The sequence below is a fragment of the Oxyura jamaicensis genome, chromosome Z, assembly GCF_011077185.1.
Source record: "Oxyura jamaicensis isolate SHBP4307 breed ruddy duck chromosome Z, BPBGC_Ojam_1.0, whole genome shotgun sequence".
Lineage (NCBI taxonomy): Eukaryota > Metazoa > Chordata > Aves > Anseriformes > Anatidae > Oxyura > Oxyura jamaicensis.
In genome coordinates, this window is record NC_048926.1 from 24,335,268 (window position 1) to 24,406,270 (window position 71,003).

The 71,003-nt window shown below is 39.7% G+C and overlaps 2 protein-coding genes across 2 annotated transcripts in view; both read right to left on the reverse strand.

Moving 5' to 3' along the window:
- Positions 1-9,208, reverse strand: part of CMYA5 (cardiomyopathy associated 5) — a 45,031-nt gene extending 35,823 nt beyond the window's left edge. Inside the window, 2 exon segments of the mRNA XM_035309994.1 lie at positions 1-1,959; positions 8,955-9,208. The exon segment at positions 1-1,959 is cut by the window's left edge and continues 1 nt beyond it. Coding sequence (XP_035165885.1) covers positions 1-1,959; positions 8,955-9,109 — 2,114 coding nt within the window. The 5' untranslated portion in view covers positions 9,110-9,208.
- A 2,946-nt stretch (positions 9,209-12,154) lies between these two features.
- TENT2 (terminal nucleotidyltransferase 2) lies at positions 12,155-49,146 on the reverse strand. The gene is made up of 16 exons (XM_035310317.1): positions 49,071-49,146; positions 48,321-48,395; positions 47,382-47,573; positions 46,945-47,064; positions 43,822-44,068; positions 42,789-42,903; positions 42,587-42,678; positions 41,107-41,173; positions 38,453-38,522; positions 37,036-37,112; positions 34,459-34,587; positions 30,527-30,570; positions 23,705-23,841; positions 19,609-19,700; positions 14,044-14,123; positions 12,155-13,292 (listed from the first exon to the last, which is right to left on the reverse strand). Exons 3-16 carry the CDS (start codon positions 47,534-47,536, stop codon positions 13,218-13,220), a joined length of 1,500 nt encoding a protein of 499 aa, XP_035166208.1. The 5' UTR covers positions 47,537-47,573; positions 48,321-48,395; positions 49,071-49,146; the 3' UTR covers positions 12,155-13,217.
- Positions 49,147-71,003: the final 21,857 nt, after the last annotated feature.

Here is a 71,003-nt window from a genome sequence, read left to right on the forward strand (position 1 = left end):
TCCAGTTTTGCACTCTCTGATTCCAACATTTCTTCACTGGAGTATGAGAAGTCTGGATTCTTCATCTCCATTTGTGCACCCTCTGCTTGATTGTTTTTTTCAGTGGAAACAGCAGGGTGATCCATATCTACTGCTTTATTTACAACTGAACTTTTCTGTCTTTCTTGTTTTTCTGTGCGAACAGCATAGGAAATGCCAAGGTACTTGGAATCTATCTTTTCAGGAATATGTGAATTTAGTTTAACTCCTTCCTCCTCTGTTATTTGAGTGGAGAAGTCTTGTTCTGACTCTGTTTGCTTCTGTAAGTGAACATTTTGAATTTCTGGTATTGGGGTCCTTTGACTCTCCGTTTTTTTAACGGAATACAATGGACCTGAAAGATCAGTTTTTGACTGTGCAGTTGCTGATGAGTGACTCTCTGTTTCTCGCTTCTCTGTTTCATCTACAGAATGTGGTAAAAGCACATGTTCAGACTCTGATTGTGCAGTTTCTGATGACTGAGGAATAATATCCTCCTGTCTTGTTTTGGATAGAGTGGAATATCTGAATTTAGCTGATGGAGCACTAGGTAAGTAAGACTGAACTGCTGACTTCTGTATTTCCTTCTCAGGATGTTTTGATGCAGATGCTGTAGGCAAAATAGGTTCAGTGCCTTGTCTATCTAATTCATTAACAGAATCTGCTGAAGCAGGCTGTGGTGCTGAACTGGCCTGAGTTTCCTGCTCCTGTGGTTCATCCAGAAGATCTGATGCTGTCAGCAGTGATTGGTCTGTTTTCTTGTTTGCAGTTTCAGCTGAAGGAATCAGCACTTGTTTCTCTGATTTGTCATCAGATTCTAATGCAATGGATGTTGACTGCTCTGTTATTGCCCCTTTGGCCACCGGTGAGTAGGAGAAACTTTGCTGCTTCCTTGCTTCTTCAGGAGGGCAGGACTTCAGTGACTGTCCTGATACCTCATCTGGAGGCTCCAGTAGAGATTGTTTGTCTTTTCTTTCTTTATGCTGAAGAGTTGTTTTTTCAGCAGAGCTTGAAAATTTGTTTGGTGTATCTTTCATTTTAGTAGGTTTAATATTTTGAAACGAAATATCTTTATTAGTACGTTGTTTTTCAAGATGTGTTGCTGAAGAATAGCTTTGATTTGAATGTGTTTCAGATTGCTGCCTTTGATTCCTTCTTCTTTCTGATGGGGTTTCAAGATTTCTGCTTATCCTCTGGAAAGGTCTTGGATGTGTTGCTTCCGAAAATGAACGGAACTGTTGCAATCTTTCTTTTACTGATGTATCTAGGAAGTGTTCAGAGTCTCCTGAAACTGAGCTCTTTCTTTGGATTCTAGCTTTCTCTAGTGTTTCAGGGACTGGCCCAGTTCCTCCAAAAATTGAGTTGAACAGCTGGATTCTAGCTTTTACTGGTCCTCCAAGGATCGGCCCTACTTTTCTCAGTCTGCTTTCTCTAAATATTGATCTTATTGGAGCACGTTTTACTGGTTCTTCTGCAATGTTCTCCAGATCTTCTTTGTCATCCAACATTTCCTCATCTGTATCTCCTGTTTCCATCTGCTCAACATTTAACACTGAGCCCTGCACATCTCCTAGAACAGTTCTTGGTTCTTGTCTCTGCATTCCAGAAGAGTCACGTTTTTTGTTGCCCTGGCCTCCTTTCAGAGTTGTAGGCAATGGCACCCTATTTGAAGGTTTACGCTTCCTTTTCCGAACAATTTTACCTTCATCCATAATAAAGATAACTTTTCCTGGAGGAGAACCTACTGGTGAACTTTCCATACTGTAAAGATCAGAAGTTGTACTAGTTTCCGAGGTCCAGGGAGTAGAACATCTGCTCGAGCTGGTTTCCCAGGTTATTCCACTATCTTCACTTTGAACTGTTACCATAGAAAAGGAGGGGTTGGTCATGATGTACTGCAGCTTGGGTTTCACATCTTCACTTTGGATAAGATCTTTTAAACTGAAGAAAAAAAAAGAAAGAAAAATAAAAAAAGAAAAAAATGCCATAAAATCACATAGCATCAAATTACCGCTGTGAAATCCAGTGCACTTAAACAATAATGTTTTTCAAACTTGCAAAAATACTGCATGTGCATATATTTTGAAACACAAGCAGAAGCAAAGTCATATTTAATCTGATGAATGTACTGTAGAAACTTTTTTCTAAATGTTCATGTTGCAAGATGAGTTCAATGAAGGAGAGGTGTTTAAATGCTCTTGACAATGCAGGAAAAACAGCCTTTGATCTGACCTTGATTTGCCAGTGTGAGATTGAATGGATTCTGGGGCTATTCTCCAGTGCCTGATTATCTCACCGTATAATTTAAACCTTGCACTAAACATTTATAAGATACTGTCAATATTTTAATAGCATCCACAATTGCTTTGATATAATGTGCAAAGGAGTAGCAAATCCAGCTCGTTACTGTCTTCACCTATGTTTCATTGTCTAAGCACTCTACATATTTAATAAAGTAATTTAGAATATGTTCAACAATCTAAATATTCTGAAATAATGTTTTATAAAGCTAATGTTAAACCTTATGATATGCATGTGACAGTACACTGCAATTAAATCTAGTCTTATTTTAAGAAAAAATGGAGAAATGTTTTCTGAGAAGCTTTGGAAAAAACAGTCTTAGAAATAAGAACATAAAAAATAGCAAAAGCAATTAAAAAACATTGAAACATGGTGCTATTTTTTTTAAAAAAAATCTTACTAGGGTTGCAACAGTTACTTTGAAAAAGCATAGAAAAAGTGATCATAACACTCAACTCCATATTCCTTGAGTAGGTAGTTCATTGGGGGAAATTGTGTTAGTAGCTGAGGGCAAGAAATGCAGGGTACCTGCTGGAAGAGACAGAGGCTTCAGCAGAGCAAAGCTGGTGAAGGAAGGGTGAACTCGGTCACTCCCATAGAAGGGTGCAAACCTATGGCTACACAAAGCCCCCCTGTATGTGATTAGGATGGAGTGCTTAAACAAATGTGAAGAAGTCTGACTCCTGACCACGGGCTCTGAGCTGCAGCACCTGGCTGACTGACTGCTGCAAGTGATGACCCAAGTGATGACCCAGCTATGACCACGAGGGTGCCCAAGGCAAAGGGAATACAGGCGTGGAGCTCTCAGCACTGCTCTGCAGGGGACTGAGCAAATGCCAGGAGGCTAAGGTCTCTGAGGGAGGAGAAAAGGAAATTCTGCAAAGGCATCATCTCTCCATCAAGCGCACTTTGCAAACCATAAAGCATTCGTAAAGGTCACTCAGCAAAACTGCTCACTACCTACCAGAAGGAAAAAAAGAAAAAAATAAATAATAATAAAAAAGAATTCTAGTACTGCTAATACTTCTAGCACTGCAGGTGTTACCTTTCTCTAACTGGGAGAATTTGCTCCTAAGAGCAAAAGAGCTGCCCTGGGCTGGCCCATGCTGAGGTTCATGCAGATTATATCCCATCTCTGATGTGCTTGGTGCTAACCAAAGACTGAAGTCACCCATGGGACAGAGCCTGACCAGTGGGACAACACAGTGTTGAAGTCCAGTGACAGGACTTAAATCCAGCTGTGGTGACTGGGCTGACCTGAAGGATGTGCTTAGCAGGACAGCTTGGAATAAAGCCCAGAGTTCAAGTCTGACACTACAATGACCAATAATCATGTCTTAGCCGTAAACAAAGCAAAGCAAAACAAAACAAAACAAAAACACCAAACAAACAAAAAAAGCAACCAACCAACCAACCAAAACAACAACAACAAAAAACCATAATGCAATACTGAGCCCACAAAACCAAAGCAAAACCAAAACAAAAGCACAGCATATACAGCTGTTTACCTGCCTAGGTGTGGTACTCCCTAGCAAGGCTAGCTTCATAAGGTAAGATTTATAGCGTGGGAGAACAGACAAAGCAAACAAAACCTACGTAAGTTTTGCTGCTACCTCTTCCTTTGCCAGTTTCATGATTTGGCATTGGGTTGACTTGGGCATAGCATAAGCAAATAAATAAATAAATAAAATCCATAGCATTACTACTAAGGAAGTACATTCAGGTCCTATCTGAGTCCACAATAACAGAAGCATAATCTTTTTATAGATTTTTCAACTTCTGAATAGCCCTCATATATTTTTTAACCTTCTCTTCTGCACTGGAGTTATTAAATAAAATCCCACACAGAATAGAGCAGCTCTCCCACTTCATCTGGTATTAGTCATTAAGAACAGGCTGCCCTGGCCCTGCCTATGCGAAGAGCTTCAATTATTCAAGTCATCCTCTCTTTCCCAAAGTTGCAGTCACAGTCCATCTTCCTCTACAGCGCAATAGGCTGGTGCTTTGTATTTTTTAAGCCAGAATGAAAGACATAAAACTCAAGCATTTTCATCCAATATACTTCCAAATGCTCCTCTAGTTTTCTGTAGAATTTGTATGCTGTACAGCAGTAGGCTTCTAGTCACTGGACATGTCTGCCATTGCAAAAAGACATTCCCAATGTTCCAGGTGCATAAATAGAGATGTGAAAGTGCTGACATCCAGGGAAAAAAGACGAGGCTGCTTTTTTTCCACACAGACATTTCACACCCAATCTTGCTGGCAAATCAGTCAGTCTGTTATTTCCACACTAGGACTTTGGCTCAAACCTTCTATAGTTCTTGAAGACACCAACAATCTGTTTTGTGCTTCCTGTTGTAATAGCCCAAACCCCAGAGATTTCTTATCTTCTCCTTCTGCTTCTCGCAGTCTCCTGCCTCTCACCACCACTTGCATGCTGTGCCTGCTGGGATTTCAGATTTTTAGCCCAGTGTGGCAGGCTGGGCACGTGCTCCCTTGCGTATCATGCTGGGGAAGACTTTTTGCCTCCCCGGATGCCAGAGCAGCTGGGTTCAGACCCAGAAGAGTCTCTGCTACACCATTGACATTAGAGAGAAGCACTGCCAGCCCATCAGCTTTCTACAACCCTCCTCTTCACTTCAGACCTCGTCACTCCTGGTACAATCAGCATTTGTTGTTGTGCTGCATGACACCTCGCAAAGCGAAAGCAACCAGGATGACACAACTGAGCTGTCAAGCTGTGGCAGTGGCCTGCACAGCCAAGGTCTCATTTCCTAAAGGCTCCTACCACAACTCTGCAGCACAGTGCAAGGAGAAAAAAAATGCATGGGCCAACTTCCCATCCTACCTGAAATAAACATGTTCTTTTTCTGTGATTTTGTTCTGCACATTCCTGCAGTCTCTGCCTTTACCATGCTCCCCGTTTCTCAGCTGTGTCTCCCTATTGCTCTGCATTTCCTAGGGCTATAGCTCATCCATTTCCTTCTGCAGGGTAAGAGAATTAGTCACTACCAAAATTCATTATTTTAAACCCAGCCTTTCATATATTAGCCTACTGTTAACTTCATATATTCCTGTGGAATGACTACTTCGTTTAAAACTGAAGGGAGGGAGAGGGGGGAGGGGAGAGGGAAAAAAAGAAAAAAAAAAAAGTTTTTGCCCCATTAACTGGCCTTTTTAGGTCATCACTAAATAGATTAAGAGTCCCACACCCATTTCAGCTACCTGGAAACACATATAAATTGACTGCAGAGCCCTTATAACGTAAGCCCTGTCTACAGACACATGCTGAGACTTTCCCACTGCAAAAGGAAATCAGTTGGGAAAGTTATGAGAGGCAGAACTGTCACGTAACAGTTAGAGGCTCAGGTGTTCTAGCAGGTACACAAACCACTTGGGTGCTATCTTCCCCTAGCTAGACTGTAATCTCACAGTTACCAACACAAAAATTAAAATCTACTCATGTTTGCTGTTTGCCTTAAAATATAAAACAAGTGATTTGAAAATATTTTTGCTATTTAAATGATTTATTCTACATGGAGCTAGAAAAGAAAGACATCTGTTGAGAGCCTTCAGTCACAGACAGCAAAATGCCCAAAGACAAGAAAATATTGCATGAACCTTCTGAAGATCAATGGGTTATTTATACCGACCAGGATGTGATGCCTTATTCCAGCTTTATATTGGCTTCTGTGTTAGTCTCACATCTTGCATAACAAACTGTGATAGGAAACCAAATTGTTTACAGATTACATTAAATAGCTTAGTAAAACCTGAACTTTTCTGCTTTATGTGCAGGCATCATAATCCTTGGGCAAGCCATAAGCTCTGCTGCAGCTTTATGCATTTTTTGAACACTCTAAAGAGACTTATGAGTTAAGCGGTGCATTTCCAACAGAAAAGCACTTTCTATCAGAGAAGTATTATTTTCTTAGTCCTCAGAAGTGCCCTCAGTAACCTACGGGGGTCTGATAGCTGGCTGGCATTTTACCTGTGCTATGGAAGGGAAACAAAACCAAGCCTTTACCCTGGCATGCCATCAGAGCCCTGTACACAGACACCTGCTCACTGCTCAGGCAGCCGGTGGGGATTAACAAGACACAGAAGCCAGGCTTCTCTGCTGGAAGGGGCACGCATGAAGAAAGCTGCAGCAAAAAATGTGCCCACCTCCCTAAGTGCTGCAAAGGAACACATGTGGAAGTGGTGCATGTCAGCCAGGGCTCGTACAGTGACATGAAGGGAGCTGGGGAACACCAAGAATCTTCTGCTTCACTCCCTGAAGCACTTCCCGACCTTGGCCAGCCGTTGTGTTGCATAACTCTTTTATAAAATAGGAATGAGAATATGCGTGCTCGAAAGATGGAAATAGAAGGAGCCAATGGGGAACTTCCCGCTGACTGCAATGTTGCACAATCAGGTGCCATTCAACTGCATGTAAAGGAGGAACCCAGAAACGGCAGAGAGGCTGGGGCTGTTAAAAATAAATCAGTGACAACAGGGGCCAGGACGAGCTGTCTTCAGCCAAGTTTGCATATTGGTTACATCTACTCTCAGCTACATTTTCAAAACACCAGAAAATTATGTTCTGCATCCGGGGCTTTAAAAAACGTTTGTCAACCAGTAACTGTCTTACAGACTCAGCGAGTACAAGGAAGGGGCTTCGCCCTGCTGTTCTTGTTAGCCAGTACTTCCCAGGAATTTTGCCCAGGCAGTAAGCATAGCAGAAGGCTTTAAACCCCACTAGCACGCTGACATTTGCAATAGCAAAATTTAGGCCGTTAAAGAATCCATTTTATTTAACTTTAATAAGCTATTTCTGAGTGCCCAGTGCAGTTACTGTATCTGTGCCAAAAACAAAATTTTGCATATCAATTAGCCTAATTAAACTAATCAAATGGAGTTATATACTCAGTTACCACTGGGCACAGCTGTTAAAGAACTCACTGGTAGACTCTGATCTCTCTTATTAGTAGATGGTTAAGGGTAGGTATGAACTCTGGAATTTGTAATGTAACTGACTGCTAAAGGGAATGATTTCTGTGATTCAATTAAGCACTGCAATGCAACGTCTGAGCTTTGGTTGCAGAGGCTGCTAGCCAGAAGCAAGTCGCAGCTGTGGGGAGCTGCAAACGGGCACCTGAGGAGAAGTCGTCCTCCCATCATGAGCAGTAAATAGCTGCAGTGCTACGTACAGACATGTATTTCCATTCCTTTAATGGAAAAGTTAGCCATTCCTACTCGTGTTGTGTTCTACAATTTGAGTTTTGTTATTAGCCATTTAATTGCAGATAGCATTAAAAAAGAATCCAAGCTGTTGTGTTTTAACTGTCTGCAGTGAGTAGCTCCAGCTTCAGCTGGTTTTCTTGTCAGGTTACAGCTACGCGCAGGTGTAAATACCATTTATAGTCATGTAACCCCTCTCACTGCCAGTGTGGACCCGAGTTAACGTGTCCCTTGGGAGAGAAAAGCAGCATTACCTACAGGAGGCCCCCCCCCCCCCTTTTTTTGGAAAACTAGCTCTTCATTCTCAGAGTACAGAGCTTTTCCAACTCTCCGGAGCTACCTTTCTCTGTTTAAATTTCACCCCTGCAGGTCTCAGGGTGGTTTAGGCTGCACAGATGCTGTCCCACCACCTCTCTTCGGCCATCTCTTTCTGTCCCACTGAAAATGAGAAATGCTTTGCACTGTTACACTCAGAGCAGTTTCTAAATGCAGGACAGCTCCACAGCACTTTGGTTTGAGGACCTGTATGACCAAAATTTCTTACAGAAGTTCTTTCTGAAAATATCTTGAACTGTCAACAGTAACGTTATCGGTTCTTCCTAAAGCATGCACCCCAAACTGGTTGGCTTTGCTCAAGAAACCTTGCAGCCTGGTACAAAGAGGTGGCCTCTCTGACTCTTTATGAAAGTAACAGCGTTTGCATGGCCAAAGAAGACGTTAGGGTGAGTCGAGCTGCAGACGCCCCCGCATCCAGCGTGGGACCAACACCAAGCACTGTGTGCTGGGCCAAGTTCCCTCTCCTTATTTTCCTCATGGTAGAAACGTAGTGTTAGGACAAAAACAGCTTCCATGCAAGAGTTAAAAAATAAAAAATAAAAAAAATAAACACCTCATTCCATCCCAAAAATCAGCCTCACAAATCCTGATTGTTAGTGGAGAGTGTGTAGAACAAGTTTTTACTTTTTTGAGAAAATAAAGGACTGATGAGGGAGGGATGGGAGCGAAGGCAGAAAAAAGGAACAGATTTAAATGCACCATTATAATATTTGACCGTTTTCTCTCTGACAGGCAAATCTCCAACACGTCTCAGATCGAAATGTGACAAAGAGTCAGCCAGAAAGGGAGGAGCAGAGGGAGATGCCACTTGAGCTGGCATGCCAGAGGCTCTTTAAATAGAAAATCTTTCAGGGAACTCAGAGCCGGCGCTTGCTGCACAAAACCTAATTACGGCCATCCCCACCCAAAACACCCCCCACCTCATATCTGCAGCAATCAAAGAGCCCCTGCAGCAGTGGGAAGGGGGAAGAGGGACTGAACCGGGCCTAGGCCCAAACCCTTGCCTCCACTGGGCAGTGCTGTCAGGCGAGGCTGCCAGCAGCCCCGAGGCTGCGCAGCCACAGGGGAGGTAGTACCTGTTAGTCAGCTCCTCTGCTTCCTCTGCATCCACGGCCTCTTCTTCCTCCTCCTCCTCTTCCTCCTCCTCCTCCTCTTCCTCTTCTTCTTCATCCTCTATGAAGGAGGAGGTCTCAGATGCCCGGTCGCACTCGGCGCCGCGGTACCCCTCCATTCCCCTTCTAGCTCAGGCCCTCGACGGTGATTTTTACCCCCGACCCTGTCCTCCCCAGGGTTGCCTGAAGCAACTGTCATCCCCAGCAGCTCTCGCTTCTCCTGACTCAGGGCAGTCTTTAAATAGAGGCAGCGAAGTTGCAGCACCGACTCGCTGCCGGTCCCACCCCGGGTCCTAGCACCAACCGGGTGCCAGGGCATGTGGCAGAGGCCGACAGCCGGCTGGCCGCACGCCGCCCCAGAGGCAAAGGCCACGGGCTGGGGAACGGGGCCCAAGCCCCAGCCAAGAGGCTCCAAGCGGGTCTTATTAAGGATCTGGAGGGCGGGGGGAGGCACAAACAAAGCGAGCATTTTCTCGTGCCCCTGCAAAAAAAAGGTGTTTTTAGCACGCCCAAATGCTATTTCCAGCACGGAGCCCAGCTGGGGACATGTGGTGGCTCAAGGCAAGACCTCGTGGAGCTAGAGAGGTCACAGGAGATTACCTGGGGGTGAGACTTGGACGTGCACCTTTAGTAATTAATGCTGCGCTCTGAGAGGTATCGGGTGCGCTGTTGATTTTCACAACATGTAAGGCATATGTTTGAACCCGAAATCCACTGATGTATTAAATCCCAGGACATCTCAAGTATCTTTTTCCAGTGGACTAGAACCAATATTAATTTAAAGCAAAACCAAATTGTATTACCATGAAGAGTTAACGTCAAGCCGCATTTGTCCTTTCGTATTCTGGATTTTCACTCAGAAGGCAGTGCTTTGCACAAACTAAATGGAAGTATTTCCAAACCACTAGCCTAAAAAAGTCTTAAAAAAAATAAAAATAAAAATGAAAACAAAACAAAAAATAAAATGAAAGAGGGAGAGAAAAGTACCTATGCTGATTCTAAATGAGGAACTTCCAAATTATTTCAGGTATATACAATGTTTGTATAGCCAGCACAACTCTAATCTCAGTAATTTTAGTTCTAAAAGACAGTTGTCAAGCAATCTGTGAACTCTTCCTAGTGTTATAAGTACGGAAACACACAAGCAGGTATTTCTAAGTACAAGCTCTCTCTGCAGTGCTAAATTAAAACTTTACTGTCAAATTCACCTGATGTAAAATACTTTCTAAACAGCATGTGTGTATAAAAGCAATCTGTTCTCCTGACCAACCCACTGACACCAGTGGTACACAATTCACAAGGTCAAAATGTAATTTCTCAAAGAGTACTTGAAATGCATACTAAACTTAAACTCTGGATTTTATTGTGAGTGCAGACAAAGTGTATGTATGGTAGATGAGCATTACAGTCTGGTAGAAATGAATCTATATGAAATGTGTGTATTGCACAAGTTTTGATTCCGTCCACACACAGAGAGAGGAAGGTGACGACAAGGTGACAACCCTTTCACCAGTACCACCCCAAATTACTTTCAGAACTTGTTCTCTCCTTTCTGTATTTCTCAAAATTTACTTTAGCCTTTAAGTTGACCAAGATAGCATATTCTCTCATGCCTTTCTTACAAGCATCAGTCTGTGTATGAGGGAAAGATTTATATCAATACACATAAGGATTAAAAGATCAACTGAATTTCTAGAGAAAGCAAGACAAACACAACAAAAACGAGCACTACAAAGTACACGTGAGATTCCCCAGAGCAAGAGTACATTAGATCAGGAGTGACATTCTCTGAAGGACTGAAATTTAACATCAAATAAATGTACTGTGAATTAAGTTCAGTGATCTAAATCCAAATAAAGCATTGTTTCCAAAAGGCATTTAGAATGGTATTCACAAACACTACCTTTAGGTGATCTAGAATTCCTCTTGCATCCTCCTGTTATGTCTGCCTATTATCCAAAATAACCATGTAACCCTTCAATTTGGGTCTTAAAATTGTTTCATATTGAATTCTTCGAGAAACCTGGCCTAGTGGGTGGCATCCCTGCCTACGGCAGCAGGTTTGTAAATAAATGATCTATGAGGTCCCTTCCAACCTGAGCCATTCTATGATTCTTCTGAAGGCATTTCTTAAAAATAACTCTCATATTGTCAGAACACCTTAAGGTATATTGAGTATATTAAGGTACAAGAGTATATTTTTTATATAGCTTATCAGAAGTACATAAACCTTAAAAAAATAAAAAGTATTATTTTTAAGGATACGGGCCATTGTAAGATTATATTAAAAATATTACTGAACTGGGTCAATTTTAAGAAGTTGCTTGAAGTTTTCAGATTTTTATTGGTCTGTTTTGAAACAGATACCAAAAAAAAAAAAAAAAAAGGATTTTCCAACATAAAACAACAATTTAAGGTGTGGGACACGTTAACTCCAAAAGGTTATTTTTTGGTTATTTTTTACTGTATATGTTCTGAATGCAAAATCTTAAGAGATGGTCATGCATAAAGTTCTATGATTCATGTCCAGCTCACTTAAAATGCAATTTTGCCAAGTATATTTTTATTTATTTTTTTTAAAGGATCAACATCTCCCCCACCTCCCAATTTGCATGTCATCTTTGAATCAAGGCATCATTCCATACTAAAAAGTTCTTGTTGCATTTTAAATAAAATGAGGCAAAAGGGAAGGTGAAACATCTATCACCTTAATAAGATGAAGGCCAGTGTGGGAGCACAAACACTTGAAGGACAATATCTTACCAGAGTCAGATTAAAACTGAGTGCCTGTGTAAATTGCAGAAGGAAACTGTTTCAAGAAGCAAGCCAAACTATTAAACAGACTGGATCACAATTAATTGTATGTGTAAGTGACCTCTCGGCAGGCAGTTTACCGTTTATATTACTTCTACATTGTAAGACTTAAAATAAATTAGAATTTACATTTTGCACAGGAAGCAATGTTTGCTGTTTAACCGTTATAAGGGCTTTCGTAACCCTGTTAGAAGCGGCAATAGATGAAAATTACACCTGGATGCAGTGCAAACTAGCCATAGAGAAGTTTTAACAGGTGCCTTGACCTTTACATTCATTTCCCTGTCTATTTAATTTTAGAAAATATTTTAAATACCTAATTCCAAGCAACATAAAAAAAGGAAAAAAGCTGTATTTACCATGTATAAACTTTATTACACTGGACACCGTACAAAATATTAAACTTTAAAAATGAAAATATGATTTTGACATCAATTATAGGTACAGTTTTGACAATTAATTGGTCTTTAATAACAAACTAATGAGAGGCACAAACTGTGCTACAGCAGGTCTAAAAGAAGTTTCACAAATTTTTTTATTTGGAAAAGGTAAAATTTTCAAAATTATTGAAATTTTCAAGACTTATTTAAATTCATTTTGCAGTACCTGACCAACTTACAAATACTTTCACAAAATCAGAACTAAAGCCCAGCTTACTGTACCAGTTGTAGGGTTGAGCTTTTTAAGCAGACACCACTACTACTTTGAATGTGTAAAATGAAGCACTGAAAATTATCTTGCTTACAGTTGGTCAGTACAAAGCATTTATATAAATTGATTTGTCCTTTTTTATTTCAACTTCTTTGTAGTAGAACTGTTTGAAAATTCCAGTTTAGATTACAGTTCTTGGTATCCAGAAATTAACAAATATAATCGATCTTAATTTGCATAAATTGTTGCCTTTTCTTCCATATAAACGGGAAATAAAACCAGAAAGTGCCGAGCTGAGCAAAAGTGCATACTGCATTAAGCACACATAAAGCAGACTGTCTGTTCATCAAGAGTGTAACATGTGCAATGACTTAAGGATACAGACTCATACATCATTAGCTCTGAATTCCTTTATTTCATTGTTAAATGTGTCTCAGTTGATGATTACACAGATTATGGAAACAAGTCAGTACATTCCCCATATCTCCTTAGAATACATTTATTCCTGTAGTCTGCTGTTTGAGTCACAAGTTTCTTCTAGAAGTCAACAATACAAGTGTTTTCAGAAAACACATTTTAATAAACAGCAGTATTAACAAGTGTCAATAATAAAATATGTATTCTGTCTTATAAAGATTTCCTTAACAAAAGTTTACCAAGAAAAGCACATCATAAAAAAATCCATGTGTGTAACTGCATTTTGATTTTGATACTGTTCTGTATTTCAGCAGGATCCAAAATGGAGAAAATGAAAGAAGTTGGTTATTTTTTCTGTATAGCTGCTCTTAAGGGTAGTATACAGTTTAGGTTTTTCTTGTTTTGCAGTATCTGCCAAGACTGGGGAAAAAAAGTAAAAGATTTAAAAGGCAAAATCATCTTTGCCATTTATATTTAAATATTACTGTAAGCAGTAAGCCTCCCATATCCACAAATATCAGTTTGATTATTCACCCCCCACTCCAGGTCATAATATTTATTTATTTTAGGGAAGAAGAATCCAAAGGTACACAAAATGTACTGAATTATTGAGAAAGGTATGTTCTCAATATACTGGAGCAGTGTAAGCTCCAATTTTAATTACTCATGTGCTAAAATTACTTGTGATTTCCCCAAAGAAAACTAACAAATTAATTCTGTTGTCAAAAAACAGCAGAAAAACAAGGCATTACAAAAAGGGATGGTAAGAGGTATAAAACATTTTTTATTACCAGTCAAATTAGTGTAGGAAGAAATAATGAGTGAAGATAGTTATGTTTTTATAGCTATCAACTATCATAGTATTTACATAGTTTATGTAAAACTGAAAATTCTTACGACAAAGGGTTTACTATTTCAAGTACTCATTTCAATTTAAGCCTGGTTCTTATTAGTATAGGTATTAATGGTTTTACTGCTCCTATTTAAACAAGATTTATATTTATATGTAATTTTATAAGCAATATATGTAAATTTATATACGCACACACTACAAAGCATAAAACCAATCATAACACAAACATCAGAAGCAGGCCGGTTCAATGACCATCCTTTTTATAATTACTTTGAAAACCAAAGTGACTGGAAAAATGTCATCAGATGCAATATTTACCTTGAAAAATTCATCTTTGATATAATCAAACTTCTGTTTTTCATGTACAGCTCTAGCAGTGTTTGTCCCATCAAAGGGCTCTGCAAGATCAAATGCAAACATTATGCGTTAAAAAACTACAGCTATGCTGTCTTCACTGAGCTAAGAATGAAGGAAAAAAAATGAGGCAATGTATCACTGCTTCCCAAAAGGTTTTTGCACAGCTGATTCCACTTCTGTGTTACTTCTATATAATATTCCTCCAAAAAAATGCTCACACCCTGAACACTGTAATGGTAGGTAAACCACAATAAAACCACATTATTATTTTTATCTAAGCATGGTATGATTGTGCCAAATTCATGCAACAGTAATTATTTGTGACTGCTTTGGAGTCTGTGATGACATCAGAATATGATTTTGCATATTGAGATGTTTTGAGACTTGCTACGTGTTAGGTTCATCTCAATCAACAGTTTTAGTGAAATACATAAAGAACATTAAAATATTTGCTACAGCTTTTTACCTAAGTATCAACTGCTGTAAAAATATTTTCAGTTCTTACCTGTTCTACAGTATCTGTTCGTAAGTTAACAATACACAGCTTTCTCCTTCTAACATACTGCAAGTTTGTGATGTTTTCCTTTTTTTCTTTTTGCTAATAATTAATACTTCAGAACTTATTTTTTGTAGTTGAAGGATTAAAGTACTCCTTGCAACTGATAAAATTCTTGTAACAAAGTAACAGGTTCTAAACAATTATGCATTGCAATGCTCTAGAAAACAGATTTCATACAGTCTTTTTTTCTTCCTTTTTTTTTTTTTTTTTTGCCTTACTAGAGAACTGTGTAAATAGCACATTTCACACTGGCAGAATGTTTTAAAGTCCTCAAGGACCAGTGAAGTACAGAAGCGTGTGCTAGATCAGGAAATTTTTTGTTTAGTTGCTGTATTGGGCTTATATGGCAAAGGGGTGCTGCAGGAGTGACCTCTGTGAGAAGACCCAGGAATTACCTTGTGTCAGATAAAAGTCAGCTCCACTGATTGCACCTCTGTGAGAGCATATTTAACAAAGGGGAAAGAATACTGTGTGGGAGCAGCTGGGACCCGTGCTGGAGCAGTTTGCTCCTGGGGGATGGACCCCGTGGTGCGGAGCCATGTGGGAGCAGTTCTTGAAGAGCTGCTGCCTGTGGGCAGCCCCTGCGGGCTCCGTTTGGGAGGGACCCCACATGGAGCAGGGACAGAGAGTGACCATGACCGGAGAGACAAAGTGTTAGGGACTGACCACAGCCCCCATTCCCCTGAGCCGCTGAGGGGGAGGAGGTGGAAGAGGGTGGATAGGAGAAGTTGTCTTTCATTTGCTTTTAGTTCTTGCTGCTCTAGTCTCCTAGTAACAGGCAATAAATGACATTAATCTTCCCTATACTGAGTCTGTTTCCTACAATGACTGTGACAGTAACTGTTGAGTGATCTCCCTGTCCTTATCTCAACCCATGAGCATTTTTCATCTGATTTTCTCCCCCTGCCCCATTGAGGAGGGAGAGTAAGAGAGAGGCTAGAGAGCGGCTGTGTAATGCTTGGCTACCTTCCACTGTTAAACCACAACAGTTGGTTATGTATTGCTTTTTTTCAGATAGGGACATAAAGTAACATAAAGCATTAAACAGACATCAGATGGGATTGTGCCATATTCAGCCTGGAGAAGAGGAGGCTCAGGGGCAACCTTATTGCTCTCTACAGATACCTTAAAGGAGGCTGTAGAGAGGTGGGGGTTGGCCTGTTCTCCCACGTGCCTGGTGACAGGACGAGGGGGAATGGGCTAAAGTTGCGCCAGGGGAGTTTTAGGTTAGATGTTAGGAAGAGCTTCTTTACTGAAAGGGTTGTGAGGCATTGGAACAGGCTGCCCAGGGAGGTGGTGGAGTCACCATCCCTGGAAGTCTTCAAAAGACGTTTAGATGTAGAGCTTAGGGATATGGTTTAGTGGGGACTGTTAGTGTTAGGTTAGAGGTTGGACTCGATGATCTTGAGGTCTCTTCCAACCTAGAAATTCTGTGATTCTGTGATTATGTAGACTGGGACTTCAAATCTGGAACATGTTCGATGGCATTCGGATTTTATTACTGAAGGCTATTTAAATTTGCGATGAAATAAAATGTTTAAAGCAATAAATGTATTATTTCTGTAAGTTTTTTCTTCAAACTACTTACAAAGTTTTTTAGTGGATGTTTACTGGCAGATTTATTTTACTGTAGAATGCATCGTACATTTAGATTGCAGCAGAAAACTGTCAATGAAATAAAAAAGGTACCTCTTCCTCTACTACCAGCCACATAATTTGGCATATTGACCCTCTACTAAGAAGAATTCCATATCCCTTAGCATGTGAAGCAGTACAGCATTTCTTTTGTCTTATATCTGATGTTAACTGTTTCCTTAATGCTAGGACCTTTATATATTTAATGTTGAGTCAAGAGACATTTTTTGACGTAACAAGACCAAAGCTGTACCATCTTCCAAAACTGTCAGTGGGGAAAAAGGTGCTTTTCCTAGTCAAAAAAAGCTGACTCACATCTTCCCTTTATTCTTCTTGCACATTTACTAGCTATCAAAAGACAAATTCATTGCTGGAGCACATGAATACTTTTATAATCAGATACTATTTACACCACTTTATATTTTCTAACCATCAGAAGAGTGAGAGTCCATCACAAGTTACTTTGTTGATACACTGAGTTGAGAAAAAAAAAAATGTAATCCAACTCCAACACTGATACTAGAAGAAAAGGCTAAAAGGGATCATGTTTCCAAATAAAAACAAAAGAAATCAGAAAACTTCAAAACACACCCTGAAGAATTATTTTTATCATTTCTAATATCTGAACTGAAAGATTTGTAAATACGAGAATGAGTCAGATGCAGCTTATACAGGTTCTGATCCAGTTTCCCTAAGTGACTAAGAGGCAATTAATTGTCACAAAATTACCAAGTTTCTAGTTTTTCCAAACTTTTTCAAAGAGAATAGTTTACTATTGATATGATATTGTTTGACGTAGACAAGATTTAAGCTCACACTACAGTAGTCACCAGTTATTTAGAGATACCCAACAAGGAATGTTCACCATCATTACCTAAAAGCAGTGTTTTCTCTACACCTATGATAGTAATAGCTTGCCAGATTTTAAACTGTCTTAAAAGATCACCGCTGCTCCATTTATTTCTCAAAAAGCAGAAAAACTGAGAATCAGTCTTAAGACAAAACTTAGAACGTTTTTTTCTTTGAGCAGCCCTAAATATCGTGCTACATAGATAATTATGACAACTTGCTGGCATAGACTTCTATAATCTATCAACAAATATATTTATGATATTTAAAAACACACACTATACCAATTACTAAAATTTTAGTCCTCTAAATGGAAAATCTGACAGACTTGGAAACCAGAATATGCTGACGTGTTTAAGTAGCTTTTGTAAGCTTCTTCTCAAAGTACACAGAAGTCTATCCAAATACTTTGTTAAACTTTTTACAGCAGCTGCTAAGCTGAACTATGAGGCCTATTTTGGGTTGAAATAAGAAACGTAATTTTCTCCCTTCCAATTTATAAATAAAAAATTAGTATATGAGGATTAATCTCACTCTTAATAAAGTCTGGATGCACACTGTAGCAGGAAGGAATCAGATATGCCAACTATAGATAATTTTACTTTTTAATAGTTCAAATGCAAATTTACTCTTAGGAAAAAAATACATGTAATCAAGAATATTCAATGCAAAATCTAGGATGGCTATTTTTTGTTCTAATATTCTGTTTTCCAACCTAGCAGAAAGAAAATCTAATTATTCAACCACTTTGCAATGTCGTGAAAAGATTGAGAGCCTGAAACATACAGCCGCCCTGCAACTCAGAGGACCAGCATCATATGACAGCAGCAGGCACAGCTGCTCAGCATTCCCACCTCCCACATTCAGAACAGAGCCTTGGCAATGTCTGCACTACTAGTGTAGTAGATCATTTCAGCTGTGCAGATACTCTTAATTCTCGCATTTCTTAACTCTGAGACTACAAAGTCAAGTGTGCATCCTTCTTCATGGGTTTCAGTATATTTTTCCCTATGACTGGCATTTGCTTTTTGGGTTTTCCTTGTTTTTTTTTCCCCCCCCCCCCCCCCCCTTTTTTTTTTACTTCCTTTTTTTTTCCCCTCCACAAAAGACAAATAAAGGACAGGAATTCCAGCATGTGGTTTCACACTGCCACCCATATGATTACAGCCAAGTTGGTGAGCTCCAGTCAAAGAGTAACTAACTTCACCAGTTGGTGGTTATTCTCTGCACAGAGCAGCACAAATGCAGGAAATTAAGTGCACATACTGTACTCCCTCCCCACAGGAATTTTGAAGAATATCTGCACCTAACCCACAGGTCTTCTGCCTTACTGCCCCCATACCAACAAGATTTTCCCAGTCTCTTAACAACTCTTTTCCATACTGTTGGGCTCCTGTCCAAGTTCCATTCATCTTTTAACCTAAAATTTCAACCCTTGATACTGTAATCCCCAATAGTCTCCCATTTATTTACAGCCAGGACCCTGACCACCTCCCATATTTCAAACCTTCCTTCTTCACCTCAGTGTCCTAAACCAGCTACTTCTAATTCTGCTTATTCTTCATGCTAGTTCCTTTTCCATGGTCTTCTGTCTAGCCAATTCACCTTCAGCTCCTGCATTCTGATTCTCACCTCCCTTTTTTGATTATTTTCACAGTCAACTCTTCCCACTTTATGTGGTAGTTATTGGTCCCTTCCCGGCTTTCCCCCTTCCCCCCCGCCCCTCTATTAGCCTATTATCTTCTCTTTTCCCTGGTCCAAGCTTCACCTCCTATGCATGTTAACTGTTTGTTTTCTCCATGAACTCTACCGATCACATTTGAAAGGTAAGAAGAGCACATGGAGGTTCCCTGTATTGTGCTACTCCCCAGTTCAGTCTAAATTGCCAACGGCTGATACCTGTGACTCCAAAATGTAGCCTGTTTTTTTTTTTTTTCCCTCCAGTTCTGGAGGGCATCACACAGTTTCTACAGAAACTGTACATTCAAAAGACAGTCAAAAATAGTAGCCACAAGTGGATCAACGTATGCATAATTAAGTTACTGCTAGGACTTGAGATGCTAGAGCATTACTAGAACAAAGAATATTCTTAGAGAGGAATCTGATTATGTGCCCACTGTGTTTTTTCAGAAGCACAATCTTGGCAAAACTGAAGACTATTTTTACAGAGCAGCAAAACATGCTACTGTTCGTAAGACCATTCCTTGTCAAAGCCCTAATCTCTGTTCCAAAAGTAACAGGGCAATGAGTCCTCTTGAAGAAAAGGTCAGGAGAACTATTTTTAAACTCTATAGAACTTAAAGCTTCCTTCTCAAATGTTTTTGACGAGACTGTTTCCAAAACTATTGACATTGGTTAAACTTCATTTTTCTACATACATATACTACATGTGTGCATTATTAAAATATAATCACCATAAAGTGACAGATTAATGTATTTAGTGACTTAGCAGTTAAAGATGATAAAGTAGCTTTATGTTTTACCTTCAATACATATAAATTTGTTTCTCCATGCAATACCATCAGGTCTTGGAATAGCTTTGGCCTCACGAACTGAAATCATTTGATGGTTCCAGCTGGGGAAGAGGAAAACAATTTGCAGACCTTTTAACTCTTGATTCTGAATAATGTCTGTTTACATTAATAAGTTGACATACTGCTATATAACAAGCCCGGATAGCACAGTACTTTACAATAATGAACAATTTAATCTGAAGTGCTATACAAGAGTAAGGAATGATGGGTAGGAAACAAGGAAAAAAATCCACATGCACTTAAGTTTATTTATAAAATAATAAAATATAAAATATCTTTCAGATACGTCTGTGGAGGAAAAAAAAGGCCCATAAGGAGTTTAGGTGCAGAGGAAGTCTGATACTGAATGCCATATACATATATTCAACAATCAAGTGACACAAAGAAAGAGCGCTTACAAATGAGCATTCCCAGTGCAAGAAAATTATTAGAAAGCACTAATATTTTGAATATGTGGTATTTTTGATATTCTGTAACATCAGTGCAACAACTCAAACGTGCATCCAAAGATCTACCGCATTCTGCACACAGATTCAGAACAATGAAACCATATGAAATGATCACACAAACAAGAACAGCACTAAAGCATAGAGGGCAATATTTATGAGTCTTGGCACAACGGTATGCCAAACACAATGGCAGCCAAAGTTACCACCTGCAGTTTTATGATCTTAACTAGTTCCACCCAGACAGTTTTCATCTGTTCTTAACTAAGCCAGACAACTGCTGTATTAGCAAAAAGCCTGGAATGCCAACAACAGATCATCATACACCCTGACTAGATAGGGATTAGAAATAGCAGGGTAGCATGCTGATAGCTGAACTGGTGTTATGTACACCTGACTGGATTTGCTGAGTGTATGGATCTTTTGACATAATGCAAAGATACAGGCACTCAGCTGAGTACATCAACCACCTGCAGTAAATCTTTAAATATCAACTGTATAACAAAATACAATCTCTAAATTATCAGTTAAATTTGGAAGAACTCTATGTTCCATAGGTTGTCGATCAGCTCTCATAACCCCACTAAGTCAGTGGGGATAAGACAGTTCATACCAGCTAAAAGTCTGTGCCTGCAGATTCTACAAGTTAACTTGGGTACAACTCATTATTAAAGACACTTATGAAATTCAGTTGGTTGAATTTAATTCAACATTTTTACTTCAACATCTTTACTTCTATAGAGCACATACACTACTCTTCTTTAAGAATATGAATAGGGCTTTCTGGTATTTCAAAAAGGCACAGGGCACAACCAGTGAAGTACATGTTTGTGTACCTTAGATTATTTCTTACCCATTGTCATGCATTTTTAGATTTCTCTTCACTCTAGAAAATTAGTAGGAGTGAAGATCAGTCCTAGCATTCAACGCAAACTAAAGTCTTCACTGAATCCTATCACTCTCCCTCTTCTTAATCCTTGGAGTAGACTACTCATCTACTTTTGCAAGAACTAGAGATATTGTGAAGAACCAAATACCTTTCCGTCATGTCTTTTTAATAACCTGTCATCAACACATAACTTAATAAAAAAATCAGATGATCTGCTTATAAACAGAAACATGTACACACACACACAGATTCCAACAACAAAATAAGCAACTGGAACATCAAAAAACTTGAATTGCAGCTACTCACGGCAGTACCTCCCAAGGCAGTACCAACTGCCTTGGTACCAAAATCAACTTGAATTATAAGTGAATTACCAATAGGAAATGATTTCTTTATTAATTTTAAACATTTTGGCTTGCACACAAAAACTAATGTTAAGTGAATAACATACGTATTTCAATCTGTAAATTAATAATAACCATTTCAACAGCAATCATTAGTTATTTCTAGTGTCACTGCACATAGGGTATGAGTGCTTCATGAAGAACACAAGAATTTGAAAGAAAACCAGGAATTTCCAGGTGTAAGCCTGTGTATGTTACAAATAGATTAAGAAGTCTGTACTTTCCAAAGCAATATTATTAATCTATTTCTGCAAGTAGCCTTGGCTTATGAAATGCGTACCAACTGCAAACATATTTAATATAGTTCTATTCAAAAATATATTATTATCTGACTAATTCTGCCCTGGAGAGAGCAACTTTATTTTATATTTTGTCAAGATAGTGTAGCTTATCTTTGATCATGTCCACCAAATACAACTTAACAACAACTTAAACAACTACAGCATAACTTGAAATGAGAAATACAAAAGCAGCACAGTCCCAGATGACAATCTCTAGGTTCCCTAACAGCATTTTAAGGGTAGCAGGGCCTTGCTTCAAGGTCTCACTTTATAAAGAGGCAGCCAAGTGAAAACCTGCTGCCTTCACTCACAGCTGCAGATCTGAAATCAGACACTCTTTTAAGAGGGCCTGGTAAACATGGAGCAGTTTCTAAATACTTTCTTCTAAGACACCTCCATACATTTTTCTGCTTTGTCACATTCACTGCATGATCAGCAGAGCTTTGTCAATTTGAAATAGTGAAAGATAAAGCAGAGCTATAAGCATACTTTTTGTCAGCTGTATCCTGTGAAACATTATGCAGACTTGAACTCTATGGCAAGAGAATCTCCAGCCATATTGGTAAATTATTTAAGACTTGCTCTCTGTGCTCTCTGTAGTCTCATATATGCAGCCATTTCCAAATCATGTTTCTGATAACTTCTGAAGGGGGAGAAAATGTACTACTTCTAGAAGCAAAAAAAATCCCAGACTCAGACTGTGGAATGAGCACATGGTAACTAGCAATCTCTTCCAAAAGAGAGCTTAGAGTCTAAATAAACAGAACAGATTAATAGCATACGGGAAAAAAATCACAACGCATTTCAGGCAGGCAACTTCATTTGATCATTTTATCCAAAGTGATTGTCTCCACCCATTATCTCATTCTTGACTATACTCTGTTCCTTCAGCAAAATGCATTCCATATATCAAACCCGGTATTGTGGTATCCTACTCCATAAGCAGGAATCTACAAAAGTCACTTTTATGAAAATTGAAGTACCAATCTTTTTAATCAAACACATTACAATTCCACAGTGACAGCTTACTGACACAGTACAGGTCAGTTCAATGTGAACTAACTTTATAGTTTTGTAATTTGAAGTATAATCTCAAAAATTCTGTGCAGAAAAAGAACACTAGTTTTAGAGGAAAAGGAAAGAATGAAAAATACGTTGATTGCAGCAATGAAAATATTCAGCACATACAGGAGTAAAATACTAGCTCTTCCACAAAAGGCACCACAGTTCTCTGTGTTTTGTCTATTTAACTCTTACTCTCATTCCCTCATATGCTATTGTTTCCATCAGCAACCTCAAAGCAAAGATAACATATACTGTAGATAGCATAACTCTATTTTGTTCTCACTGCCTGGCTATCATACAGAAAATATTTAAACACCATGTTCTGCTTGCTTTTTCCTCAGCATGTGCATTAATTTGGGTTTCTCTTCTAAAGCCAACTATCATTTTTTTTAAATGAAACTATACATAATTTTGGTGTCTTCAAGGCAAACATTTTGCTCAATTCAAACAGGATTTAAAGTTATCAGGGATGTATAGATGGCCAAGTCAACAGTACAATTCAGTTTTATTTCCCTAGCAGAAAGGGTTAAAAATAATCTAAGTTGCTGAGTGCTGATGTGCTACATTTCCCAAGATGACTTCTCAGCTATAGAACATTTTCAATACAGGATTTTTAATTGATAATTTTTACCTTTTTTGTTTAAAGCAATATATCATTAGCCCATTGTTTAAATAATTTGCAGTTACTTTATGCTGGAAAAACTATCCAGATATTTTTCTTTATTTATTTTTGTTTTAAATTCCCTATCTGAATGAATAATCTGCCTAGTTAAGCAGAAGACTTCAGACACTATCAGCGTTCCTGTTTTCCTTCAGTCTTTTCATCTGTTTTTCTGTCAGTTATTATTCCTGCATTACTGTTATTCTTTCCTCTTCAAAGGTCATAAAGTGTCAATATAATGAATAGAACAAATGAAAAATTTTAATATTCTGAAACACTAAGAAGAGCTTATTACTTACTCAAATTCTGTGGCATAATATTTGAAGAAGCCTATTAGCAGATCTCCAAGGCTTGATTCATTATTTGAGAGGTAAGGAGGAATGGTACACGGAACTTGATGAATGAGATGCAGCTGCATAGTAGGATCAAAAGATTCCTGTCAAAATAAAATTAGAGAGTGTGTATATACACACACACACAGCCTTAATTTAGGTGCATATTTTTTCACAACACAAAAGCTGCCCGTTGTTTGCTTATTAGAAGTTCAAGTACGACTTGCAAGCAAAGAGCTCTATTACTCTTGTGCTCCTCTGTTAGATACTTGTTACTCTGACTGAGCTCAGGTAGAACCATCTTGCACAGCAGCATCTGAGAGCACTCCTGCCTTCTGTTTGCTAAGTAATTTTAACACAGGAGAATTTCTGAACTGAACTTACATTTACACGCTAGTAAAACAACGTGAGCAGAAACTGAGTTAGGTAGGCTGCACTGAGCTGGCTGCAGGTGAACTGAGATAGGATAGGGGAAATAAACACAGTAATCACCAAGTCACCAAAACTGCAGCATAAAAACAATCCAAAAGGAAGGCCTGACTAATTTTCCCCGTAACATAAACTTGCATGTCAAACCTACTAGCTCTAATGTGAGCCTGCATTCTGCCACATAATGAGTTCAAAGACTCCAGTAGCATCTTCTCTATCCAACTTATCTGAAAGAATAAAAAAAGACTTACACAAAACACTTGAATACATAGAATGCAGCATTTAAGCTGAAGTATGCTTTTCTATCAAAAAAAAACCATGATGTTTGCATTAAGGAGAGTAATTACTGCCATCTTAAAAGTTCCTACATGAGACTAAATTAAGATGGCTTTTGATTTGTTATACTGTTTAAATATTCAGTGTATCCCTTAAGTTCTTCTGAGGGATAGGAGCACATGGAGAAGAACATACCTTATATTGCTAGTTAAAGAAACAGTTTTCAAAACGTGGTAGCATTAGAATACTACATGATATAGTGATGTCATGTATTTTAAGGAAAATGAACCCAAGATACAAAAGAGCAAATTTGACATTCACATAAGAAGATACATCTAAAAATGCAGTGACCTGTTTGATTATTACTGTATTTTTCCCCCACCCTCTTTGTTACTTTGAAGAGTAATATGCATGACTCTCAAACTTTATGTACTAGAATATCACTGGAAGCACTATGCACTATTTACTAGTTCACAACAGGCAATGTTTTGTCTGGGGAAAGTATGGTTAGTGATCAAACCAGTAGGACTGGAAAGTCTGAGACTCCTGTCCTCTTTGCCAATTCTAGCAGGGCCTCCTGGAACCTTCTGTGAAACATACCTTCTGTGAAAAAAGGCCATTCTTACAGCTGTGAAAAAAGTGAGGTCATCTTCTCAAACAAGATGATTTTGCATATAAAATTGTAGTTGTTATAGTTACAGGAGCTCTAAATGCAACAGCAAACAATCCAACAGAACACACCAAAAATATGTATTCAGACATAAAAAGCAAATATGCAGCATACATATAAAAACCTAAAGGGGGAACAGAAGTTGTTCATATGTTATACAGCATATACAATTTTAACCCTAAAGTTAATCAGGCTTGTACTGGAGTGAAAGTCACTCCCTGCAAAAAAAACACAAAAAGCTGTAGAAGAGTCACAAAAAATTATTTTAGTATCAGCAGTTCAACAGCTCACGAGGAAACAGACATAAAAGAAAACAAGTAATGAGAATAAGGGCTGCTGGCCTCTAACAATATAAAACAAATACAATGAAATTACTGTAACAGACATCTACTAACACTAGAAAGTGTTTGGAGCCAGCAGACATTTTTTGAAAATGAAAACAAGATTTCTTTCATGTTCGAATGCCTGAGAACTTCTCAACTACAAGAAGAATCTGTAAGCACAATGAACTTGGCATACTGAGCAGGAAGAAAAGCTACATTATGGACATTATTTTTCAGAATAAGCTATTTTCTTTAGCATTAACTTAGAGGATGTTGTTTTTTCTTAGCAAGATTGACATTAAATATATTATACTTACATTTTTATATATGACTTAGTTTGCACTGATGTTTGCACACCATTTGAATAATGAAAAAAATAATCATGCGGTAACAGCTATACCAACAGCAAAAGTCAATACATCAAATAATATTGTAATAAAACGTAAGGCTAAAGATTAGAAGTACAATTATGGCTCTGTGTGCATACATGCATCCAGAAAAGAAGGAACGAATAAAGCTATTTCATGTAGCATTTTATCCAGTAAACTTTTTCAGTAAACTTTGCTCACAGTTAATGGAATATTAAATTACTAAGCTTTGCAGCTTTTCAAAGGCTGATGTTGATACAAGCATACTCCAAATGAAAGAATTTTTCAGGATATTCAATTCAATATTTCTGCATGGAATTTAGAGCTGACCAAAACTTATGTAAGCACCAGTGTTGAAAACTTGAAAGGCTCCTTGTTTGAAGTGTACAACATTTGAAAAATTCCTACCCAGAGCAGAAAAGATAGAATTCCTAAGCTTAAATTGATGGCTATTTTCTAAATCCTCATCTAGCAACTAGGATTAAAATTGTAATCCAGAATTCTAAAATTATAATGTTTAAAAAAATAAATCTGTTCAAAATCAAGTTTAATTTCATGATAACTACAATTCTAAGTTTTACTGTGTATATTAAGTACATTCGCTTTACATAGGTTGAGCAAATCAAAGCTCTTCTTACTCAGGGAATCTGCCTTCAAAAAAAACCCCATACAATACTACGTAAGTGTTCTAGTAAAAATGAAAGTTACAGTCTACAGCAGTTAGTTGTTAAAAGAAAATCAGTTTTAAAGATGTATGCAGTTATAAGTAATTTCTGTCTATCCTCTTGCTTTAGTAATTATTCCAATCCATGGAAATGAATTTTTGGAAAGCATTACTGAAACTACTTTTTAGGAAAAAAATTTTTTTGCATTAACTTGAATTACCTAAAGCAAAATGTTACTTACACATTTAAGTACACTGTAAGTCAACTTAGTCAAGTATTTTATTTACTTTTATTTTTTAACATTGCAGATTGCTGATCACAACACGTAGAAGAGAAAAATGTATTTAATCTTTCCAAAATACTGCATGTTTGTTATGGAGGAAACTTATTACCAGATTAGCATATCTTACGGGTAAGACCATGCTATTATTATTTAAAATTAAGAAAGGGCATGGGGAAGATTTCATGGCCATTGCTGTCAAGATATAATCAACATTAAATTAATCAACAACCAACTGTGTAATTTATTTAAGCTTGTTAACAATTCAGTCACTCAATGTCAAGCGAACAAGACATTAGAGTGGCCACACACAACCCATGGAACTCATAGCCTCTCTCCATCTTTATTCACCTATTGTAGACCAGGGGTGATGGTACTTTTCTTGCTACCAAAGGAACTTTGAGAGTAACTGAATTAACAGTATTAAGTATAGATTATAGATACTACACATAATGGGGGTTGTTAATAGAACAGAAATACAAATCATCCTTCAAAAATACAAATCATCCTTCAAACTAGCTTAGTTTCCAGCAGGCCTTCCCTGTATTTTTTCCTCTTCTTAACTTATTCTAGGAAGCAAGAAATCCAACTTCTTTTAAAATTAGTCCTTCATTTACCTGCTGTATCTTTGCCTCATGACATGTTAAAAAATGGAAAAGAAATTCAGGATCTGATTGAGAAGTAAATAACCAATTTTTATTATTTCAAAATATTCAAGGAAAAAGGGGTTCCACCCTCCACCCCCCCCCCTTTTTTTTTTCTTTTTGCTAGATCTTTAGTTAGATTGACTGCTTATTCCACGAAACACTAGCATTCAGCAATATGCTTCATATTGCATACCTTGATAATGCATACACGTATTCCCATTTCTACCTTACATACTGGAAGGGAACAGAAGTATGTATCCAAAATATATATATATATACATAAAGGTATTCAAATGAAAAATGAGCTTAATTCCAACAGTCCAACATTCTCCCTTCAAAAAAAAAATTAGTGGTGAATTTACATCAGCATAGTCTATTGCCATTGTTGATAGGTGTCTATATTCAAGCACATAAAATACCCTTCTGTAGTCTTGCAAATGATCATTAAACTCAAGTTTACACTTCAAGAAAGTGCAGCTCAAAGAGGAGAAGCAAATTTTATCCGTCCAAAGATTGTCTCCCATGCATGAAATAGCTATAGTAAGCACCATCCTGTACTCTACCCCATCCCTTTGGGAGTGATCTTGCTGCTTGTCAAACTGATGCAACAGAACAAACATGTGCTCAGGCTAGAGTCCAGGAAGCTCACAACCCAGAGCACCAGCAAAAACCCACCTCCTTCCTGATTCAAGCTAACGTGCCAGACTGCTCTGGAACACTGGGAACTCACATACACATTGCCTTCTGACACTCAGTTACAGCAATGTTTACCCCTAGCATGCAGGCAAAACAACCATAAGTAGCAACTAAGTAAGCCATTAGAGGTTTTACAGAGATCATCTGTGAAAATCGTAAGCGGAGGTGAGTTTTGCATAAGCTTCAGATGGAACAAAGCATTTTGTGGGCTACTGTCATCTATCCCATCTGGCTGGGCATCACGAAGCTCTAGAATTCAACTCCATGCCTGATATGCTCCAGCACTCCGAGTGTTGCAAAATGTCAGCTTGGTGCCAGCTGGAGACTACCTCATGGCAACAGAATGCACAGGTGGGAAGATCTGGTGTCTCTCCAGGACTTCTCACCCTTCACATTTATGATAGTGATACACTGAGTCACATAATTTGCCTTTTGTTTCTTGTTCAATATAAGTGTGTCTATTTTATATGGCACCTATAATCTAAAGCAAACAGTTTCCTTCAAAGCGCAAAAATATTTTCAGGCTGCAGAAGGAGCTGCAAGTGTGATTTTCAAAGAAAAACAGATTGTAAGTAGGGTGGTTTCTTTCAGAAGGACAGAAATGGTATTTCTGTATTAGAATGGAGACAGATTAGATCAGCTACAACCACAAGAAAAACATATGGTTTCTTAGGAAACTGGGATTTACCCATATTTATAATTATTACTGCAACAACATACAAGACCAAAATCATTTTGGTGTACTTCTCATTTTAAAATTCTTCGCAGTATCAGTTTTCAAAAGTTGTAGCTTTACGACACATTTTACATACTTCGTTATATTACCAATGGAGAGAACAAACTAAAAATATATTTGCAAACTTCTAGCATGATTGTTTTTCCAACTTAATCCACAGTTCTGATTTATTTTTACAATATCCGTGTACAAAATATTATTGTTATTTTATTACTTATTCTAGAGCATTCAGTCCATTCTCCAAAGGCAAGATAAATAACAAAAAATTATGTTGAAACAGCATAAAAATGCTGTTCTTACAGCAGCGGTCTTGAAACACAGGAATCTCCAAATGATTTACCGCTTTTATAGATGAAACCTTGCTTTTAGTGCAAACTTGGATTTTTCAAACTTATGGTATTGTATATACTTTCACTTTAATCTCTTAAACCATTGATGTTTGTAATATACTGTAAGGCATTTATGCAGCTCAAACTACAAATATAAATATTTGAATTATTACAAAGTAAATGTTACTGATTCTTGCAGTTGTTTTCTTTAAATTATATGCCACACAAAATTAAAATACTACAGCACATAACATTTATGCAAATAAAATTATTAAATTTAATTATTAAAATAAACAAACCACCAGATAAAGCTAAATGTAGAAGAAATGAAAAGCAGCTTCAAATAGTTTTTAGTACTTCTTTCAGCAATTAAGAGATTAAAAGGTATAGGGTTACAAAATAGGAATAATAATGCAGTGTACTATAGCTCAAAGCCTTCTGCATCTTGATTATCCTAATTATCCAAGATGGTTGATACCTATTTTCTTCCTGATGTACAGTGTCATCAAATACTCCCATTTCAGCATTATAGGAAATATATACAAAAAAAAAAAAAAGAGTGGGTTTCAGACAATGCCTCAGCACAATTATCAACTACAGTAAAAAAAAACAACAACAACACACCTAGTAGGGGTTTATGACACCAAGTCATAATAACTATGAATAAACAAAAATGTAAAATGTGATGTGAGAGGAAATGTAAAGAGGAAGGAATAGGGAATTTCTTACAGGACTATTCAGCAACAGTTCTTTTGTTCTCAAACGTATTTATTTCTAGGTAGTCTTTCTTAGATAAAAGCTCACTAATTACAGTCCTAATTCTGCAGTGGATCAAGGCATACAAATTCACAGAGTTCTCTGGAAAACTGCAGAGTATGATCGGGACATAATAACAAAGTCCCCAAAAGGTGTTTTCTTGTTTGGGTTGGAGCCCAATTTTGTGAGGTTACCAAAGTCTCCTAGTAAACATTTACTCTCTCAAACCAAAAATAGCAGGCAACTCATCAGCTATTGGAAGGTATGGAAATCTGAAATATACCATTGGATTGAAACATTACTACTTAACTTATAAAGAAATAACAATCAGAAAGTTACAGATTACAGAGGGGTATTTTCAGCCCAGCATAAAGAGAATCAGGTCAGCAGTTGTCATTTCTCACTGTGTGAAACCTTTTCATGTAAAGCGGACTGTTTTCATTAAAGAAATGATCAAAAGCAGTATATAACCTTTTTCACCTGTATTTAACGTATTGATAACTAGGCTTACAGACTGTTTAACGTAACGCATTACAGATACTTAAAAATTCATATATTTTAGATAAGCAGTTTCATACACATACAGATGTAGTAAATTCATAAGAAACACTTACTGGGTAATTTTTTTGGAGAGATGGAAGGATGGGTTCAGGTAGGGCTATAAAAAAGAAGTTCAAAGTTGCTGTGATTCATGTAATTCACAGGAAACAATATCATATCAATTACCCCAAAGGATTGGACTGAAATTCCATCTTAGAAACATCTACTAAGAACTTCATTTTCATGCATTTTGTACAGTAAAAGTGATTCCACAAATATTTCTATTACTACTTCTTGTATATAGTAGTATAGGGAGTTAATTCGACTAAGGGAAGCTCTTCCTATGACACTTCTATCTGTAGAAGACATGAAAGATTCTACAACAGCTGGGTACTACTTGACTTTTAAAATTGATGTTCATTCATGTTTATAAGAAACTCACTGAGATTCCCTAAAAGGCATATCATAGCTTCACTTCCCGCCTACCTACATCTAGTAGGATTCTGTTGCAGCATAGGAAGTCACCATATACTGCATACGTACACATTCTTCAGCAGCTAAGTACTATCTATTACTCCAAAGAGTCTCCAAAAATGATCTAAAGCTAAAACACCCAACATGCTTAGTAGCCATTCATAGCAAAATCCACATAAAATACATAAACACAGTTTAATGCTGTTACCTGGTCTACTAAATGGCAAACAGGATATAAAAGTCATACAGACAATAATGACACTAACGAACACAATAAACTAAATAATTTTAACTTTTATGAAAGTCATGAACAAGGAAAACATATATTGCACAATAAATATAAAAGGGAAAAAGTTATCTCACAGGTCTGATGATGCTACAGACAGAAAAATTACCCACATCCCACTCAGGCCCTAGAGCACCTACAGAACTGTTAGAACACTCCCTGCGCTAAAGATTAAACATCACTTCATCAGCTATCTTTTTATACTGTTGGTCTACATCATTCACTAGGGAAAATGATAATTAAGTTCAGCACACAGGACTTTGACTTGGGATCTAATTCAACCTTCAAACAAGGTCTCAAAGGGGATGAGATGTTAAAGAATCTTTCTTCCATAGGGACTAAAAATTAGAATAGCAGAATTCTCAGAACATGCTTTGGATATCTTCAAAGATTATAATATATTAACTAGCAGGATTGCTAAGAATATGACCAGCTACTTTAATAATCATTTAACTTTGTTGTGGGTGTTCAGAATTATGAAAGAACATCTTATTTCTATAAGACGTTGGATATTTTCCAGTTCTCTGCTACAATGAAAGAAAAGCTAATGAGATCTGGGCAACATGAGTAATCAAGATGTATCATCTGGCTCCACATAATATACTAAGAGGATGGAGTTATGGGGAAGAGTTAACCACCTACCACTAGCATTTGCCATGTGAGTTTTTCTTTTCCTGCTTTACAAGACTGTTGGATCTGTTACCCAGAGGAAAGTTCATGCACAAGACATTGATGTAGCTACAAAATAAACTCAAGCCATAGTCATAAATCTTCTGTATGAGTATGAGAACATGGAAATGGATTAAGAAGGAAAGCAATTTGCCTGGAGAAGATGGGGGCACTATTTATTGCTAAAGAGAGTTTTTATTTTTTATTTATTTTCTTTCCTATTACCATCAACGAAAGCTTTATTAGAAAATTGTATGGCTGACACACAGGTTGCTTTCCATATTATCACATGCATGTAAGCATATGTGGAAAAAAAAAATAAACCACATTTAGATGACACTTCTCCAACCTTTCCTAAGCAGAAAAGACTGATGAAGCATAGGTAAAAAGGCTCCCCTTTGGCCGGTATGGTTACTACTGATACTTCCTAGGTAACTGACTGATCACACACAGATTTGAATGAAAAGAATTATTCAAACTTTTTTTTTTTCTTCCCCAGAGAGCTGTGGCAGCTGCCACAAATGACTATAGCAAATGCCCTCATGCCTGCAGAATTGTTAACATTATGGCAAGCCTACACATTTACACTTGCTTGTAACACCTACTCTCTTCCTTTGTGCATTACTTTGATCCAGTAATGGGCTATTCATGACTGCACACAGCACACAATACAAGAAATCCCTCACTCCCCAACAGTCCCCAGAGTTTCTGCAATACACTAAAAATAAAACTGAAGAATAAATTTCAAAATTAAAAGTCCAGTTTCCACTCAAATTGTAATACCAACTATTAAATGCTTATCGAGTCATCATTAAGATGCTTGCTAATTGCTAGACCATGTAATGACACTTTTCACTTCTCCTGCTTGTGCTTCACCGTTGCATAGCAATGTTTGCATCCCAGAGTAGCTCCCAACATTTTAAATTCTGCATTTAATAATTATTTTGGCCTTTTTAAGTTGTCTGTCATCTCACCTCCTCTAAATCAGCCACTAGTTTTATTTGTTTGTTTGTTTCAGTTAAGGATCTATATAGAAGTAGTCAGTTGCTAATATGAGGGTTTCAGAGCTGTGACAACACTTTCTTTTCTTTCCACAGAAACAAAAGGATCTATGGAATTCCACCACATCAGATGTGAAGAAAACATCACTGAGAAAACAACACAGTCACAAGACAGACCTGCTTACGTCCCTGGGATTGATATGTTAATGATATGCACATGGTACAGGCTTCAAAGAGTTCAAAATTAAGTCAGCCAACTGGATCCCAAACACACACAACACCCTCTTAGGTCCTCTACTATACAGATACTGCTCAGTTGAAAGAAAGCCACCACTCTACAGGGAGTATCTTCATTCCAGGCCAAACAAGCTGTCAGAGGAACTAGGCATTGCACCTTTCCATCTGATTTTTAAAAAACAAAATAAACAACAACAACAAAAAAACACAACCACCAAACCACCACCAAAAAAAACTACACAAACTGACAAAAAGTCTAAACAAAATGAGAGCATATGCAATTCATCCACAGATATTATCATAAAATGTTAAAAATCAGTTGTTACTAAAATAATACGAAACAAACAATCACGACATTACAAGAAGAATTTTAAAAAAAGATGTAGAATTAACAGGAGCAACAAGATACAGAGGCTACTTGTGAACTAACAGGAGTTAAGAAAAAATAAAATAGGTCTAGGGGCATACTACTACACCAGATACACTCTTCAGGGATTTCTTGCCTTCCTTTCTGAAATCACTCATCTCCCAATAGGCAATCAAGAAAACTCATACTGAGCTAAGTGATTTCTTGCATGACTCCTTAAGTCTCAAATAAGAATTACAAACTGCAAAATTACAAAAGTGGATTTCCTCTAATGAAAGAACGTGATGATGGATAAGCTGATTTCTATCTATTCCTCAGGAATATTTCTGGGCTGAATGACTTTCTTGAATTCTCAGCAGGGATCCTTGGCCTTCCTGTTCCATACAGGTGTTCAGTGTTTCCATATACTGAAGTCACAAGAAAAGATGTTGCCCCTAGCAGTCAAATATCTCAATTTTTAATGGTCTTCAACATCAGCCACCTTATATAAGGCAGTAATCAGAAGAAAACCTAACGATAGGTAGTGCATTCTTGCATATATACATCCTCCTCATATTCAGTTCTTCACTCATCAGAACAGGGAAAAATGATCCCACAGTATTCTTTCCTTTGAATTTTCTTTTGGGAACTTGGGAATTTGAAATTTAAAATAAATTGTTATTTTCACGCTTAAGCCTTTTTAACACAGGCACATTTTTTGTTAACTGGAGCTTGAGTTTATTCTACAGTTACACAGTGTCCTGCAAGTAAAATGACTTTTTTTTTCTTTGGAAGCTGGTAATTACCTCCAAGGAAGAGGTCCGCTTTTTAAATAAAAAAGCATCACTAAGGAAATGAGTAAAAACACATAGCTTTCAGATTTGTTGTGTATGTGGAAGATCATTGCTAGCAGTGTTTAATTTTATTAAAGAAGAAAACTACTCAAATGTAAACTTAAAAAAGGACAGTGTTAACATGCAAAAACATACTTACTCTGTAAATAGTGCAAAACCATCAACACAAGACTGTAGCTGTTTAAAGTACCACGACTGGCATCATTTATGTCATGAAAACTCGCCCACTTCTTAACAACCAGTACTAATGGACGAACTCTTTTCTCAACTGTAAATAAAACAAATACTTCTCAAAAAAAGGCATGTTTAGACAGAGGTCAGTTTTTGTTCCTTCATCAACATGATATTCTTCTTGTATTCTAAGGTTACTTTTTGCAAACTCTTACAGAATTTACTTAATTATTCTACAACTACTATCTATCTCATAAAAGTCACAAAAAATATTTGTATTTTAAAAGTAGCCGTTCAAGTATTCAGGTCCATAGAGACCCAGCATAAGCCCTGTAATTGACAAAACTAGATACACCTCTCCATGTAGCAGTGTCACATTCTACTTCTAAGTTGTCCCCAGTTCGTTGCACAAATTATCTGAATTAATTTGGTGCCAGGAAAGACCAAAACTTTTTTTTTTTTTTTTTAATTTAGATTATATAAACTATGAAGGCAGGGAAATGAATTTTGACTGGAGGAGACAGAGCTCATTTTTTAAGTTTTCTTTGGGATCCATGAAAGTGGTAATCACTTAATCACTTCATCCAAACAATTTTAAATTGCCTAAGTAGCTTCCCCCCCCCTTACACCAATGCATGCAGCATGAGGAACAAGAGAAGCTAAAAGCCTTGGCTCACTACCAGAGCTACAACACCATCATGTGAGACTTGGTGGGAAGGGTCCTGTGACTGCTGTGCTGCATAGACAGTCCTAGGCTCTTCAGGAGGGACAGGCAGGGCAACTACTATCTGTAACGGAGAGCCTGAGCTGAACGGAGCCTGGAGTTGGTGATGACATGTTTGAGAGCCTATGGGTAGTGAAGCAAATAAAGCAGATATCATTGTGGGAGTCTACTATAGACCACCCAGCCAGGATAACAACAACAATGAACTATTCTATAAGGAATTAAGGGATAACTCCACATCAGATGCACTTGTCCTTATGAGTGACTTCAACTTGCCAGATGTTAACTTGGAATGTCACATAGTTGATAACAACAGGCCCAGGAGATTCCTAAAACACCTTGGTACACCTTGGAGGATAACTTCTTGGTACAGGTAAGGAATAGGAAAGGTGCCCTCCTAGATTTGTAGCTTGTGAACATAAGAGGGTATCATGGGTAAAGTGGCAATTGGCAGTCATCTTGGCCACAATGACCATGAAGCAGCTGAGTTTAAAATACTTAGTGAGAGCAGGAAAACCATCAGCAAAACCTCAACCCTGGATATGGGGAGAGCAGACTTCAGGCTCCTCAGGGAAATAGTTAGTAAGGTCCCCTGGGAAACTGCTTTTCAAGGTGTTGGGGTCCATCAGTGCTGGTTGCTTTTCAAGAACCATTGCTTAAGAGTAGTGGAGCAGGCAATTTAAAAATGTTGGAAGTCAAGCAGGTGGGGCAGCCGTCAAGCTTGGCTGAGCAGGGATCTTCTAGAGCTTAGGTAGAAAAAGAAACAGGGATTTTCTTGTGCCCTCCAGTGATTTGCTGAGAGGAAAAAGGAAAATCCATGGCAGAAGCTACAAACACCTATGAGTTGTTGAAACGCCTTTGAGTTGTTGACATAACCCCTCACCTATAATCATGAATGGCAAATGTTATTTTCCTACCCATAGAACGGGTAGAATGCTTAAAACGAAATCCCTTCCTAGGCATATGCCTGTCTGGATATATGAGGAAATTATTGTCAAATAACTTATCCAGGACAAGTTGTAGACCCTCATAGTAAAGTGAATATGGGATACTGAAATGTCTCGTTTGAAATCTTAGCCAAAATTGACTAGTAAATGTACTGATAGCTGACAGCATCCTACCCTAATGAGGAAAGATTTCCTGTACGTGAAAACTGAATGTGCTGGTAAAGGAAGAAATGCAGATGACTAGAAGAATTTGCCTGAAGTCTGCTCCTTATGCATTTACCTGCCAAACAAGACTGTGATGCCAAGTAAGAAAAACATAGCTTAGATAAGTTCGTAATACATCTCCTTTAGAAACCTATTTCGTAATCTTTCCTTGATAAACAACCTCCTGAGGAGACACCACCCAGTATTGTTTTGGGGTAAGTATAAAAACTGAAGCTGTATTTTTGATTTTTCCAAAGAAAGACTCTGTAAGAGCACACAACCACACACACCTATCAGTGGCTGTCAAGGAAACAAAAGGGAAGACTACAACGATGTATTTGATTCTTTTCCTCTTCCTCTCCTTCATCTATAGGAAACTGAAGCAGCCTTCATAATGGATATGTGGACCTTAATATGAAGAATCTTTGTTATCTTCTGAATATTATACTATTCAATTAAAAACATACATAGCTCATATTATCAGTTTAATCCATATATTTAGAGTGAGCAACAAGAAGTTCAATGAAAGCTAACTAATATAGCTAATTTGGTAATTTAATACAGTACCTTAATACATTTGACTGAATTTTGGTATTGATAAACTACTAAAACACAAATTTAAAAAAGCATGAAAAGTTTATAGAAATAAGAAAATAAATTAGAAACTTACTGTATGCATAGGTTCTCAGAAGGAATGTATTTCTTATTCCTACAAAATTGTTTACATTCAAGTCAAACTCCACGCAGCTATTGGGAACGAGAAAATAAAAAGAATTGAGTGTGATGGTATTCAGTTCCGAAGTATTTATTACCTTCTATTACCTGTTACCATTACCCTTTACCTAACAAGTGACAGGTGGAGAAACACAACTTAAATATGGTAATATTTTAAAAGCTTCCACAAGTAGTACTTGTCTGCAAGTAGTTAAAATCATCTGCTTTGTCTGCAGTAGTTAAATTATTTGTAGACTTGAATTCCATTATTATCAAAATGCAGCAGTATTTTTTGTATGATGAATAAATAGAGACAGAAATGTAGACCACTGCAGAACTTAATATATTAACTAATAGTTGGAATTTTAAGAAATCTCTCTCTCAAACAATGCCTATTATTGACAAAGCAGTAGATATCTATGTTTCCATTTATATATCCAGGCCTCATTCACACAGCCTTTGTCTGAACATTCCTTTGGATTTTCTTGAACTACTACCATAAGAGCATCCTATCAGGGCATATGGACTTGCAAATGTTTAGTTTGCTCAGATATTCCTTGATGTAATCAAAATATTCCATGACCTTTCACCAAACAATACATATCTTCATTGATCCAGCCTTTCACCGTGGTCTCTAGGACCTAAGAAACCTGAAAGTTGCTATTTGCCTCTGTCTTTGCCAACAAAGACAGAGGCAAAGAAGGCATTCAGTACCTCAGCCCTTTCACTGTCCTGTGTAACCAGGTCCCCCATCTCAGTCAGCACTAAGCTTGCATCTTCCCTAGTCTTTGTTTTGACACTGATGTACTTAAAGAAGTTGTTGTTGCCTTTTACATCCCTTGTACGATTCAATTCCATTTGGGTTTTAGCTTTAACAGCTTAATCCCTGGATACTCAGATAAAGTCTCTGTATCCCTCCTAGGTCATCTATCCTTGCTTCCACCTTCTGTAGACTTCTTTTTCGTGTCTGAGTTTTGCTAGGAGTTCCTTGTTCATCTACAAGGCCTCTGGCATTTTTACATGACTTCCTCTTTGTTGAAATGCACTGCTCTCGAGCTTGGAAAAGATGATCCTTGAATATTAACTAATTTTGTTGGGCCCCTCTTCCTTCCAGGGCTCTATCAATAAAATAGAAATAAAAGATATCCTACTATTAGTTCACATCACAGAAACTACATTAGGTGCTTCAGGCCATCAAGTAAGTACTCTGACTGTCACTGCACTAGCCTTATACTAGCTGTACAATTTTGCAATTCAACTTAAATACAACACAAAAAACAAAGACTTCAGTGGAATTACTCATACTGAGAGCACATACATAGAGTATTTTCATGTGTCAGTGTCCAAGAAATTATGTTGAGCAGACTACTTGCCTGACTTTATCCCTGAACTTCACTATTGGCACTTTTGCTCGAATAAGCTGAGGTCGTTCAATGTAGCATGCTGAAAGGGAGAAAATATCTCAAATAAGTTTCATGCAAGATACTTATCTTAAAAAAGATCCTAAGTGGAATGAAACTGATGATCTATGGCAAATAGTAGCTTATTAAATTTAACAAAAATATTCTCCGAAGGGCTGCACTAAACTAAGTAACCTTTAGCAACCGCAGCGAAAGTGCTATCTAGGAAAGAGTGTAAAAATGCACTAAACATCAGAGAAAAACATTTGTGGAATTTTTTTTCTGCAGGAAATATATTCAAGAAATTTGAATATATGGAATGCAGTTCTACAATGCCTTTGATGAGAAGTACTTTAGTTGTAATAGAAATTACAATTTTCTATTATAATTTTTACAACTGAATAATTAAGAGATCAAAAAGAAGGGAGCAAGAGCACACCTATCCAAGATGGTCAGATGCCTGCATTATGTCATATATTGCAAGGAACACATTATTAGCTGCACATTTTTAATTGCATATAATTTGCATACTGTTGAAATTATGCATTTTACTAATCAAAAATACTAACTATGTAACATAATATATCTTCACAATGCACTATTTATGCTTAAAACTTCACTTAAACTGTTTCTTTGACTAATAGAATATATAACAAGAAAAACTTTTCCTATCAAATTAATCTTGAACACAAGGAATCGGATTTGCAGCCAAGACATTGGTTTCCATCAAAGATGTGATAGGCTTTATTTACCATTCACGTTAATGGAAATAGGACATGCAATAAATGCACGGTCCCAGGACTGCACCTCAGATGATTATCCTCTGAGTATCAAAACACACACTCAGTCAGTGCCTGACTACCCAAACCTACTAAACTCTTCCAGATCCATCAAGTGCCAAACACATCTTTGCACTTTGCTACTTGAAACTGCTGCATCAGTCATATTACCTGTGATTTACCAGTTCTCCACAGTATCTCGGACTATACTTAGCAGTTACCCATAATTGCAAGTAAGAAATGGCCAAAGATAACAATGGAAAAGACAAAGAAAAAGCACATCTTGGCACAAGCTTGGGCAAAAAGCACAGTTTGAGTCATTTCTTATACTGGAACTTCTAGGTCCATTTGTATTTAACCACAGCTAAGTTTAGATGATATGCTCAGGTTTGTTGAAACACTACTGTGTAATGATCAGTTATAACAAGTTTTTTTTTTTTTTTTGAGACTTTCTTAAAGTGTTATATGTATATACATATTTGGACAGATTGACCTGAAGTAATCCTTTACTTGGGATTCAAATGCCTTGTATGATCCTAAGCAACACACAAGGAGACACCAAAACAAACAAAAAAGAATGAATCTTACTAACTCAGTAATTTTATAGGAGGACTTACAACTGGTATTTGAGAGGAACTCTGATCCATATTCACTGAATGTACCATGTAGTACAACTTAAACAAGTGTCCCCTATTTCCAGCTGTACCCAAAGCCACATCCAAACATCTCTCCTATAACATCCCAGAGCACTTTTAATGTAAAGCTATAGAGCTGTCTTCTTTCCTTTCATTACCAATTTTAAGATAAAGATGCCCAAAACATAGCCTATGGGAGACAACTGTGAGCATCTATATGCATACCACAGCTATTTAACTTAACTTACTATAATGTTTCTCAACAACCCTTCAGATATTAACTGCATTCGTTCTAGTGGCAATCCACTTCAAAACGCATCCTTGTCTGCAAATGCCTCCCAACACTTGACAGGTACTTATGTCAAATTAGTTGGCTAAGAAAAATAAAAAGCCAGTCCAATTTGTTTCCCAAGGGTGAAATAGAGCAGATAATGACAAAAGGTACCTGATGTTTTACTCTCAGTGGCTCACACTGATGACACCAGTAACAGAATCTCTACTGTACATAAACAGTAGATTGCTTCTTCCCTGGTATATGTAACTGCCACAGACACAGAATGGGGAATTTTGAAATATAGGGGATCTTTTATAATTCAAAGAACTGGACAAAATCCTTTTTGAAGTAGGAGGCTTTCACTTTCCAGTCAAAAACTACCCCCTGAGAATTCTTCATCTGAAGGTAGCCTAAACAACAACTTATAAGAACAATGAATTGACCTGTTCCTCCTGTATATGCTGGTACTGCCAACTTTTAAATTTTCTTCACTAGGCATGAAAGTTAACTATTTCACTGGTATCAAGGCTCAAAATAGAAAGTTCTACACAGCCTACTGCAAGTGATATCTTTACAAATTCTTAAGAGTACTGTCCACAGGAAGGCGCTCATTCTAAAAGAGTAGTAATAACTCACTAACACCAAAAAGAAATCCACTATTCCTGCCTCCAACTCCTTCAACTGTGGTCCATGACTCAAATTATTTGAGATCCTACCCGTACTTGAAGTCTAGTAGTTTGGAGGGCAATGCTTAGGTTTTTCTATCAGTACCATCATACAAGATAAGTAATGATTTACTAAATATTTTAACTTCGCTCCAAATAATATTGTGATAAGATGGTAGACAACAGGCAAGTAAACAAGTAATTCTAACTGTGCATCAAAACTTCTTCCAAAACTGCCAATAGTCTTACCACCTCATTGTAGCTTGGAACTTACAAAGTTTAGTACTGAAGAGTTTTAGGACTAAGCTGAGCACATGCCTCGCTTCTGTCTTCTGATTTACCTGAAATATAATACTAAAGTTAAAGAAAAACATTGCTATCTCTCATTTAAATGTTCCTTATTCTTATACAATAAGCATGACTTTACTTTTCAAATTAAAACAACTATCAATTCTCAAAGTAAGACACAAACACGCATGCCAACACATTCCACAGTCTACATACACATTTAGTGTGGCAAAAGCCAGACAGAACAATTCATTTCTAACATGCAAAGTAACTATCAGACATCCACAAACTATAGAACTTGAAGGAGAATTAGCCCTACTTATACAAAAATGTAGTAATTCCTTTCCTGCCTCCTAACTGATGTTCCAATTATTTTAAAATTATGCTCTAAGTGTTTTTGTTCCATCAATACTCTTAATTCCATCTATTCTCTCAAAAATTCTCTTACAAAGATACTTAAAATATTTTGCATATCAAATTGCTTCTTACGCCTGCTCACTAAAATCAGTGTTTAAGAGTCTAAATAATAAAATAAGAAAGTTGTTCCTGCATCTAAAAAACGAGTTAGAGTTCTTTAAACAACTTTCTTCATGATCTTGGCAACCTACTTGTGTTTTGTTATGCTTTGTCCATTTGTGAAATGAAGACAATGTTTATTTTTGGAATGTTCTGTTGGGTAGAAGGGTTTATAGGGTTAACTTACTAACTGCAATGTTATGGGAGCCATAACTCATAGCTATCACCAGTGCAGAAATATGTTATTAAATCAAAAGAACTTGATTGTTTATCCTCATTTGAAAAGCTTCCTTCATAAAAGCACATACATTTTAAAAAGTTATTGAATATGAAGTGCTTAAGTTATTAGAGAGTGCATCTAACAAAAGGTCTTTGTTCTAATTGCAAATATATTTTAATTAGAATCATAGAATGGTTTGGATTTTAAGAGACCTTACAGATCACCCAGTTCCAACCCCCTGCCATGGGCAGGGACACCTACTACCAGACCAGGTTGCCCAAAGCCCCATTCAACCTGGCCTTGAGCACCTCCAGGGTTTGGGCATCCACAGCTTCTCTGGGCAACCTGTGCCAGTGCCTGACCACCCTCTGAGTGAAGTATTTCTTCCTTATGTCTACGCTATATTTATCCTGTTTTAGTTTAAAGCCATTACCCCTTGTCCTATCACTGCAGTCCCTGACAAAGAGTCCCTCCCCAGCTTTCCTGCAGGCCCCCTTTAGGTACTGGAAGGCCACTGTAAGGTCTCCCTGGAGACTTCTCTCCTCCAGACTGAACAGCCCCAACTCCCTCAGTCTGTCTTTATAGGAGAGGAGCTCCAGTCCCTATATCATCTTTGTGGCCCTCCTCTGGACTCTTTCTACTAAGTCCATGTCCCTGTTGTACTGGGAGCCCCAAAGCTGAATGCAGCACTCCAGGCGGGGTCTCACAAGAGCAGAGTAGAATTACTTACTGGTTCATCTTTAACCACCAAGCATAAGTCACCATCGCTGCTACGAGTGCCAAATCCATTCAGTGACGACCCAACCAGAAAGAGTCTACTCTCTGTAACAAGAGAACCACAGATTAAAACCTGATGTGACGTGTCAAAGTTTAGAGGAAAGAACTGTGAATATCAACAGTGCTGAGACAAGTAATAAGTAATCAAAACATACGTGGAAAAATTCGCTGAATTTCCCTCTGGAGTTCTATTCTGCAGAGCTCTTTTTTGTTCAAATCACAGGTCTGTTGCTGACATACTTGAAACAACTCCAATACCTGCTGACTTAACTTGACACACATTCAAAAAGTAAAGATAAAGGAAGTGAACATTCTTTCCTGTTGCCATTATAAGAAACAGAAAACTGCATTTGAAAAAAAAGCCCAGCATTGTTTCATGTTCTCTGTTCTGCAGTGCAGAGTTTTAGTTTTCTTGAATTCATCCTGAACGCTTCCCCAGAAGAAATTTCTGTGATTTTTTTACATTTAAATTTGCTTAATCTGATTTAAAATGTCTATCCACAAGAAATAATTGTTGTCCCACCAGTACCTGCAACCTTTCAGCAAATAAATAGTAGAAGACCAGAAATATGTTCTGCTGACTATAACGTCAACTGTTTTCCTACCAGTAACTGGGACAAAAGTAAACACTGAAACTGACTTATGTTTTCTTCATTTTTTTACCCAAGGCAAACCATTAAATAAGTGGTTAAATCTTTAGTGAAAGCAGGTATTTATTGTTTCTCTTTAACACCACCACTGGCATATGCTATGATCAGACTAAAATCTTTTGTCATGTTGGGCAGATAAAATATTAAGACTGATTAGCTACAATCCTTTTTTTTTTTTTCTTCATAAAAAAAGAGCTTATCTCCCATTGCTTGATTATTTTATGAGGATTCTCCTTGCCCCCAAATCCTTGATAAATTTCTACTGTTTCTGGAACAGATGTAGATTTCCTGAAATCAATGTGAAAATCAAACAGCACAAGCAAACAACATGCCTACCCCTAAAAATGCTTCAAATGCCTAGGACCTGGCTGCCTAGTGGCAACTACATTTGTGATACTCCTCCTAATGGCAGCTCAGCAGTAAAGACCACACGACACCATCAAAAAACCCTGATGAAATGTGAATGGCCTCCCTCAGCAATATCAGACCCCACCTACAGAGAAGACAGATGTCAAACACAGGCATAGAAGGAGATTACCTTATCTTTGGCCTCAGGAAGTGTGGTTTCTGTAACATATAGAAACGAAGAATCTTGCAAGGGAGGGACACATACACTTAAATCTGGTACGTAACGTGTGTTAAGTGGAGATGAAGTTGAGCTTGGAAAGGAGTACGTATGTTCTTCTGGTAAAGGCACTGCTTGGTTAACTACAGTTGTTTCACGATGAGGTGAATCAAACCGCTGTCGTTTGACATTATATCGAACACTTTGCTCACTTTGTCTCCTGAAGAAAAAAAAAAAGAAAAAAAAAACAGTAATTCCTCTATCTTGCCAGCTCCAACCTATGACTAAAGAGTAGTTAGTGCAAAGTACAAATACTAATGATTAAATTATGTGACTATTTCACTAAAATCAAGTGTTATTCTACAGAACAAAAGGCATGTCCATCCTAGATAGTAGGTGAAATAAACCTGGAACGGGAAGAGAGAACACAATTGCAAAAGTGCAGCTACAATTGAAGTGAACTGACACAACCACAGCTACAAAACAAGAGTATTTATATTAACTTTGAAATTAAATGTCAAATTCAGTTAATCAGGGCAGCTAAGAAAGATAAATGCTAGTCATACTATTTTTGTGACCAACTACTTTTTTATTATAAACTATACAGACTATTTAAATGTCCTTTTCTTTAAACTGAAATCAACAGAAGTGCAGTGAGAAGTTTTGTGAATTCTGAATACCCCCTGATGTAAGTTCACTAGGGGGGAAGTGAGAAAGTTTTCAGAATAGTCACTCAAAACGTAGCATTTGTCTGTGTAGGCTTACTATATAGGCAGGAAAACATGTAATCCAGGCAAAATAAGACCACTATTCTTTTGACAAATCAACCTAATAATTCTACTAAGTCACACGTGTCATAATGTTTCATTTTGAAACACAAACTTGTGCTTCTTCATTAACTCATTTGTCAAGAAATTCATATACCTTGTAAGACACATAGTGATCTTATTACAGACAGCCCCTTGGTAACCAAATGCTTCATTAAGAAAAAATTATAATGAGAGCTGATCAATGGTTGAATACTGTGGTCTATCCATAGTACAGCAAATATGAGAGGATATTCATGTTTTGCTTATATATCAAGTATTGCATATAAGCTTACTAGTACGAGGTTATTCACAATTTTTTTTAAAAAAAGTGAAATCCAATGTTCATATGTATCAGTGAATTAGTTATTTATAAAACTACAATTATTCTTGCAGCCAGAAAAGATAGCATAAACATTGTTTCGGGATCTGGGCAGACAGTACTATTAATTAAATAAAAAAAATCACTGAAGAAACCTCAAGTCACCATTTCAGTTACCAAGTTTGAGAGAAGTTCTGCTAACATTGCCTACACTCAGTCTTAAAGGAACTCACAGCATAATGCTAAATCAAAACATGAAACTGTTTCAGTTTATTTTAACTGAAAAGAACTTACATGACTGATCTTCAGCAAAAATACCTTAAGAAGAGTTGACTCATGATCTACGGATTAACTAGTGGATTGCAAAACTCTTAACATAGCATAGCTTTCCATAAGCCAAGGTGGTCAAGAAAAAAAAAAAACAAAAAAACAAAAAAAAACGCATGCTGCATGAATTCAGGAAATTCTTTAGTTTGTGAGATGCCTATACACTCAACTGTCACTTAACTCTGTGTTTTCAATTGTACTTAATTGTTCTTAAATCTGTTAAATCTGGTAGAGAAACAGCATATAAGAAATAGTCATGAAGATAGATAAAGCTTCACCTGAAACAGCTTGTTCACAGAATTAAAAGTTGTGCAAATACATATGAACTACTGTTTCTAAAGTCATAAAGCAATTCTTTTCTAAAACATTATGTGAAAATAAAAACCACGCTCTTACCTGAAATCCCTCTTCCTGTTACAGCTAAAGTAATTAAGTTATGTAAATTCACAACACAGAATCACAGAATGGTTTGGGTTGGAAGGAATCTTAAAGACCACATAATTCCAGCCCCCCTGCCATGGGCAGGGGCACCTCCCACTAGATCAGGTTGCTCAGGGCCCCATCCAGCCTAAAGCCCTTACTCCTAGTCCTATCACTCCACTCCTTAACAAAGAATCCTTCCCCAGCTTTCCTGTAAGGCCCCCTTTAGGTACTGAAAGGCCAATGTAAGGTCTCCCTGGAGCCTTCTCTTCTCCAGCTGAAGAACTCCAACTCTCGGCTTGTCCTCATAGGAGAGGTGCTCCAACCCCTTGACCAACCCTGTGCCCCTCCTTGGGACTCTCTCCATGTCCTTCTTGTGCTGGGGACCCCAGATCTGAATGCAGCACTCCAGGTGGGGTCTCAAGAGCAGAGCAGAGGGGCAGAATAACCTCTGTCACCCTGCTGGCCATGCTGGTTTTGATGCAGCCCAGGACTTGGTTGGCTTTCTGGGCTGCAAGCTCACATGGCCGGCTCACGCTGAGCTTCTCTTCAATCAACACCTCCAGGTCCTTCTCCTCAGGGCTACTCTCAATACATTCTCTGCCCAGACCAGTATTTATCTATCTATAGATACACATATATATAAAATAAACTAAGTCTCTCTCTTACTTGTTTGAAAAGTAGCTATATTGTTTCCATAAAATTACTCTTAAAAAAAATACATATACACCTGAATTTAGCACTTTCTATTTGAAAAATAAAACATTACATAATTAAGCAAAACCAGAAGAAACATCTACCATGTCATCAGTAAGACATCACAATTCCCCAGAACACTGAAGAGTTTTAACTTGACAAATTAACAGGAAGGGAACACACATTTATTGACACAAACCCTCCTCTAGTCAAGCATATACAGATTATGATCTGTTTTTGCACTAAAAGCACTGAAGTCACCATTCTGTAAGGTCACAACTGTTGAAAAGAAAAACTATACATACTAAGTCCCTTATGAAGACTAAAATTTCTCAAAAGCAGATACAAGAATGATTTAAGAGCCATGACATGGCCTGTTTCATCAGAAAGTTTTATTCACTATTCTTGAAATTTCTAACAAAATTCAACTTGCGCAAAAAATTGGTGTTAGACAAACATCCTCATGGGTACAGTACAACCATAATTAATCAGACACACCCACACCCACTTTCCCCACCATCTTACTTTCTTCCTCGGAATGACACAGGAGCAGAAGATGTATGTACTGGACTGCCATTTCCATAAGTCAATGTCTGTGGTGTAACAGCAGTTGCAAGGTTCCAACCCAACAGAGCCCTGGAAAGACTACAGTCCATAACTGTTAATTCATGTAGCAACTCCTAAAAGGCTTTTTACAAGTTGGTCATATTTCTGTGCATTATCAACTCTAACTATTGCAATGACGTTTGTTGTGCAGTATGCACAACACAGGAGTGCATTAAAACTTGCAAGCCAGTAACAAATGACACAGCTCTGTTTTACACGACACCCTTCTATTTTGTTCCTAATACAGTTTAATGTTAAAAACATTGAAAAATACCCTCCATTAGCAGAAATTCTTCTAGAACACTGTAGCTGTATTTTTCAACTCACTCCCTTATATCAAATCTGACTGTACTTACGCAGCATTCTGAAAGTTGATCTGAGCATCAATAATTTGCTGGTTAGAGAGAAGAGTAGGTGGTATATTTATAGGAAGCTTGTTGAAAACAATATTCTGTTGTTGATGTTTTGGATGGAAGGGTGGACAACCCAAGTTGGAGGAATTTGCGAACATGCTCCTTTTCACTTCAGGTGAACATGTATCGTTTTACCTACATTCAAAACAAACGAACAAACAAAATTAGGCAACAAATAACTACTAGTTACCTTTTAACCTCTTGGATTTAAAATTTGGAACTGTTTTGAATATATCTTTATGTATTGCTTAAAAGAATTGTAATTCTGGGCTAGTTTTATCTCCTTTCAGGACAAGATGCAAAATAAAAATACTATATTCTCCAAGTTTCACACTTTTAATTGACAGTTGAAGTTTCTTCAATTGTTTTCTATTCTAGGTTTCTGTTATATAAGAACCCTACAAATAAACAAGGTGTGTCACTGGCAAACACAGTTGCTCGTGATTAACCTTAACACCTTGCATAAAACGATTTACCCAATTAGTGCAAACTCAAACACAAGAGGAAGAAGTTTGTTCAAAATCTTTTAAATGGAACATTTAGAAGTCATTAGAATAACGGCAGTGATTTTGTAATTATTATACCAAAAACTTTTATCAAACCAATGCTATAGTAATACAAGTGGAAAAAGTGCTACAGAGTAGTCAAAGTTTAGAATAAAGTTAACGCTTTTAGATTCTCTCAATTATCAATTTATATGTATATAAATACACTACATATATTTAAATATTAAATTTGAACTATATGCATAGATGTAATAGAATGTATTAATAGTTACATTAATAGCCATTCTGTCATACTCTGAAATAAAACCAGCTATTCCTAATTTTGTTATAGTAAGAGCTCACTGCTACCCCTGTCTCGATGTTTTCTTTCACCTACCACTGTGAATTGCTGTCGTGTTCTGGCCTCCTTGGACAGCTCCTACTATCGCTGCAGGCAGCATCAGCACAGAACCTACACAAATAAGATACAAGGAGTTTATTTGCTCCACAACGACATGCCTTGCTTCTTGCAAGTCAGACTCAGTGATTCTTGTGGGTCCCTTCCAGCTCAGGATATTCTATGACTCCCGTGATGAGAGTCCACACTAGTGAAAACCTCTTTGTCTCCCTGTCCCTGACAGTTACGTGCTGTCTGAATGACGTTTATGTGCAGCCCCAAGCCCATAGAACAGTACAAACCAACACACACACGGAAGTTGTATTAAGGAAGTTAGTAGACCGTGTAAGGATTCCAGCGAGAAATTCGTGATTTGCTGAAGGGACCTTTCAGAGAAGCAAGTCCCTTAAGCTTCCCATTTCTAGCACAGACGGGCAGCACAAGGGCTGTTAACACCCCTCCTCTCGTCTCTAAGCACCCTGGGCACTTCGAAGGCATTCTCTGTGGTATACATAAGGGGTTGGTTAACATCAGTAGCAGAACTGTGCCTCAGAAATCAGGATTTAATTTAGCTCTGAGAGTAATGGGTTTTCAACCTTTAAGGTCGTAAAAACCAAGAAAAGGAAGCATATCAAAAGCAACGAAGGGAACATTAAACACAACTTCCCCCACTCAGAACCCAAAACAACACCGGGCTGCCGTCTCACGGCAGCTATGGCAGCATTTATGGCGACATTCCGGGCCGAGTACCTCGAAGGAAGTCGCAGGGCTCTCCAGAAACAGGCTCACGAGCATTACAGGTCCGACACCCTTCCTCGGGCGGGCACTTCTTCCAGGCGAGCGCGTACTCCTGAGGGAAACAAACGAGCAGGCGCTGACACCTCCCACGGAGCGAGCCCCCCGCGGCCCTCCCGCCTCACCGCGGACCGGCCGAGGCCACCCGGTCTCCCCCGGCGACACCAACCCCTCCGCACGTTCGGGCCGGGTGGGGTGAGGGGGCCTCCGTGCCTCGGGCAGCCGCCTCGCCTGTGCTCCGCGTCCGGGCGCGGTAGTCGGCCGGCTGCGCGAGCTGCAGGCGGGCTCCAGCCGGGCGCTGCCCCTTCACCCGGATCCGCAGCCGCCGCCAGGAAGCGCCCGCCCCGCCGGGACCGGCCGCCGCCGCTCCCCGCCGGGCGCATGCGGACATGGCGGCCGCCGGCATGGAGGGAGCGAACATGGCGGCTGAGGGGGGCTGCGGGGCGCTGCTGGGGGCCGCGGTGCGGTCCCCGGGCTGGGGCAGGCGCCTGCCCGCAAGGAAGCGAGCCAAGGGCCGGGCGCACGGCGTGTGCTCCCCGTCCCCAGCCGTCGCTGGAGGTGGGTGGCTCGTCCGGGCAGCGCCTGGCGGCGCGTCCCCAGTGGCGGAGGGCTGAGGCGAGGAGGTCGCAGCTCGGTGGTGCACTGGCGGGCAGCGCTGGGTCAGGCCAAAACGTAGGGCTGATGGTACAGGTCCTGTGGTCTAAGGCTGGTGGTTGCGTACATTATCTACAGCCCAGATGTGTGTCAAGGAGATAATGTTTGGGTAAATAAACAAGGAGCTGGCCCCAAGAGATTGTGGATGTGCAGGGGTAAATATGAGGTCAAGATGAGCCAAAAAACTCATATGTTGAAGAATAAAAGACTTCATGAGACGGGAGCCACACCGAAGTTTGATTCCTTCCCTGGGAGAAGGACAGTTAACATGAGTGAACTCTTGACTGAGATAAAGAGCTCAGGCATTTGTGTGGGGATGTCGTAGAAGCTGCCATCTTTCAGAAAGAAGGGGCAGGTGAGGACTGGTTCACTGGCAAACTTACCTTGGCCACAGCTGGAGCTGTCATTGCTAAGGTTCTGGCCTGTGCACTGAGCATCAGCATTTTTTGTACAGATAAAGAGAACAATAATAATTTGGAAGAGCATGTGCCCAAGTAACCTGTGTTGCTATGTTTTTCATTGTGTGCTTTTCCTCTGCTGCTCGGCACAACTTGCTATTTTCTGTATGCCTTAATCTAGGTACTAAACCTAACCTTATTTTTTTTTTTGGCACAGAGTGTTCAGTCTTAAGGATTTTACCCCATGTCATACCTGCATCTGTTTTTCAAAATAGCTACACGTTTCAGTGAAGCACCTGAAATAACCTGATGTTTTACAGATCAGCAACAACCTTATGAGACAAATCTCTGTGCTTTGACGTGCTGAGAGGTATTGTTCTATCCTTTTCAATATGTGCATTCTTACATGCTGACCCCAACTGTGATCTCAGAAAGTTAACGGATAGCTCAGATCCTCTTCTATCAGAGAAGAGCTTCAAAGCCTTACTTCTGGTTTTAGTCATTCATGAAAAGAATGAGACTGCTGGTCAAGAGATAACAACCGTAAGAGAGGGAATTTGAGAACTAGCACTAGAGATTTCACTTGAATACCAAAATAGAATAGGATTAGGACTGGTTTAGTGTTTCTGCCTCCAGAGAATATTGTTCTAGAATAAAAATGGTATAATTATTAGAAAGTTTGTAAAGCAAATTTATTGGAATAACAACAGAGAAACTGAATGAACAATGAAAAGTATGGTCTGCAATAGAAGCAGAGTGCTGAATTCAACCTCTAAAAAATATAAATAATATTTATTTCTAGTGGATAGGGAAGAAGATGCTTCCCAGAAGTCAGTTCTGGATACAGCAATTCTGGTTACTGCTCAGATCCAGCGGCTGCAATCTCTGTCATAGAAAGGAAATAATTATACAACATTTAAGTTCCTGTTTGGTGTTGGTCACAATTTTCTGAAACTTCTTTAGAGCTGAAATGCTCCAGGTTTAGGTGCTGTCTGAAGGTAAATAGTGCTGGAAAGCTTGGTCAGAGCAGTTCAACATTCAATAGCACAAGCAGAACAAGTAGAAGAAAAAGCTATTATTTTATGGAAACCTTAAAATGTTAAAAAGTCTGTAGGCTCTTTTCTTGCTCTCTTAACACTGGGTAATACCTGTGGGAACTGAGTAAGCAGTATGTTTTGAATGTACTTTAGCAAGCAGCCATGTGCTCATTCTTTCCTTACAGGGAAGCTACTTAACTTGCTTGAAACATTTCTGAGTATCAAAACCAGCCACAATACATTGTTGCTTTTTACATTACTAGTCTCCAGGACCGGGTCTGAAAGACTGAAACTTGTATCAACACAGTACTTCATTTATAAGTATGCCTTTTTTGTATTTTGCACTGAGACCAAACATGGCAAATACATTAAAAAAAAAAGAAATGTAACTCTAATTAAATAAATTGAGCTATGAGATTAATAACATGCAGGATCCAAAGTGAAGACTGCAGCTTTTTAAACATGATGATATATATGATATACTTAGCATTTTGTTTAGAAATCAGGATATTCTGGCATTGAAGCTAAACCAGAATTGTAGGTCTAAAATAAATGTTATGTATAAGGCAAAAAACAGCTTTCCTAAGGAAAGCAATACAAGATTTTAATAATAATACCAAGAAGTTAAATCAGGTGTACAATAAGAAACTATTTAAAAAAAAAAATAAATCTATTGCTAAACATTGTCTGGTGTCAATGTAAATATCTAGTGCATTGAAAACAAGACTCAGCAGTTTAGCAAGCAAATAGTGAAGGTGAAAGTTTTTTTTCTCACCTTGCAACAGCCTAGTTCTGATGTTCAGCGTTGAACCAGGTTCAGTGATATTTGTGTTACACCTATAAGTGTTTTTTTCTGGTGCTTTTTAATTGAGAAATAGGCTGATACATTTATTGATTACAATAAGTTTTTATTGTATTTTTATTAAGTGTATATACCAATCACACAGTATACAGTGTACTACTTATGTAATAAGTACACCATAACCATGGATGTGAAAATGTATAGGAAATATACAACCAGTATATATATATTTATGAATTCTAGCTTAAAATTCTAAAATGCAGATTTTATATATCTGTTGTACTAATGTATAGCAAAATATGTTTGCACAGTTGTTTTTATTTGAGAGAGATGATGTAAAAATGTGCATACGTATGAGTGATCTCTATCTTTTTCAGATGTGTTATTTGTACTGTGCCATTTCAGGTTACTGCTGAGAATACAGCATTTGCTTTTGATGAGAACCATGGCTGTTGTAATAAACGTTAATGTTGTGTACTAATTAGTGTAATGTCCTTACTTGCTAGAATTTCATGACTTCAGTACCCCAGTTTTGTAAAATTTGTAATTAGACTCCTTTAGATACAACTTTTTTTAAAAGGGAAGTCAAAGTTGTGATTTTTCCTAAATTTTACTCTTTTCTGTGTGAATGAAGGCAAGTTTTAAAATAAATAAATGGAGTCATGAACTTTGACTGAGAACAGCAGAGGATGCCAATTGTTCTGCACAGCTCTACAAAACTGTTTTGTTTCAATTTTTAATTATTTTTTTTAGTCCATTGTAATCCCGTGAGGATATTAATGTTCATCAAGTCCTAAACTGGTGAGTAAAGTTTTTGTGGGGTTTGCCTTATAAACCATTTACTGAGGGTTAGATTTTAATCAAGGACTTTGATTATTGTTATAAAGGTGTAGTAGACATTTCACTGTGGCCCGGTTGGTCTTTTTTTTTATCAGTGACTGAGAAATAACCATTTAGGGTTAATGGATCTGGAGACAATACTTAATTATTAAATTATCTGTATGCATATATTAATATAGTCAGACTAGAGGAGAGATGCAATCTTTTTTTCTTTCTTCAAGCACCAAGCATTTTGTTGAGACATTAAGTATTACCCCTTTTACACTTTTAGACTTAGGCCTCAGCTAGGGTGCTGAAATTTGAACAAGTTAGGAAGGACCTACTGTGGGCTAATAAATAAACTGCAGCTTGCTTGCTACCTGGTGCCTTGAGTCCCTAGCACTGCAGAAGGTTGAGTAGGTTGTGAGAGCTAGCTGTGGTGGTCAACGTAGATACTGTTGTATTACACTTCTTTACTGTCTCCTTCCTGGTTTTATGTCTGGTTTTGCTTGCTTACTAGTTTGTGGATAATGCAGCTGTTTATTTGCAGTTCATTTGACTCAAACACCCAGTTTCACTCAGTTTTCCCATGTTTAAAAACTAATTTTGGTCACTCAGATATATGTGATGACAGTATTTTATGGGAAAAAAAATGTGGCTTCGCTGACAAAGAAATATATCTTTTGGCTAGACCTGTATATGAATTCCATACTCTTTTCCCCTCCACTAGAAGATTATTATAGATAAGTCCTGATTTCGGCTGGGGTAGAATTAAGTTTTCTTTCTGGTAGCTGGTATGGTGCTGTGTTTTGGATGTGGGATGAAAGTAAAGCTGCTAACACACCAATGTTTTAGTTGTTACAGTGTGAGCAGTGCTTGCAGAGAGCCAAGGATTCTTATGCTTCTTGTGCTGCCCTGCCAGCAAGGAGGCAGGGGGTGCACAAGGAGCTGGGAGGGTACACAGCCAGGACAGCTGGCCCAAACTGGTCAAAGAGATGTTCAATACCACGTGGCATCATGCTGGACAATAAAAATGAGGGAGTTGGCTGTGGGAGCTGCCACTGCTCGGGGAATGACTGGGCATAAATTGGCTAGTAGTAAGCAATTGTGTTGTGCATCATTTGCTTTGTAATTTTTGCTTTCTTTTGATTTCTTCTTCTTCTTTTGTTTGTTTTCCCCTTTTTCTTATTAAACTCTTCTTATCCCAACCCATGAGTTTTCACACTTTTACCATTTTTGCTTCTCTCCCCAGTCCCACTGCAAAGGGAGCAAGGGAACAGCTGTCTAGTAGTGCTCAGCTGACTGCCAGGTTAAATCACAGCACTACTATTCTGGGTAGTACAGGCCTCTGTACACAAAAGCTGCTGTAAAGTTTGCCAAGTTTTGCCACTTGACAGAATGTACATTTATATGTACTATAAAAACTTTGAAATAAAATGTTCCAGTATTTCAGAGTTTTTACTCTAGAAATCAGATTATTTTTGTTGTTGAGTGTCAAGAGTACCTTAAATTTTACAGTATGTGTATATGTGCTTTCTTCAGTGTTTTTGTCTGAAGCCTTAAAATGGGAATAACTGAAAATATGTTTTTTATTTAGCATTTAAGTAGAGCAGTCTCTAAGGATTTTGACCTATGTACTTTGACTGCATACCCAAGTGTCTCTCTCTGTCAGGGTACTAACATTTATGTTACTAGTAACCTATACAAGTGACTTTCTTTCTACAATGCAGGCAGCCAAGAGATGGACAGGTGTTTATATGCATGGAATGCCCGTATGCACTTTTTCCTAAGTAAGTTACAGAAGTCTAATCAAAAGTTACAGGTTCAAACTTGGAATACTTCTGTCTAATGCAACAGGTTTTCAGTGTTGCTTTTATTCACAGTCATCATTTTTCCAGGTGTACATGGTGTATGTTCCTTAATGAGTTGTAATTCAAATAAACTTTTTTTTTCCCATTTTAAATTTGAAGACATGTTTCTTCCTGCTTTCAGATTTAATCTGGCATTTTTCAAGCCAGATAGTTTTTCAGCCAGTGTCATAGAGGAAATGAAACAGGGCTCCAAAGGGAAGCTGCCAGCACCTTATCTATGAAGAGACTACCACATATCCATAATGCATTACACCAGCTTAAGGCAAGTTCAACCTTTGTTGTGAGCTCTGTATTAGTGCAGTTTCTTCTGAATAATTTATAATGTTGCTGTGCAATCTGGGTTAGTATTAGGAACCCTAGAAACTTCAGGTTTCGAAGTAATCCTTCTATTGGTAAAAATATTCAGTGCGAAATACTATATTAAAGCAACACTGAAGCTGAGCTTTGGAAATACAAAAGGCAGGAAATGCAGAGTTAAGGTTGCCATGGAAACCTTAACTCTACACCTTTAGGTAGGTAGTATGTTACTGGTTTTAATTACTTTCTCTTTGTACAACTCTATTATAGGTACCCTCTTTTTCTTATATGAATTCTGATGATATTGAATGCTATTTACAATACATATTAATTGCACTGGCTACTCAGCAAATGTTAGAAATCAGCTGTTACCAGTGACTGACTGAATGTAAATATCTTGCACGCTGATACTAAGGTGACTGTATGGTGTATCTAGAAAATATTATTACAGCTAACTTGCTGGCCAAGGTATTAACAAGTGCTTTTTTCTGAAATAGCACAGTGTGGCTATCACATTACAGAGCATCATCACAGCAAGAGAAGAATTGTAGAAAACACAGGCAATTTACAGGAGGTGAATTGAAAGTGGTACTGTTGTGAAAAGTTTATCCATGATCGTGGTATTCTTCTTCAGCAAAGCGTAAAAAAAAGAGCATGAGTGCTTTACAAATGTACATTGTTCCCTCCAGTACTCCATGTTGTACTTCACAAGAACACAGCTCTTGCTCCTACTCTGTTTCCTTCCCTTCAGCTTGGCAAGCTGTATGAAGACTGCAAATTTTGTGTTAGGCTGCAAAACTGAGATTTCCCCTGTCCAGTTCAGAAAGGACTACCTGATGTTTACTCAATTATTGACACATTTCTTGCTTATATATATGAAATAACGCAACAATATTTTAACTTTAAAGTCCTTTTCTATAACAATCTCCACATGCCCCTCTGGCATGTGTACATATGTTTAATTTTCTTCCCACACCCAGAGTTTTTCTTCTGCCAGATAGATACCTGTTTCCATTCAGTGGTTTTACGTCTACTGCACCAGCATGTACTTCCCTGCTCTACAATCATTGTAACTCTGTAGTGCCTATTCTCTCCCCAATATGCTTAAACCAGCAACCTGCTCACATACCAGACATTCAGTGAAGTTTATCTTGACTCTGTTCAGTTATAAACTCACAATACACACCTCAGTTTCCAGCAGATGATCAGCTCCTTATATTCCCAGTCAGAAACATTTTCCTTGCCCCACTAAAATCCTGACTATTGCGGCTGATTGTCAGGCCTCCTCCTGTCTACTTTCAAACTATTCCTCTGCTTACAACACCAGCTTACCCCAAGTGAATGTGTTTCATTCCTTTTCTATCAGAATGATTTTTTTCAGATATAAGTGTTGCGTACGGTACATGCAGGGTGTACATCGAGAATACATCTGGTTACACAGGCTTGTCTGGAATCAGCATTCTGCACTCGGCAATTGCTGGTAACACAACACGCAAAGAGAGAAAAAGCTAAGAAACTCATGTACAGTCAACATGAAGACTGACAGGACCATCACCTCAGTGTATCTACCATGCTGAGACAGGAAGTCAAACTGATGGCCAGTAACTAGTTCTGTATCCGAGGTGTCAATACTGGGTCCAATGCTATTTAACATTTCCAAAAGTGATTTGGGCAATGTACCATCAGTTTGCTGATGACATAAAACTGGGAGGAGTAGCTGATATTCAGAGGGCAATACTGCCAGGTACTGCAACCTCAACAGTCCGGAGAAATGAGCTGACAAAAGCCTAACAAAGTTCAACAAGGGGAATTGCAAAGCTCTGTACCTGGGGAGGAGTAAGCCCATGCAATAGTATATATGCTGGGGACTGACTGGAAAGATGCTTTGTAGAAAGGAATCTTGGTGTCCTCATGGAAGACAAGTTCAACATGAGACAGTACATCTCTGTACAGTAAAGCAGGGGGGCTGGACGAGACGACTTCCAGAAGTCAATGGGCAAGTCCTGGTCCTTTGACAGCCCTTACAGGAGCCAAGTCAGGGAGCTCTGTTTGCACTGAGGAGGTCACCAAGCTTCCACGCCTGCACTTCTGCCCTCCACATTGCTGGGCCTGCATGCCCAAGGAGCACTAGCCTCTCATCACAGGACCTGACAAGCCTACAGTTAAAACCCTTTCTCCCACAACCCCCAAAGAAGATGGCAAACATCCTGTGAAGCAGCAGGCTTCTCACCTTTGGGACATTTGCATTCTTCTGTGGGTGGCCCTTTGGGAGCAGCCCCAGACCCCCCAGGGATGTGGCTGAGAAATGTTTGTGACTGCCCATGACCTCACTGCTCTAGAGCAGATGCTGGTTCTGTGCCAGTGCCTTTGGTCCAGGGCTTCTGTGAGGGCACTCACAGCATTCAGGTGGCTGCAGGACTGTGGGTCTCCCAGTGGAGCAGTGCCTTTGTGCAGAGTCATGGTTGGTGGTGTTATTGTGGCTGTACCAGGGCTGTGGGCAACATGGAAGACTCCCATCCAGTCCCTCCATCTTCCCTGTCTTCCTCCTTCAGGTACCCTGTGCTAACTTCACCTGTGCTGGTTTCTGGGAGAGAGCAGGAGTCCTGCAGGCCTGGGACTGGGGACAGTGTGTCAGGGGGGTGAGGCAGGACAGGAGGGGCTGTCCTTTGGCTGGGTGGCCCAGAGGGATGCACCTGCAAGGACATCCTTCGGGGTGCCCATACCTTCTCACTCCCACTGCTCTCTGGGCTTTCCTTTGCATTTCTCCTCCCAGTGCTAAGAAAGCAGAGGTATTTGAGAAACCTCTCTTGGCAGGGCATGGCAGCAGGCACCCAGAAGGCTCTGGAGCAGAGCAGCTCTGCAGAGATGGGCAGCGTGAGCCAGCTGCAGCAGGCAGATTGCCAGTGCCCCATTTGCCTAGGCACCATCCGCCATGCAGCCCACGTGCCTGTCTGCTGCCGCTGTTTCTGCTTCCACTGCATCTGGTGGTGGGCTGCGACGAGAGCTGTGTGCCTGCTCTGCAAGCAGCCTTTTGGCCACATCCTGCACGCGGTGCAAGCAGGTTCTGGCTAACAGGAGCATGTGGTCGGCGTGTCTGCCCAGTGCCAGAGGCATGTGGCCAGGGAGAGGGCATGGGGCAGGTCCCCACAGTGGCACTACAACTGCACCTGCTGACCAGCAGCAAACAGCCTGCAAATGGAAGAAGGGAGCCTGTGGGAAGCCAGCAAGCACTGCAGGGTGACACAGCTCCAGAGCCCTCCAGTGCCTCCTCCCTGCAAGCTCCCACAGCCCGTGCTTCCGGGGAGCCAGCACTGCTGAGAGCAGGGCAGCGCCTGGCCAGCCCTGCGGCTGGGACCGTCCTCTGGTCCTCTGCTTCGGCATGCTGCAGCTGCGTGCTCAGCTCCTGCGCTTCCTCAACATCCAATAAACAGCCAGAAGCGTTTTGGGGAGTTTTCTTCTGAACCAATCAACAACCCTCTGCAGGGAATGCTTTCCAGCACTGTCGCTGCAACGTGGGAAGGCAAAAAGGGAGTCTTTCTTGGTTGTGGTGTTGTTTCCCACATACGCTGCAGCACAGCCGAATTTGCTCATCCTCTCCCAGCCTCCCTCTTCCAAGCAGCAGGGCAGGGCTCTCTGAGTCCTTTGAGTATCAGCTGGGCCACTTGCCCTAAGGACCTGCTAATCCAGGTGCAATGGAGAGCAGCCATGCTGACAGCCCTGCCCCCGGTTCCCTTTTCAAAAGCAGGCTAGAGAAGGACCTGAGCCTCCTAGCATACAGCCAGACAAGCACATAATATGGTGGGTGAACAACTGTCTCATGGTTCAGATTCAAAGGGTTGTAGTAAAAGGAGTTATGTCAGGCTGGAGAACAGTCATTAGTAGGGTTCCTCTGGACTCTGCTTTAGGGCTAGTTCTCTTCAGTGTTTTTATATATGGCGTGGATGCAGGACTGGAATGCAAATTAAGTAGGTTTGCAGGTGATACTATATAAGGAGAAGCTGTTGACTCCCTTGAGGACCTTGCAGAAAGATCTTGAGTAATTAGAGGACTAGGCAATCACCAACCACTTGAAGTTTAACAAGCGCAAGTGCCAGATCCTGTACCTGGGATGGGGCAAACCTGGTGATACATCCAGGCTGGGGGACAAAAGGCTGGAGAGCAGGCCCACAGTACAGCATCTGGGGTTTCTGGTCGACAGCAAGTTGAAAATGAGTCAACAGTGTGGCCTGACAGCCAAAAGGGCCAGCCAGACCCTGAGGTGCATCAGGCACAGCATTGGTAGCTGAGAGAGGTAAGTGGTGGTCCCACTCTACTCTGCAGTGGTGTGGCCTCACCTTGAGTACTGTGTGTAATATAGGGAGCCACAATGTAAGAAGGACATAAAACTATTAGTGGCCAAAGGAGGGCTACAAAGATGGTTGAAGGGTCTAGAGGGGAAGACATATGAGGAGTGGCTGAAGTCCCTTTTTTTTTTCATCCCAGAGCAGAGCAGGCTGAGGGGAGGCCTCATGGCGGCCTGCAGCTCCCTCACGAGGGGAGCGGAGGGGCAGGCGCTGAGCTCTGCTCTCTGGGGACAGCGACAGGACCCGAGGGAACGGCATGGAGCTGGGACAGGGTCAGGGTGGGGGAGGGTCAGGCTGGGGGTTAGGGAAAGGTTCGGCACCCAGAGGGTGGTCAGGCACTGGGACAGGCTCCCCAGGGCAGAGGTCATGGTACCGAGCCTGATGGAGCTCAAGAAGCATTTGGGCAATGCTCTCAGACACACTGTTTGATTCTGGGGTTGTTCTGTGTGGAGCCAGCAGTTGGACATGATGATTCTTGTGGTCCCTTCCAAATCAGAATGTTCTATGGTTCTGTGATTCCTGGTTTGATCTCCTGGCTCATGCAGCTTGGAGCAGGAAGGTGTTTTGTGCACTTCCCCATGCTCTTTCCTTCTCCTTGCCCACACTGCTTCCTTCCCCATCCAGCTGGACCATCCCCTTCCCCTGCCTTTGGGTCTTTCCTGGGACATCCCAGCATAAGCCCCTGAACAACATTCCCTCGTAACATTTAGGTACCCTGAAACGCTCTTGCCCTATGTCCCACAAGGATTCCCACAGCCCTTCAGGCATTGAATCCCTGCAGCAACTTGCACAGCTTGCCCTGAGAGGTTGTGGAGTCTGCATTATTGGAGATCTTCAAGAGCCACCTGGACATGATCCTGTGCAACCTGCTGTAGGTGGCCCTGCTTGAACAGAAGGGTTAGGCCAGGTGACTTCCAAAGGTCCCTGCCAACCTCAACCATTCAGTGACTTTGTGATACAGGTGAAGAGGCTTTTAAACTCATAGACATACAGGGTTCAAGAAGAAACCAAACTCACTTCTCTAAAACAGCAGACAAAGTCCTCCATCCTAAAATCCTCTGAAATTCTGTTTAATGATAGTAAGAAACTTCTTCACTCTGAGGTTTGTCACACAATGGAACAAGTTGCCCAGAGTGGTTGTGGTGTCTCCACATTTGGGAATATTGAAAACTCAACTGGATAATGTTCTGAGTAATGTGCTGTAGCTGGGTCTACTTTGATCGGTGTAGTTCGGACTGGAGAATTTACAGAGATCCCTTCCAGCCTCAGCTATAATTTGATCTCTGTAAATGACTGGCAGCTGCTTTTGTCTATTCAAATTTTGTAGACAACAGCTTTGAAGTTCAACTTTGTGCAAAACAGTTTAATCTTTTGTCATTCCTATTCAATTTTCAGTTATATTGGAGATGCAAGCCTTCCTCTTAAACTGAAATAGAAGGAAAAGGAGAGGGTGTTAGTGTGCATTAGCTATCCTTCTGCCCTCTGCCTACTGACTGATCTTTCTACTGAGCTGTGTACATCAACAGGAGAGAAAAGAAAGATGGCACTTAGAAGTTAGTCTATAGATCAGAACATAAGAAAAAGTAGAAAAGGACGCTTATGTTTACTTTCTTAATAAAGCCTTAAATGTGTGAGGAAGAATTTTTTTAGCTGTGTCTTCCAACATTTTGCAGTAAGGGAAGGAAAATTACCCCTTAACACTTCTGTCTCTGCCCTGTTGTTGGGTAGAGGAGTTGACAATACTCTTTCTGTGGGATAATCCTGCATATACTTTTTCCTCAACTGCATTTGTTCTTTTATCTCATAACATATGGATGTATTTGCTAATATGCCTCTGAAAAATATATTAAACAAATACCAAAGCAGCACCTGTTGCATGACCATATAGGCTACTGCCGCACATCCTTTTCATGAACAAGATTTCTTTGGTGTCCCCCACAATTCAGAGTCTGTATATCATGTCCTGGCAGCACAGAACCTTGGTGCCTGTCATGAGGATGACCTGCTAGCCACAGCTCATCTGGTGGTTTGACTCCTGCCGTGTGAGAAAAACTGCAGCATTCCGTATTAGTGGAGCCACGTATGCAGTATAGTAAGGTGTTACACGTCTCTGATTGGAGCTGTGGCCTTCCCCTGGCAACCTATCTGACACTAAGATTGCATGCAGTAAGACAGGAAAAGATGGTTGTAACTTGGTTACCTAAATGTTATAGATTAAGTATAATTCTCATCCACTTGCCTAGGTAAGTTAGTGGAAGGGATGTATCATCCAAGTTATCACTGATGGTATGAATCATAACACAAGAATCCCTAATTCCAGAAATTACAGATAGATAGATAGATAGATAGACAGACAGACAGACAGACAGTGATAGCTCATTTTAAAATAATTGAATTTAGAGGCATTCCCGAAGGTGTTTTTCCCCCCTCTTATTGAGCAAAGTTTATGTATGTTTACCATGCTATCCCCTTCCTTACTGCCCCTGAAGACATCGGGTCTTTCACAACATGGAATGTCACAAATAGGCTATGAATGAGATCATGCTTCAAAGGCAGTCCATAGACCAAAACATAAGAAGTGAAAAAGGATGCACAGTGCTCTCTTTGTTACTCCAGATACTTCAAGGTTCAGGGAACACAGGGCGGTCTATTGAACTAGCCAGAACAGTTTGGCTAGCATTTATTATATAATAAATCCTGTTCTCTCTCTGTCAGAGTTTCCACAAACAGGTCAAATCTAATGTCAATATTCTTCCTTAGTAACACAGCAATATATCTGTGAATCTACATTGATGAGAGATTGCTCTTATATTTTGGGGGTGGGAGGTATGAGAAAAGCTGTTGTGTTTTGATTACAGGAAGGGAACTCAAAACTACAGTGAGAGGTTTTGAACAGCAAAAATATTTCTAAGAAATAAGAGGTAAAAGCATGTAAACTGTAATTATATGCTTTCCATATAATTTCCAAATATTGTCCAAGTTTGGAGAGGTGAAGAGATGTAGGAAATAACATCCTATTATTCTCTTTGTTAGATGTCATTAAGGGAGTACTGGGCAGCAACAGTATTTTTTGTGCACATATTTATATGCTGTCAAGTCTTTGGATAACCCATTATTTTCAGTGGCTTAAGCAACTGGCTGTTATTGATAGGGAAAAACTGTCAATTCTATATATCTGCATTTACAGCTGAGGTAATAAAATAGCTGACTGCTCACCCTCAGAAATAACTCAAACCTGATTACAACAAACAGGTAAGCACCTGTTTGTGCTTTACTTTTCTATCATATATACTGGACAATTCATGCAGGTAACTATTCACAGTCTGAGGAAATTAGATGTCCAAGAGCATAAGTAAACATATTGACTTCTTCAATTCTTATCACTTAAAAAAAAAATATATATATATATATATATATTTTGAAGAACTACAGTGCTGAAAAGTATTAAACTTATTCCTCTTGAAAGGTCACATCATGATTTTCCTTCCTCACTTGAAGATTGTTTTATACTTATAACTGGTTTCTATCATGATCCTCGAAACACAGCTGTAATTTAACTACTGCAAGATGGGAGGGAACAACTCTGAGGATACACTTTTTTTAAGATCTTGACTGCTGCCATAGCACCATTCTTGTACATAGGGCAAGAAAAAAAAAACAAAACAAAACAACAAAAACAAAACAAAACAAAAAAAAAAGAAAAAAAAAAAAAGGAAAATTTAGGATTAGCCTACAAGAGTTTGAGATGCAAGCAAGTTATGAGAAAATATCAAAGAAACATCTCAAATGCTAAAACGATAACAAAATAGGATTTACTTTATTTTAAACAATCAAGAAAACATGCATTAAGACTCTGAGCTTTATTGCTTGTGGATGATTAACTGACTTCAAATTTATTAAAAATTGTAGTATATGTCTTCCTCATCCCACAGAATTTTCTGACTATGGAAAAACTCTTCTGACTGTGTCCAGATAAAACACTTAAAATGTAAGACAATAATAATAATAATAATAATAAATTAAGGTGGTCCTTAAGGAAACGCTTGGTTTATTTAAAAAAACGAGCACCTTTCACACAGCCTGCCTCCAGGCTCACCATGAGGAGCAGGCTCAGCCTGCTGGAGGTGCTGGCAGAGGCCATGAATTTGTCCACAGTGTTATCACACTGGTCATCTGCTGCCAGCAGCAACTCAGTGCTTAGCCTTACTCTCACCCCTCTTTTAAAACACTAAGTTTTCTGGCTTGATCTACCACAACTGCTTTCCATGCTGACAGCAAGGGGGCTGCAGTAGCAGTGCCTATGAAGAGAGGCCAAGGCTGCCCCAAGCCAGACACTGCCAGTTCCAGTCAGCTCCCTTTGAAGACAGGGAGAAATGGTGCAGCATGAGGAGAGAAGGAAGATGCAACCAGCCCTGCAGCCCCCAGGTGAGTGCAGCAGGAGGGCAGGAGGAGCTCCAGGCAGGCAGCAGCAGTTCCCCTGCGGGCTGTGGAGAGGCCCCTGGTGGAGCAGGCTGTCCCCCTGCAGCCCATGGGTCCCACATGGAGCAGATCTCCACGCTGCAGCCCGTGGAGGAGCCCCCGGTGGAGCAGGTGGATGTGGCCTGGAGGAGGCTGCGGCCCATGGAGAGCACCTGCAGGAGCAGGCCCTGGGGCCGGAGCTGCAGCCCCTGGAGAGGAGCCCACGCAGGGTCAGAGTCATGGCCGAAAAGGTCACCCAGCCTGCCAGGGTGTGCAGGTCATGAGGGTGGGCGGGCAGGAGCCCACAGTATGGAAGGACATGGGGTGTGGTGTGTGTTTCTTAGCATTTCTTTCTTTAAAGTTCCTACTAATAAAAGCTTATATTTCAGGTTACTACAATGTTACTACTTTGTAGTTACGACAGAAAGCAAGTATATAGATATTATAAGGTACTACACAAATGACCACTGTTAAAGCAGCAAACATGGTTATTTGCTTATACACATGCCTATATATATAAGCAGTGAATATATTTTTGAATCCATATATATATTCAAAATGTTACCAGCATGATGCTCACAAAACCCTTCCAGGAGAGGGGCCAATTGGTGACAAAGTACAAAATGATCCATCTCACAGAGCCTGAAATCAGCCAGCATCCCCAGTGAAGGTTCGGTCTCTCCAGGAGGTCTGATAGAAGAAGCTCATGCAAGGAGATGTCTCTGAAAGAGGGTCCATTTTGGGTAGAAATAGAGTCATTTTTATATTGTAGAGACATAAGGAGTCATCAGACACCACCACCTGAAGTAGCCAGTAGCTGCTGCTAACTTCTTTTTCATCTAGGACAGCCAATAGAGGATGTTTTTTGTTCTCTCAGACAAACGTTTACTTTGGTTGGGAAATGACAGAAATGATGTTGCTTCTGTAATTTTAATTCAGCTACTTTATGTGTATGCCTTATGTTGAAATAATACATCATTTAGTCTGTTCAAACAGAAATCCTATTAACACCAATCCTAACTGTTAGAATCCCCCCAAATCTTTAGTCTCCCAGGAGATGTATAGAACTCATGCCAACTTTAAAGAAGCCCCTCAGCTAGAATTGCATAGGTAGTATAGTAAGGAGGAGTTAGGTTTCCTGGAACAGCATTTGGCTATAAAATAATCCTCTCTGTTCCTTTATTTCTCCTCTATTTGCACTTAAAACCTGCTTCTGTGGCTCTTCTATGGCTCTGTAGCCTTGCACTGTAAGCCTTTTTTTCCAGGCAGGTAAAGGCTGTTTCCTCCAGGAAATGCATACTTTCCAAGTAATGCAATAAGCAAGGCTTCTTAGAGGGAAGTTTTCGTTCTTTGCAGATCTGTCTTAATAGCAGAACTGTCCTACTCATTGAGTGAGGTAGGAATTCTGTGCAATATATATATATGTATATAATCATGTAATAACTTCGTCATTATGTATATACACGAGAAGTTTTCCTGTATACCCTCACTTCTGGAATTTCTAATCCTTGGCAGAGGAATGGAAAAGGACTAAAACTGGGAAAAAAAAAAAAAAAAAAAAAAAAAAGATTCAGAATGTTCATGGCCAAATTTCTATTTCATGCTTCACAGCATGGAGTTGTTAGTACCTCTCAAAGGAAGATTGGTCAAAACTTTCCCATATGGACAAGATAACAAATGTGTAGGACTTCATTCTTAGCAGCAGCTGAAGTCCAGGTGCATGGAAACTCTATGTAAATAGTGCCAGATGTCCTTAATGGAAAGATATACAGAAATACAGAATAAATTTATCCAAATACCACTCTCAAATTCCGAGAAAAAAACATTGCTAAGAAGGAAAACTCAGGCAGAAAATTAGGCAGTTTCTTCAAATATTTCCAGAGAGATTCCATTGTTAGAACTTATAGAACAATTTAAAAAAAATAAGTAGGAAAGAAAAATCGCTGGAAACAGAAGCTAATTATTCTAAGGCAATCTCATACTCAATAGTAAATGAGTACTTCATATACTGCAAGCTTTCAGACACTGGGAAGTAATAATACCAGTCTACCATTTCAAAGATGGAAGCAATGGGAAGAACAGATACAGAAATCGTGGATGAAATTTGGTATTTGTTAGGAGCTCTACTAGAAATCAAGTTAGTCTGTTTTGGCAGGAGTTTGATATTTTTCTCTATCAAAAAGAGAAATGCCATATGATTGCTATGACTTAATCTTTCTGGAAACACAGATCATATTGCCTGTAATGTAAATATTACTGAAAAAGTTTTTTTTTTGTAAGTATGTGGTTTCTCAGATGTGACCCACAGTGAAAAGATGGCTTTTTGTTTCCAAATACAGTTTTGCCAGGAAAGGAGTGTTCTTGGAGAGATTTCATATTCACAATGCCATTATTGCTATATTCCAAAGCTAATAAGTAAAAAATATTCGTCTTCTTCTTTATGTTGTTGTTTTATGTTTGTTTTACAGTAATTTCAGCATCTTCAGCTGAAATTGCAAAAATACCTGCAAGGAATTGAGGAAACTAGTAGTTTATCTAGATAAACTTGGAGTGCTTAGACAGAAATGACAAGCTGACATAATCACTCTGCTGGCACAAACTGTGTTTTCTCTGTGGTCAGAAAAAAAACATGGGAAGGAATTGCAGCCACTGATAAATCTGACTAAGAAATGAAAGCATTACTCAGGGCTCAGTATCTTAAAAAAAAATCCTGTAGGGGTGTAGTGCCACAGAACTGTGTGGGAGATGTGTGATCTATTTCTGGTGGTAAAACAATGAGATGTTGGAAGTGGGTGCCGGAAAACTAGCATTCACTGGCAACAGGACTGAGTTAGAAATATTGGACCATAAGGCATCTGAGGGAATTATGTCATACAGTTGCTTTCAAAAACAAATCTAGTCCTAGTTTCAGAGTACCACATTTCCTTGAATATAAAGCAGCACTTAAGTTTCTTCATCTATTCCAGAAGAAAAAAAAAAAGAAAAAAAAAAAAGAAAAAAAAAGGTGAATATAAATTCTTCCAGAATCCCTCCAGGCCCACCTGATATGACAGTGAAGATTTTTTTAGACTGATGAAAATGCAGACAGAAACCTTGAGCTCAGGGAAGAAGAGGCCATTTACTCTCTTTCCCTCTCTTCTCTATTTCATTTATAAATTAAATACAGATCCTGCCAGTGAAAATGATGGAGAAGTGATCCCACTCACTGAAAGAACCATGTGTGTGGGGAGAAAGATTTGTGATTAGACAAGAGAAAGCAGGGCAAAGAAAAGGCATAGAAGAGTAGGAGGAAGGAAGAGACACAGAACAGCAGCAGTGCATGAGAAGAAGTGCGGAAAGTGCGAGGTGCTGGCTCCCTCATCTTCAAAGGGAATAAACACTCCTTTGGGATTTTGGAATTTACACTCTTTGGGCATTAAACCAAACAGCAGCTGATGTAAGGGAGCAGCCCAGAGCCGCGGTCGCAGTGGTGACTGCAGGCTGTGATCCACCAGAGCGTGTCTCCCTCCAGCTACCTTCGCCTCTCCCACGCGGAGGCAGTGAGGGCTGCCACCCGCATCCTGCGATGACTCTTCAGTCACTGTCTCTTTTGCACCTGGTTTTTGAATTTAGTTTGGATGGCTGCTCTTGAAGGTACCAGCTCCTTGAAAATCAACCTTTGGATTGCCAGGAGAAATTATCAATAGGAAGTTTATACCCTTTATTCTTTCACCCTTTAATATCTTTTTCTCTGTTGTTTGTGTTGGCCTCAGCCAGAACGTTTGGAAAGCATAATACCATGTTGTTTCACATTTTAGTTTGATAGACCAAACAAGCCAAGTTTTATTTTTCTACTCTCAAATAACAGCGCTCAGGTTCCCTAAACATCCTTATCGTTTGTCTGGTTTTGGTGCAGCTACAATCCCTTTCTTTTCAAAGTGCTGGCTGGAGCTGAACAAGGGATTGCATGTCAAATCTTTCAAATGGAATTTCCCTGTCTCTCTGTCTTTTTCATAGGGATGTTAGCTCATAACCAATGTGTGATCTACCTATAGAGATCTGCTTTTGCACGGGGAATACAGAGGTACCACGCAGAGTTAGTCAAAACACAGACCCTTGTGTTGCTCCTTGCTTTTCCAGCTCTGTTCTGCTGCTGTTCTGGGACTTTGGCCAGGCCAGTGGCCCTGTTGGTGCTCAGCAGGCTAGGGATTGGGATGGCACAGCCATCTGTTTTTTTCCGTCTGCAGGTATCCCACTGGGAGGTTCACCCCATGCTCCTCTCAGAGGTACTGGTGCTGCTGCCAAGTTTACAGGTGTTGCCCCAGCTGGTTGGCCATTTAGGGCAAGGGTGTCAGAACAGGGCTTGGCAGCTCAGTGACTGGCTATGAACACACGTGCCAGGAATACGCTGCTTCACAGCCGCAGCCAACAGGCCTTCTCCTGCACCATCCTGTGCTTTGCCCTGCCTGAAGCCATCCATCTCGTTTGATGGTGGCATTCCTTACAGAACGTTACAGCCACTGACCTGCTGGTAGCTTCCAGCAGGCAGTGTGTGCTCTGCAGCTCACAACTGCCTCCACCAGTGCTCCAGACAAAGAAGAGGTTCTAAAGCAATGGCAAAGCTGAACCTCTAGCTATCACCGTCGAATTTCACTGCATTGTATTTCTTCAGTCTTCCGGGTAAGGTGATGGTGTATCGCTTCTGTTAATGGCACAGTATGCTGCCTATCACTTCATCTCCTAGCTTGCTGTCTTTATACCTGCATGTACAGTTCAGCTTTAGCTGATTGATGTCACCATGTTTTCTTACATTAATTTGTGGAATGGCAAGACGGAGAAGTGATTTCAGTTAGCTTGGCAAGCATAAACAAAGGCTTTTTCCACCAGACAAATAATGTTAACTCAACCAAATCAACCTGGAAACTTATCAAAATTGTAAAAGCATGTAATTGAGAGGAAGCTTAAGGCTTAGAGATAGCTTAGTCAGACCCGAAGAACAATAACAATAAATATGGAAGGGAAGCAAGGAATTACGTGGAGCTGCTACGCTTAATTGTAACAATAAATTAACACTTTAAAAGAAAAACTAAGAATAAGTAGAAAAAGAATGAGAAGATGAAGAAGGAGAAGAAAGATACTATGAGATTTGGAGTGTTTTTTTTTTTTTTTTTTTTTTCTACCCTATAGCTCTTGTTACCCTACCCAGGATCTTACCTGTACTGGTCCACCCATACTGTTATTTATAGAGGAGCACAAAACATATAGGGCATTTCACAGTCAGTATAAATACATTCTTGGTATCCCACACAGGGTTGTTCTTGAGATGGCAGTTTTGTTTTGTCCCTGAATCTGTTCACACCTCTGTTTCTCAAGTGCACATGCATTTTTTTCCCCTGGGGCTCAGTGTCTGTTTGGTTTCTTTTATATTTTTTTTTCTTTTATCTTCAGTCTCAGTGAATTCTGTTTTTGCACCCATGCAGGGGGAAAACATCATACTTCATGCAAGCCAAATATGCGAACGAGTTGAAAGGCAGAGACAGATGGAGCCATCTCTGTGATATCTAAACAAAATACTTGGGGCATAGTGAAATACTAAAGCGTTTTCATTAGTGTGCGAGCTTGAGCTGAAAGAATAAAACTGATGCAACAGTTGCTCGTATATGGATTTAGAGTCTTAGTTTCTTTGCTCTTGACCTGCTGTTACTGCACGCAAAATGTCATGTGGGCCTTTTAGAAGCTCATCAATCTAGGCTTCTAGCTCCTTGACATCAAAGAAAATATTTATAAGGCGTGTGCTGTTTACATTTGTCTAGACTGAACTATTTTTTATCATAGTCTGTGTCACTCTCTTCACTGTTACAATGTGGAAGAAAAAAACAGTGTGGATCTTTGTTTTTCCCCAAGCAACAATGGAGACTGCCATGAACAGGCTTGCTGCTAGAAACCTGTACATCTAGTTTGGTTTTTGGTGGGCGAGGCATAGTTTCATCTCTCTCGGACTGAGCACGTGAACCCCCCCCGACAACAACAGCAGTCCAGAAGAGTAAAGCAGCCTAATTGTAACTGTGCACGTTGAGCGTTGCACACACTAACCCTCAGACTGATGCCACTACAAAAAGACAAAACGTTTTGTAGCTCGGTGCCTTCACTTTAGGTTTTAAGCTGGTGAGAAATATGAAACTGAGGAAGCTGTTATTTTCTCCCTTGTGAGGCAATCTGCACAACACCTCGCTGCTGCTGGTGGGGATGATTCATGGTAGGCTTCTCATGCTTGGGTTTGTTTGGAGATTCCCTTTGTTACTTGATCTGTTGTCTTCATCTGCCCTCTTCGACACGGGGTTATTTCTACAGGCAAAAACGCTGAGGCGAGGGCCTGTTGAAGACGTACATGTACGAACTGACAACGCCCGTGAAAGTGCTTGTCTTTACCCTGGGAGGTCAGATTGCTTCACCCCAGCCTCTCGCTGGGGGAGGCTCTGTCTCGGGAGACACCAACAGCAGCGATCACAGCGGTGCCAGCCGTGCCGTGCGCTGCAGCACCACATCCACTGGCAGAACTCGGTTCTCCTTCCATTTCCACGGGGGGCTGACACCCAGCGGCTCGCCCACACCTCCCCCGCCGGCCCCCTCCGTCCTCTCGCCCGCCTCTCTCCCTCTTCCTCGCCGGGGGCGGCGGCGCCCGCAACAGTCGTACGGAGGCGGCCATGTTCCTGCACCCCCCCCCCGCCCCCCCACCCTTCCCTATTATAGCCGCGCTTCCGGCCCGGCAGGCCGCTCTGACGTCATCCCCCGCACGGCGGTGACGTCAGCGCCGGGAGCGGTGCGTGACGTCGGTGCGTAGGGAAGCGCGGTGACGTGATGGGCTATTTAAGGGCGGCCGGGCGGCGGATGGAGGCAGAGCGGGCGGGTTCCGCGGCGGGGAGGTGTCGTAGGGGCGGGGCCGGGTCCCTGTCAGCGCCCGTTACCGGCGGGCCGGGCCGTGAAGGGGTGCGGGCGGCTGCAGGCAGCGGCGGAGCAGCCGGGCACTGCCTGACGCGGGGCTCCCTCCCTCCCCGCATCCATCCATCCATTCATCCATCCCTCCATCCCTCCCCGCATCCCTCCCACCTCGTCCCTCCCACCCCACCGGCGGGGCTGAGCCCGCGGCCCCGCCGCAGAGCATCGCGGGCTCCGCGCCGCCCCTCCCGCCGGCACCCACCGGCTGGCCGACCCAGCGCGATGCCCGCCCGC

Coding starts and splice junctions, on each gene's coding strand:
- TENT2 (XM_035310317.1), bottom strand. CDS start 47,536: ATGTTCGCAAATTCCTCCAACTTGGGTTGTCCACCCTTCCATCCAAAA. Junction 47,065..47,381: donor ATCAACTTTCAGAATGCTGC/GTAAGTACAGTC, acceptor TATGGACTGTAG/TCTTTCCAGGGCTCTGTTGG. Junction 14,124..19,608: donor CAAATTTATATGTATTGAAG/GTAAAACATAAA, acceptor TTGATCTTGCAG/AGCCCTTTGATGGGACAAAC.